The sequence below is a fragment of the Erinaceus europaeus genome, unplaced genomic scaffold, assembly GCF_950295315.1.
Source record: "Erinaceus europaeus unplaced genomic scaffold, mEriEur2.1 scaffold_530, whole genome shotgun sequence".
NCBI lineage: Eukaryota > Metazoa > Chordata > Mammalia > Eulipotyphla > Erinaceidae > Erinaceus > Erinaceus europaeus.
In genome coordinates this window covers 260-69628 of record NW_026647703.1, presented here as the reverse complement: position 1 = coordinate 69628, position 69369 = coordinate 260, and the positions used below count along the sequence as shown (strand labels likewise).

The window sequence follows — 69369 nt, the reverse complement described above, 5'->3', positions numbered from 1 at the left end:
CTCTCTCCCTCTTTATCTCTCCTTCCTCTCTCAATTTCTCTCTGTCTCTGTCCAGTAGTAAACAAATGAAACTAGTTAAAAAGAGAGAGGGAGAGAGGGAGGAAGAAGAAAGAAAGGGCTGACAGGAAAAGGAATACCAGGGAGTCAGGCGGTAGCACAGCAGATTAAGCGCAGGTGGCAGCAAGCGCAAGGACTTGGGTAAAGATCCCGGTTCGAGCCCCCGGCTCCCCGCCTGCAGGGGAGTCGCTTCCCAGGCGGTGAAGCAGGTCTGCAGGTGTCTGTCTTTCTCTCCCCCTCTCTGTCTTCCCCTCCTCTCTCCATGTCTCTCTGTCCTATCCAATAACGACGGCATCAATAACAACAACAATAATAACTACAACAATTAAAAAAAAAAGAAGGGAAAAGAAAACTATGTATGTTTATGAGCGAAAGTTTCCCATTGTGACTACAGAGTACAAGTCCTCGCCATGTGGCCAGGGAACTCACACACCTGCCTCCAGTTCCAGGCCCTGCCATCCTGGGGACCCCAGCGAGGACACTGCTTCCCTCTTTCTTTCCTTTTTTTTTAAAAAAAATATTTATTTATTTATTCCCTTTTGTTGCCTTTGTTGTAGTTATTATTGTTGTTCTAGTTATTGATGTCGTTGTTGGACAGGACAGAGAGAAATGGAGAGAGGAGGGGAAGACAGAGAGGGGGAGAGACAGACAGACACCTGCAGACCTGCTTCACCGCCTGGGAAGCGACTCCCCTGCAGGTGGGGAGCCGGGGGCTCGAACCGGGATCCTTATGCTGGTCTTTGCGCTTTGCGCCACGGGTGCTTAACCCACTGCGCTACCGCCTGACTCCCCTGCTTCCCTCTTTCATTGATGTATTGGCAGTATTTTTTTGGGATGGGTGGGTGGGAGCAACAGAGAGATAGGAAGTCCTTGGCATCTAAGGGGATCTGTCTCGCTGGGTACTCATCGGAGGCTAACATGGGCCAGGGGGTATAATTATCTGTCTCCCTGACTCAGTGCCAGCACCCAGAAGTGGCCATTAAGCTAGGCAGACATGGGACACCGCCTCTCCCATGTCTGACTGGGGGACTGGGGCTCTTGGGCTCAACACACTCCCGAAGCCCCGGGTTCTCAGAGACACAGAGCTGCAGCTTGGTTGCTGGCTTCAGGCTCATAGCACTGGGCTCTGGGCTCTCTCTCTTTAAACTATATATATATATAATTTATTTTATTTTTTCTTTTTTGTTGCCCTTGTTGTTTATCATTGTTGTTTTTATTGCTGTTATCTTTGTTAGATAGGACAGAGAGAAATGGAGAGAGGAGGGGAAGACAGAGAGGGGGAGAGAAAGACAGACACCTGCAGACCTGCTTCACCGCCTGTGAAGCGACTCCCCTGCAGGTGGGGAGCCGGGGGCTCGAACCGGGATCCTTACGCCGGTCCTTCTGCTTTGAGGCGCATGCACTTAACCCGCTGCGCTACCTACCGCCTGACTCCCTGCAGAAGAATTTTTTTGCAGAACCATGATGCTGTCTCTTCAATTCGTCTTTCTATCTCTTCCCTCCCTTCTCCAGTAGAGAATAGAGAAATCCAACAATTAGGGGCCAAGTGGTGGCACACTTTTTTGCGCGCACATACTACAATGTACAAGCACCCAGGTTCAAACCCCCGGTCTCCACCTGCAGGGGGAAAGCTTTACGAGCGAGCGGTGAAGTAGGTAGCAGGTGTCTCTCTTGTCTCTCTCCCTCTCTATCTCTTGCTTCCCTTCTCAATTCCTCTCTGTCTGTATCCAATAATATATAAATAAATAGAATCGAATCAAAATGAAGAGAGAGAAATCCCAATGTAACAGAAATGAAAAGGTGGCCAGGAAAGTCACACAGTAGATAAAGCGTTGGACTTTCAAGCATGAGGTCCTGAGTTTGATCCCAGGCATGACATGTGCCAGAGTGAGGCTCTGTTGCTCTCGCTCTCTCTCTCTCTCCCAGAGACCTGGCTGATGGTGGTGCTGGGGACTGAACCTGTGATCTTTGATGCCTCAGGCAGGTATAGTCACCCTGTCATCTCTCCAGCCCTTTTGCTGTCTTTCTTGTTAATAAATAAATATTGATATGTATAGATATTTTAAAACCTGAAGCTCTTGTGATTCCAGCTTCATTCTTTCTAGCCACGACTGGACAGAAGTGAGTAATGCTCTGTGCTCTCTCATGAAAACAAAAGTTGGGGGAGTCGGGCTGTAGCGCCAAGTGCAAGGACCGGCGTAAGGATCCCGGTTCGAGTCCCCAGCTCCCCACCTGCAGGGGAGTCGCTTTACAGGCGGTGAAGCAGGTCTGCAGGTGTCTGTCTTTCTCTCCCTCTCTCTGTCTTCCCCTACTCTCTCCATTTCTCTCTGTCTTATTCAACAACTATGACATCAATAATTACAACAACAATAAAAAACAACAAGGGCAACAAAAGGGGAAATAAATAAATATAAAAAACAGAAAACAAAAGTTGGGGGGGGGACACGGGAGACAGGACAGTGGTTCTGCAAAAGCCTCTCCTGCCTGAGGCTCTGAGGTCCCAGGTTCAATCCCCAGCACCAGCATCAGCCAGAGCTGAGCAGGGCTGTCATAACATAAATAAATAAATAGGCAAGTATCAGGGGCCAGGCAGAGGCGCACCTGGTTAAGCGCACACATTACAGTGCATAAGGACCCAGGTTCGAGTCCCTGGTCCCCACCTGCAGGGGGAAAGCTTCACAAGTGGTGAAGCAGGGCTGCAGGTGTCTCTCTGTCTCTCTCCTCTGTCTTCCCCTCCCCTCTCCATTAATCTAGGTCTCTATCCAATAAGAAAAAAAGCAAGCTTGCCAGGAGAGGGCGCAGTACATTAATCATTAGACCCTGAAGCATGTTTTCCTGAGTTTGATCCCTGGCAATGCATGTGCCAGAGTGATACTCTGCTTTTACTTATATTTATTTATTTATTTATTCCCTTTTGTTGTCCTTGTTTTATTCTTTTTTTTTTTTTTTTACCAGAGCACTGCTCAGCTCTGGCTTATGGTGGTGCAGGGGATTGAACCTGGGACTTTGGAGCCTCAGGCATGAGAGTCTGCATAACCATTATGCTATCTACCCCTGCCCTCTTGTCTTATTCTTATAGTTATTATTGATATTGTCATTGTTGGATAGGGCAGAGTGAAATGGAGAGAGGAGGGGAAGACAGAGAGGGGGAGAGAAAGACAGACACCTGCAGACCTGCTTCACCGCCTGGGAAGCGACTCGCCTGCAGGTGGGGAGCCGGGGTCGGGAACCCGATCCTTGCGCTTTGCGCCACGTGTGCTTAACCTGCTACGTTATTGCCCGACTCCCTCTCTCTCTTCTCTTTTTTACGTTAATTGTATTTATTTATATATTAGATAGAGACTGAGAGAGAAATCAAGAGGGAAGCGGGAGATAGAGAGGGAGAGAGACAGACCCCTGCAGCCCTGCTTCACCACTCGCAAAGCTTTCCCCCTGCGTGTGGGGACCGGGGCCTTGATCCAGGGTCCTTGAGCACCGTAACATGTGCGCCCAGCCTGGTGCGTCACCACCCAGCCCTGCTCCCCCACACTCGTTACTGGATAGACAGAAATTGAGAGGAAAAATGGGGGAGATAAAGAGGGACACTTACATCCCTTCTCCACCGCTGTGAAGCTTCCCTCCTTGCAGGTGAAGACTGGGGGCTTGAACCCGGGTCCTTGCGCATTGACACGTGCTATCAAACCACGTGCACCCCTGCCTGGTGTCTCTGTGTCTCTCTCATTAGTAAGAATTAAAAGATAGGGAGTCGGGCGGTAGCGCAATGGGTTAAGCGTAAGTGGCGCAAAGCGCAAGGACTGGCTTATGGATCCGGGTTCGAGCCCCCCGGCTCCCCGCCTGCAGGGGAGTCACTTCACAGGCGGTGAAGCAGGTCTGCAGGTGTCTGTCTTTCTCTCCCCGTCTCTGTCTTCCCCGCCTCTCTCCATTTCTCTCTGTCTTATCTAACAACTACGACAACAATAATAACTACAATAACAATAAAAACAAGGGCAACAAAAGGGAAAATAAATAAAATTAGAAAAAATAAAAAAAGAAAGTCTTTAAAAAAAAAGAATTAAAAGATCTCTCTCTCCCAGATCTGGGGTGGGAGGTGAAAATCACTCACCCCAGTTTTCATAGTTCCCTGAGCATCTTTTTTTAAAATTTTTTTTAATTATCTTTATTTATTGGATAAAGACAGTCAGAAATCAAGAGGGTAGGGCAGATAGAGAGGGAGAGAGACAGAGAGACACCTGCAGCCCTGCTTCACCACTTGCAAAGTTTTCCATCTGCAGGTGGGGACTGGGGGCTCAAACCCGGGTCCTTGTGCACTGCAACATGTGCGCTCAACGAGGTGCGCCACCACCCGGCCCCTTCCCTGAGCATCTTAACACCCCACTTCCCTCCCCCAAATCTCCAAGTGGTATGCCCCTCCCCCAACCCCCACTCTGGGACACCTCACTGAGCAGCTGTGACATCTTGACCAAGGAAATTTCAGGAGATGGGGTCTGGGAGGGGGGGGGGCAGGGGCTAGGCAGTCCATATAGGGTGTGTCTGTGTCTGTGTGTGTTTCTTGTCCACAACTTAGCTGTCATTCACCTGCATTTCTCTCACCTCCGCCCTGCCCTCAAGTTCTCCAGTCTTGCCTCTAAACACCAGCAAACAAATAAACCAACAAACAGTGCCTGCTTCAGCTCTGCAAAGGGGCAAGAAATAAATTGCTCTCTCCCCTCCCGCCCTTCCTTCTAACATGTGCACTCAACCAGGTGCTTACCAAGCTCTCTCTCTCTCTTCCTCTCCCTCTCCCTCTCCCTCTCCCTCTCCCTCTCCCTCTCCCTCTCCCTCTCCCTCTCCCTTTCTCTCTCCCCCAGAGCCCTGCTCAGCTCTGTCTGGCTGATGGTGGTGCTGGGGATTGAACCTGGGGCCTTTGATGCCTCAGGAATGAAACCCTTTCTCCTCTTTCTTTAATCGCTGGGGCTGGGTGCCTGCACTACAAATCCACTGCTCCTGGAGACGATTTTTCCCATTTTTGTTACCCTTATTGTTGTTATTATTATTGCTGCTGTTGTTGGATAGGACAGAGAGAAAGTAAGAGAGGAGGGGAAGACAGAGAGGGGGAGAGAAAGACAGACACCTGCAGACCTGCTTCACCGCCTGGGAAGCGACTCCCCTGCTGGTGGGGAGCCGGGGCCTCAGATTTGTCCTTGCTCTTGGCGCCATGTGCGCTTAACCTGGTGTGCTACTGCCTGGCCCCCATGAAATACTCTGCACCCTCATTAAGATACCCACCCCCGGGAGTCGGGCGGTAGCGCAGCGGGTTAAGCGCATGTGGTGCAAAGTGCAAGGACTGGCGTAAGGATCCCTGTTCGAGCCCCTGACTCCCCACCTGCAGGGGAGTCGCTTCCCAGGTGGTGAAGCAGGTCTGCAGGTGTCTGTCTTTCTCTCCCCCTCTCTGTCTTCCCCTCCTCTCTCCATTTCTCTCTGTCCTATCTAACAACAATGACATCAGTAACAACAACAATAATAACTACTAGAACAAGGGCAACAAAAGGGAAAATAAATAAATAATAATAAAAAAAGATATCCACCCCCTCAGGAACAACAAAATAGACCCTTTTGTGGGCCCCACATAGGACCTTGCCCTCAACTTGGATCAATAACGGTAGAGAATGTTCCACCCTCTGAAGGGAGGATGGACAACATACTCTATGCTCCACCTGAGGGAGATGGGACCTGATATTGGGACAGCTTGGAACATTCCTACTCATGACCACAGAATGTGAGCTCAGATCTACAGGGATGCAGAGGTCACACAGGCTCCTAAGCTAATTATGGGCCCCAGGTCAAATCAAATCAATGATAAAACAATATTTATACACCTTTCCCATATTAGGGAGCTACTCTCTTCCCTGATCCAGCTTTCTGGTCCTTTTTCCAGCCATGACATCATCTCCCCAGACAATAATTAGGATCCACCTGCATATCAGATTTCAGGCTCAGAGGCCCCCCACCAACACTTCATCTGCATTATTCCAGCCTTTAGGTTCATGATTGTTCAATAATTTGTTTGGCTTTGTATGTTAACTCTCTTTTCAGCCACCAGGTTCCAGATGCTAGCAGGATGCTGACCAGACTTCCCTGGACAGACTACCCCACCAGTGTGTCCTGGAGCTCCGCTTCCCCAGAGCCCTGCCCCACTAGGGAAAGAGAGAGACAGGCTGGGAGTATGGATCCACCTGTCAACACCCATGTTCAGCGGGGAAGCAATTCCAGAAGCCAGACCTTCCACCTTCTGCATCCCACAGTGGGTCCATCCTCCCAGAGGGATAAAGAATAGGGAAACTATCAGGGGAGGGGATGGGATATGGAGTTCTGGTGGTGGGAATTGAGTGGAGTTGTACCCCTCTTATCCTATGGTTTTGTTAATGTTTCCTTTTTTAAATAAATAAAAAAATAATAAAAAAAGATATCCACCCCCAACCCCATCCCCCTTCCCCCTGCTGGGATTGGTATTATAGGGTACCAAGTTTAGCCTTAGGCTCTTAAAAAACAAACAAACAAAAAAACCTATTCATAACCAGGGCTTCTCAGATAGGGGCTGACTTTTTCAGTTAGAGAGACACAGAAGCAGAGAAGGTGAGAGAGAAAGAGAGGAGAGAGAGAGAGATGCCAGCCACAAGCTTCCTCCTTTCAGTAGGGCCTGGGCTTGAACCTGGGTCTTTCACATGGCAAAGCAGCTCACCACCCAGCTGAACTATCTCACCAATCCCAGCCTTAACCTCGGAACCAAGACCTGGGGCTGGAGGGCGGACCCTGTGGGGTTGGTCAGGGGACGTCCCAAGTATGGACATATCCCATGTATACTTTTCTAAGCTGCTCTGTTAGAACTTGGAGTGGAGGTGAGGGAGTCCAGGGTGGGGGAGTCTTGTGGATCAACAGTTGCAGAAGGAGGGCTGAGAGAGACAGCATAATGGTTAAATAATAATAATAATAATCTCCTGCTTGAGGCTCTGAGGTTCCAGGTTCAATCCCTGGCACCACCGTCAGCCAGAACTAAGCAGGGTTTTCATAAAAAAAAAAAAAAAAAAGGGAGTCGGGCTGTAGCGCAGCGGGTTAAGCGCAGGTGGCGCAAAGCACAAGGACCGGCATAAGAATCCCGGTTCGAACCCCGGCTCCCCACCTGCAGGGGAGTCGCTTCACAGGCGGTGAAGCAGGTCTGCAGGTGTCTTATCTTTCTCTCCTCCTCTCTGTCTTCCCCTCCTCTCTCCATTTCTCTCTGTCCTATCCAACAACGACAACAACAATAATAACTACAACAATAAAACAACAAGGGCAACAAAAGGGAATAAATAAAATAAATATTTAAAAAAAAAAAAAAAAGGCCCGGGCAGGGGTAGATAGTATAATGGTTATGCAAACAGACTCCCATGCCTGAGGCTCCAAAGTCCCAGGTTCTGTCCCCTGCATAAGCCAGAGCTGAGCAGTGGTCTGGTAAAAAAAAAAAAAAAAAAGTCCCACATATGTAAAGAGCTCTGACAAATCAACAAGAAAAAGCAAGACCTGAAAATAACATCCTGAGGGAGTCAGGCGGCAGTGCAGTGGGTTTAGTGCACATGTCACAAAGCGTAAGGACCGGCATAAGGATCCCGGTTCGAGCCCCCGGCTCCCCACCTGCAGGGGAGTCGCTTCCCAGGTGGTGAAGCAGGTCTGCAGGTGTCTTTCTCTCCCCCTCTCTGTCTTCCCCTCCTCTCTCCATTTCTCTCTGTCCTACCCAACAATAACAGCTATGACAACAATAACAACTACAACAAGTACAACAACAAGGGCAACAAAATGGGAAAAAAATAGCCTCCAGGAGCAGTGGATTTGTAGTGCAAACACAGAGTGCCAGGGATTACCCTGGAGAAAAGGAAAAAAAAAAAAAGCATCATAAACAAAAAACTCTCCTGCCTGAGGTTCCAAAGTCTCAGGTTCAATCCCCAGCACCACCATCAGCTAGAGCTGAGCAGGGCTCTGGTCTTTCTTTGTATCTTTCTCTCTGTACATTTCTTATTAAAATTAATTATAAAATATACTTTTTTTTTTGCCTCCAGGGTTATCACTGGGGCGCTGTGCTTGCACCACTCCTGGAGGCCACTTTTTTTTTCCCTTTTGTTGCCCTTGTTGTTTATCGGTGTTGTTACTATTATTGTTGTCGTTATTGTTGGGTAAGACAGAGAAACTGAGAGGGGAGGGGAAGACAGAGAGGGGGAGAGAAAGACAGACACCTGCAGACCTGCTTCACCGCCTGTGAAGCGACTCCCCTCCAGGTGGGGAGCCAAGGGCTCAAACTGCAGGTCCCCACGTGCGCTTAACCCTCTGCACCATCACCCGGCCCCTTTAAAATATACATTTTTAAAGTTCCAGAGGAGTTTAGAAGACACCATCATGATGATGTAAATAGACTCTGAGGTCCCAGAATCAATCCCTATCACCACCATTTGCCAGAGCAGGACAGTGCTCTGGGTTCTCTTTTTATTATTTATTTATTTATTATTGGATATATATATGGAGAGAGAGAGACTGAGAGGGAGGAGGAAGTAGAGAGGGAGAGATACAGAGAGACACCTGCAGCCTTGCTTCATCCTTTGAGAAGTTTTGCCCCTGCAGGCAGGGACCGGGGGTCGAACCCAGGTACTTGCACACTGTAACATGCGCTCAACCAGGTGCACCTCCTCCTTGTCCCCTCCCCAGAATAAAATAAATAATATATATATATATATTATAATAATATATATATTTTAGCTGAGGAGGTACATGATAGTCATGCAAAAAAATTATTTTTAAAAACTGAGAGTCGGGCGGTAGCGCAGTGGGTTAAGCTCACGTGGCACAAAGCACAAGGACCGGCAGAAGGATCCCGGTTCGAGCCCCCGGCTCCCCACCTGCAGGGGAGCCGCTTCCCAGGCAGTGAAGCAGGTCTGCAGGTGTCTGTCTTTCTCTCCCCCTCTCTGTCTTCCCCTCCTCTCTCCATTTCTCTCTGTCCTAGCCAACAACGAAGACATCAATAACAACAACAATAATAACTACAACAATAAAATAATAAGGGCAACAAAAGGATATATATATATATATATATATATATATATATATATATATATATAGAGAGAGAGAGAGAGAGAGAGAGATTTTCCTGCCTGAGGCTCTGAGGTCCCAGGTTCAAGCCCCAGCACCACCATCAGGCAGAGCTGAGCAGGGCTCTGGTCTCTCTCTCTCTCTTTCTCTCAACCTCTCTTTAAAATGAAATAAGTAGGACAGGGATAGATAGCATAATGGTTATGCAAACAGACTTTCTCGTGCCTGAGGCTTTGAAGTCTCAGGTTCAATTCCCTGCAGCACCCCCAGAGCTGATCAGTGCTCTGGTAAAAAAAAAAAAAAAAAAAAAAAAAAAAGAAGAAAGAAAGAAAGAAAGAAAGAAGTAAAATGTATTTGAGGAGTTTCAGAAGATATAGGCTTTGTCTAGGACTCCAAGGGCTCTGGGCTCTGAAGGGTGTGTTTGTGCCAAGGGTGAGAAGGAGGTAGGTGCCCCTTTCCCACAATCAAGCCTCTCCCCACCCCTCTCCAGCTTTTGGATTTTCACTGAGCTCTTGTCCTTGGGCCGGGTCAGCTCCAAGCCTCTCCCTGCCACCTCTCTCCCTGCCACCTCTCCCCTCCTCCCCGGGTCCCCGCAGTGTCACCTGGGACCCCTCCATAGTCCTCCATGACCTCCCCACCCTGGGGACCCAGGGACCACCTACTCACGGTTGGGACACGGGGATTTCGACTGTTTCGGAGCCCTGGGGAGCCAGGGCTGGGACTCCCGCAGACTTCCCGGCCCCTCCGGGGTGAGTCAGGGCTCCACCCACCCAGCCTCCCTCTGCCCAGCCCCGCCTCCCCACTGGGTGCCTCCCAGCGCCTGGGGAAGCTCCAGGAGGGCGGGGGCGTCCCTGGGACAGCAGGCCCCCCACCCACCCCCAGTACGCAGGTGGACAGAAAGAAGCTTAGAATCCTAGACTGTATGGTCTAGGGGGTGGTGCAGTGATAAAGCTTTGGACTGTCAAGCAGGAGGTCCTGAGTTCAATCCCCGGCAGCAAATGTGCCAGAGTGATGTCTGGTTCTTTCTCTCTCCTCTTAATTTTTCTCATCAATAAATAAATAAAATCATTAAAAAAAAATCCTAGATTCTTCTGCAGGGGGTCTGGGGGGTGAGGGAGGAGACGTCCTCCTAACCCAGGCTGCATAGAAACATATGAAAAAAATTTCAATATTTGTATTAGCTTTCTTTATTTATTGGATAGAGACAACCAGAAATAGAGAGGAGATGGAGAGATAGAAAGGGAGAGAGACAGAGAGACACCTGCAGCCTTGCTTCACCACTCGCAAAGCTTAGCCCCTGTAGGTGGGGTCCCGGGGGCTCAAACCTGGGTCCTTGAGCACTGTAACCCTTGTGCTCAATTAGGTGCTCCACCACCCGGCCCCTCAAATCATATATATGCATATGTATAGGTATAGGTATAGGCATAGGCATAGGCATAGGCATAGGCATATGTATATGTGTATATATATATATATATTTTTTTTTTTTTCTCCAGGGTTATTGCTGGGGCTCAGTGCCTGCACCATGAATCCACTGCTCCTGGAGGCCATTTTTCCCCCTTTTGTTGCCCTTGCTGTGGTTATTATTGTTGTTATTGATGTCGTTCGTTGTCGGCTGGAACAGAGAGAAATGAAGAGAGAGGGGAAGACAGAGAGGGGGAGAAAAAGACAGACACCTGCAGACCTGCTTCACCGCCTGGGAAGCGACTCCCCTGCAGGTGGGGAGCTGGGGGCTCCTTGTGCTATGATCGCTTAACCTGGTGCACTACCAACTGGTCCCCCTCTTTGTATCTCTCGGTCATAAAAATAAATAAAATGGGGGGGGGCGGTAGCGCAGCGGGTTAAGCGCAGGTGGCGCAAAGCGCAAGGACCAGCATAAGGATCCCAGTTTGAGCCCCCAGGTCCCCACCTGCAGGGGAGTCGCTTTACAGGTGGTGAAGCAGGTCTGCAGGTGTCTGTCTTTCTCTCCCCCTCTGTCTTCCTCTCCTCTCTCCATTTCTCTCTGTCCTATTCAACAACAACGACATTAATAACAATAATAGTAACCACAACAATGATAAAACAACAAGAACAGCAAAAGTGGGGGTTAGCCTTTAGGAGCAGTGGATTGGTGGTGTAGGCACCGTGCCCCAGCAATAACCCTAGAGGCAGTAAATAAATAATTCAATAAACAAATAAACAAATAAAAGCTGAGGAGACAGCTTGACGGTTCTGAACAAAGACTCTCTTGTCTGAGGCTCAGATGTCCTAGGTTCTATCCCCAGCACCACCACCATCAGCCAGAGAGGGAGAAGAAGACGAGAGGAAAAACATGCTATGAACTAGGAGACAGAGCTATAGACTCTCGGGAGATTCTGGGGACGGCTTAGGAGTGGAGAGCCCTTTGGGGACCCCCTCTCAGAAGCCAGAGTCTCCTCTCACTCCAGTGACCCCCCCCCTTCCCCACCCAACCCTCCCTGGTTTTAGCTGGATTTATCTCCAAATTAAGCCCTGGGCTTGGCAGAGTTGAACCTTGATCTGTTTGTATGCTAAACTCAAAGGTGTTTTTTTGTTTGTTTGTTTTGTTTTGTTTTTTGTTTCTTGGTATGTGTGTGTGTGATCTTGAAATCTCCCTTCCTGCCTGTCTTAGGAAAAAGAGATTCAAAAGTACTTGTCCAGCATCCCAGGAGGTTGTGCAATGGTTAAAGCCCTAGACCCTCAAGCGTGAGGTCCTAGGTTCAAGTCTAAGCATAGTCTGTAACAGAGAGGCTTTGCTTCTCTCTCTCTCTCTTTAATTTTTATTATTATCTTTATTTACTGATTGAATAGAGACAGCCAGAAATTGAGAGGGAAGGGGGTGATACAAAGAGAGAGAGAGAGAGAGGCAGAGAGACTCCTGCAGCCCTGCTTCACCACTCATAAAGCTTTCCCCCTGCAGGTGGGGACTGGAGGCTCGAACCTGGGTCCTTGTGCACTGTAACATGTGCACTCAACCAGGTGCACCACCACTAGCTCCCACCTCTTTTTTTTTTTTTTTTTGTCTCCTGGGTTATTGCTGGGGCTCAGTGCCTGCACCATGAAGCCACTGCTCCTGGAGGCCTTTTTTTTTTTTTTCCCTTTTGTTGCCCTTGTTGTTGTAGCCTTGTTGTAGTTATTATTATTGTTATTGATATCGTTTGTTGTTGGATAGGACAGAGAGAAATGGAGAGAGGAGGGGAAGACAGAGAGAGGGAGAGACAGACAGACACCTGCAGATCTGCTTTACCGCCTCTGAAGCAACTCCCCTGCAGGTGGGGAGCTGGAGGCTTGAACTGGGATCCTTATGACGGTCCTTGGGCTTTGCACAACATGCGCTTAACCCGCTGTGCTACCGCCCGACCCCCACCCCACCTCTCTTTTAACCATAGCTCTGTGCAGCTTTGGCTGATGGTGGTACTGGGGCTTAAACCTAGGACTTTGGAAACTCAGGCAGGTGAGTTATTTTGCAGAACCATGATGCTATCTTTCTAGCACTTAAATATTTTTGTTTATTTTATTTTAATATGAGACAGAGACCAGAACCCTGCAGAATTCTGGCTGATGGTGGTGCAGGGGATTAAACCTGGGACTTTGGAGTCTCAGACAGGAAAGTCTCTTTGCCGAACCATTATGCTGTCTAGCCTTTCCCCTCTTACCCCCACCCCAACATTATTTGATGAGATTAGAGAAATTGAGAGGGAAGGAGGAAACAGGGGGACATCTGCAGCCCTGCTTCAAACTCAGAAGCTTTTCCCCCCTGCAGGTGGGGACGGGGGACTTGAACTTGAACTTGGGTCCTTGTGCACTGTAACATGTGCGCTCAACCACCTGGTATGCCACCACCTGGCTCCCAGCAAATTTTGTTTGTTTATTTATTTATTTATTTACCATCAGGGCTGTTGGAAAGGCCCCATGCTTGCATGACTCATTCACTGACTATTTCTTAAAATGGAGGAGAGAGAGAGAGAGAGAGAGAGAGACCTGCCACCATGCTTGAGAGAGAGACCTGCCACCATGCTTCAGTGCTCCAGAAACTTCTCCCTCATGCAGGTGGGGACTTGGGGCTTGAACTTGCATCCTCTTGCATGGAAATGTGGGCATTCAATTCACTGAGGCATCAGCAAGGCCCTGCAGCCAATATTTTGAAGAATTCTACAAAGTGGAGTCAGACAGATCTAATCTCCTGTTATCTGTACCTCAAGGCAAGCAAACTAGGCGTTCCACATTTTTTTCTTTTTTGTTTGCCTCCAGGGTTATTGCTGGGACTCAGTGCCTGCACCGTGAATCCACTGCTCCTGGAGGCCATTTTTCCCCCTTTTGTTGCCCTTGTTGTAGTCTTGTTGTGGTTATTATCGTTATTGTTGATGTCGTTTGTTGTTGGCTAGGACAGAGAGAAATGGAGAGAGGAGGGGAAGACAGAGAGGGGGAGAGAAAGACAGACACCTGCAGACCTGCTTCACCGCCTGTGAAATGACTCCCCTGCAGGTGGGGAGCCGGGGGCTCAAACCAGGATCCTTACGCCGGTCCTTGTGCTTTGTGTCACGTTAGCTTAACCCGCTGCACCACCGCCCAACCTCCTCCACATTTTTTTTCTTGTCTTGCCTGTCTTTTTTTTTTTTTTTTTAAGTATTTACTTATTTATTTATTTATTTATTTATTCCCTTTTGTTACCCTTGTTTTTTTTTATTGTTGTAGTTATTGTTGTTGTTATTGATGTTGTTGTTGTTGGATAGGACAGAGAGAAATGGAGAGAGGAGGGGAAGACAGAGAGGGGGAGAGACAGACAGACACCTGCAGACCTGCTTCACTGTCTGTGAGAAATGGAGAGAGGAGGGGAAGACTGAGAGCGGGAGAGAAAGACAGACACCTGCAGACCTGCTTCACCGCCTGTGAAGCGACTCCCCTGCAGGTGGGGAGCCGGGGACTCGAACTGGAATCCCTATGCTGGTGCTTGTGCTTTGCGCCACGTGTGCTTAACCCGCTGCGCTACCGCCCGACTCCTCTTTTTCTTTTTTTTTAATAGTAGGGGTGGGGGAGCTGAGTGGTGGTGCACAGGTTAATTGCACATGTTAGCATGCCTGAGGACCCAGGTTCCAGCCTCCACTCTCTACCTGCAAAGAGGGAAGCTTTTTATTTTTTAAGTTTTTCTTTTTTTGCCTTCAGGGTTATCATTGTGCCTTGTTGTGCTGTCACTTATCCTTGCAGGCATGTTTTCCATTTTACTGGATAGGACAGAGAGAAATCAAGAGAGGAGAAGAAGATAGAGAGGGAGGGAGACAGACAGACACCTGCAGACCTGCTTCACTGCTTGTGAAGCGACTCCCCTGCAGGTGGGGAGCCGGGGGCTCGAACCGGGATCCTTCATTGGTCTTCGTGCTTTGTATTATGTGTACTTAATCCTGTGCACTACTGCCCGGCCCCAGGGGAAGCTTCATGAGGGGTGGAACAGGGCTGCCAGGTGTCTTTCTGTCTCTATTTTTTTTTAAAAAAATTATTTATTAATAAGAAAGATAGGAGAAGAGAGAGAAAGAACCAGACATCACTCTGGTCCATGTGCTGCCAGGGAGTGAACTTGGGACCTCCTGCTTGAGAGTCCGGTGCTTTATCCACTGCGCTGCCTCCTGGACCACCTGTCTCTGACTCTATTTTTAAATTTTTTATTATCTTTATTTTTTTTATTGGATAGAGACAGCCAGAAATGGAGAGGGGAGGGGAAGATAGAGAGGGAGAGAGACAGATAGACACCTGCAGCCCTGCTTCACCACTCACAAATCTTTCCCCCTGAAGATGGGCACTGGGTCTCAAACCTGGATCCTTGCACATTGTAACATGTGTGCTCAACTAAGTACACCACCACCCAGCCCCCTGTCTCTCTCTCTCTCTATCTTCCCCTCCTCTATCAATTCTATCTGTCCAAACATATAAAGAAAAAAAAAGAACATGACAACAAATAACTCCATCCAAAAATGGGGGGAGGACATGGACAGAATATTCACCACAGAAGAGATCCAAAAGGCCGAGAAACACATGAAAAAATGCTCCAAGTCTCTGATTGTCAGAGAAATGCAAATCAAGACAACAATGAGATACCACTTCACTCCTGTGAGAATGTCAGACATCAGAAAAGGTAACAGCAGCAAATGCTGGAGAGGGTGTGGGGTCAAAGGAACCCTCCTGCACTGCTGGTGGGAATGTCAATTGGTCCAACCTCTGTGGAGAACAGTCTGGAGAACTCTCAGAAGGCTAGAAATGGACCTACCCTATGACCCTGCAATTCCTCTCCTGAGCATATATCCTAAGGAACCCAACACATCCATCCAGAAAGATCTGTGTACACATATGTTCTTGGCAGCACAATTTGTAATAACAACAGATGAGTGGCTGAGCAAGTTGTGGTCTAGATACACAATGGAATATGACTCAGCTATAAAAAATGGTGGCTTCACTGTTTTTGGCTGATCTTGGATGGTCCTTCAAAAATTCATGTTAAGTGAAATAAGTCAGAAAGAGAAGGATGAATATGGGATGATCTCACTCTCAGGCAGAAGTTGAAAAACAAGATCAGAAAAGAAAACAAGTAGAACCTGAACTGGAATTGGCATATTGCACCCAAGTCAAAGACTCTGGGGTGGACAGGAGGGGAGAATATAGATCCAAGAAGGATGACAGAGGACCTAGTGGGGGTTGTATTGTTATACGGAAGACTGGGGGATGTTATGCATGTACAGACTATTGTATTTGCTGTTGAATGTAAAACATTAATCCCCAATAAATACATTTAAAAAAAGAAGAGAGAGAGAGGGAGAGAGAGATCACAGTCTGATGCTTTCTCCAGGGTGGTGGGGGCTGGGCTCAAACTGTCTCACACATGGCAAAGCAGTGCCCTAACTAAATGAGCTGTTTGACAGTCCTGGTCTGACCGGAACAAAACAAAGCTATGGGCCAGAATGTGTCAGAGCTCAACAGTGATGCAACTTCACCACCTCCCTCCCCAACTCAATCAATAAAATAAGGGCTAAGGCATAATGACTCTTTAGAACAAATTCCAAGCCTGAGGCTCTGAGGTCCCCGGTTCAGTCCCCAGCACAAGCACCAGCCAGACCTGAGCAGGGCAGTTGTTTAATAAAAGGTGGTGGTGGGGGGCGGTGGACGGTAGCACAGTGGGTTAAGCACAAATAGTGCAAAGCACACGGACCTATGAAAGGATGCCGGTTCGAGCCCCCTGCTCCCCACCTGTAGGGGAGTCACTTCCCAGGCGGTGAAGCAGGTCTGCAGGTGTCTGTCTTTCTCTCCCCCTCTGTCTTCCCCTCCTCTCTCCATTTCTCTCTGTCCTAACCAACAATGACGACATCAGTTACAACAACAACAAAACACAAGGACAACAAAAAGGAAATAATAAATAAAATATCAAAAACAATTTTAACTATTTTTGTTAATATTTATTTTCCCTTTTGTTGCCTTTGTTTTTTTATTGTTGTTGTAGTTATTATTGTTGTCATTACTGTCATTGTTGTTGGACAGGACAGAGAGAAATGGAGAGAGGAGGGGAAGACAGAGAGGGAGAGAAAGACAGACACCTGCAGACCTGCTTCACCGCCTGTGAAGCGACTCCCCTGCAGGTGGGGAGCCGGGGATCCTTACGCCGGTCCTTGCGCTTTGCACCACCTGCGTTTAACCCGCTGCGCTACTGCCCAACTCCCGTATCAAAAACAATTTAAGGTCACTAGTCTTTTTATTTCTCCCCTTTCTTATTTGTCATGAATAGCCGGTCACAAGACCCTGTAAGGTGACAGGATCTAGTTCCGTACCACACACACCACCAAAGTTCTGTGTCCCCACCCTCCTGCCTCTCAAAGCTCTCCACTAGAGTCCTCACACAGAGGATGGACTTGTTTTACTCAATAGAATCTCACCAGACTACATCCGCACTAAAGTATCTGTCCGACATTGCCGCATTTTTCACGCCTGAGTAATAGTCCATGGAAGAACTTCCCTCCGAAGTGTGTGTGTGTGTGTGTGTGTGTGTGTGTGTGTGGTGTGTGTGGTGTGTGTGTGAGTGTGTGTGTGTGTGCGTATGTGTGTGTGTGTGGTGTGTGTGTGTGTGTGTGTGGTGTGTGTGTGTGTGCGTGTATGTGTGTGTGTGCGTATGTATGTGTGTGAGTGTGTGTGTGGTGTGTGTGTGTGAGTGTGTGTGTGCGTATGTGTGTGTGTGTGAGTGTGTGTGTGTGTGGTGTGTGTGTGTGGTGTGTGTATGTGTGTGCGTTTGTGCGTGTGCGTGTGTGTGTGTGAGTGTGTGTGTGTGGTGTGTGTGTGTGTGTGAGTGTGTGTGTGTGTGGTGTGTGTATGTGTGTGTGTGGTGTGTGTGTGTGTGTGGTGTGTGTGTGGTGTGTGTGCGCGTATGTGTGTGTGTGCGTGTATGTGTGTGTGCGTATGTGTGTGTGTGTGAGTGTGTGTGTGTATGTGGTGTGTGTGTGTGAGTGTGTGTGTGTGTATGTGTGTGTGTGCGCGTATGTGTGTGTGTGCGTATGTGTGTGTGTGCGCGTATGTGTGTGTGTGTGGTGTGTGTGTGAGTGTGTGTGTGTGTGCGTATGTGTGAGTGTGTGTGTGTGTGTGTGTGTGTATGTGTGTGTGTGTACCATATATTCTTTCTCGATTCATCTAGTCATGGACATGTGGGGAGTATGTCTACCTTTCGCACACTCTAGACAATGCTTATGTGCTCAGAACAGGAGGGTGGAGCCTCTGCTTTCTTTCTTCTGGGCTTGGCCCTCCCTAGGTGTGGGATTACTGGATGAGAACTTAATCCTCTGTAATTAGTGGTCTAACCATTTTGTTCTCCAGTCTACAACAGTGGCTTTGTTACTCACCCCCACCGTGATTCACTGGGCTCCAATTTCTTTACATACTCAATCACATTTCCTTCCTTCCTTCCTTCCTTCCTTCCTTCCTTCCTTTCTTTCCTTCTTTCTTTCTTTCTTAGTATTTTTATTTATTTACTCATTTTTATTTTTGAGTGAGATGCAGAGAGAGAAAGACACAGAAAGAAATACCCCAGCCCTGTTCAGCTCTGGCTTATGGTGGTGCGAGGGTTTGAACCTGAGACTTCAGAGCCTCAGGCAGGAGAGTCTCTTTGTGTAACCATTATGCTATCTACCCCCATCCCTCAACCACATTTCTAATTAAAAATGTTTTAGGGTGGACCGGAGGTGGCACAGTGACTAAAGCACTGGACTTTCAAGCGTGAGGTCCTCAGTTCAATCCCCGGTAGCACATGTGCCAGAGTGATGTCTGGTTCTTTCTCTCTCTCTCTCTCTCTCGCTCTCCTCCTGTCTTTCTCAATAAATAAATAAAATCTAAAAAAAAATAAATTTTTTAGGGAGTTGTGCGCAGCAGGTTAAGCGCAGGTGGTGCAAAGCACAAGGACCGCCATAAGGATCCTGGTTCGAGCCCCCGGCTCCCCACCTGCAGGGGAGTCACTTCACAGGCGGTGAAGCAGGTCTGCAGGTGTCTGTCTTTCTCTCCCTCTCTCTGTCTTCCCCTCCTCTCTCCATTTCTCTCTGTCCTATCCAGCAACGACGACAACAATAATAACTACAACAATAAAACAACAAGGGCAACAAAAGTGAATAAATAAATAAATAAATATTTAAACATTTTAATATCTTTATCTATTTATTGGATAGATACAATGAGAAACTGAGAGCAGAGGGGGAGATAGAGAGGAAGAGAGACACCTGCAGCCCTGCTTCACCACTCACAAAACTTTCCCCCTTGCAGTTGAGAATCGGGGGTTTGAACCCGAGTCCTTGTGCTTTGTAACCTATGTGCTCAACTTCTGTGCCACCACAGGGCTCCATCAACCATATTTATTACTTAATACTTTTTTTTTGGTTTGGACATTTTCTTTATTTTTTATTTTATTGGATAGAGACAGAGAGAAATTGAGAGGGGGAGCTCTAGATAGACACCTGCAGCCCTGCTTTACCATTTATTCTTTTATATTTATTTATTTATTCCATTTTGTTGCTCTTGCAGAGGCACACCTGGTTAAGCGCACACATTACAGTGCATAAGGACCCAGGTTCGAGTCCCTGGTCCCCACCTTCAGGGGGAAAGCTTCACAAGTGGTGAAGCAGGGCTGCAGGTGTCTCTCTGTCTCTCTCCTCTGTCTTCCCCTCCCCTGTCCATTAATCTAGGTCTCTATCCAATAAGAAAAAAAGCAAGCTTGCCAGGAGGGGGCGCAGTACATTAATCATTAGTCCCTGAAGCATGTTTTCCTGAGTTTGATCCCTGGCATTGTATGTGCCAGAGTGATACTCTGCTCTCTCTCTTCTCTTTTTTTTCCTTTATTTATTTATTTATTTATTCCTTTTTGTTGCCCTTGTTGTTTTATTCTTATAGTTACTATTGATGTCATCATTGTTGGGTAGGACAGAGAGAAATGGAGAGAGGAGGGGAAGACAGAGAGGGAGGAGAGATAGACTGACACCTGCAGACCTGCTTCACCCACCTGTGAGGCTGCCTCCCCTGCAGGTGGGGAGCCGGGGGCTCGAACCGGGATCCTTACGCCAGTCCTTGCACTTTGCGCCACCTGCGCGTAACCCGCTGCGCTACCACTGGACTCTCCTGCTTCCCCATTTATGAAGCTTCTCCCCTGCAGGTGGGGAACGAAGGCTTGAACCTGGGTCTTTGCACCTGCAGCAGCTCTTGCTCGCTCCTGGCTGTCATTATTTCCATTTTATTGGCTAGAGACAGAGAGAAATTGAGAGGGGAGGGGAGACAGAGAGGCAGAGAGACAGAGAGACACCTGCAGCCCTGCTTCACCACTTGGGAAGCTTCCCCCATTACAGATGGGGAGCTGGGGATTTCCATCCAATCTTTGTGTGGGACTTGCACTTGGTACTATGTGCACTTCCCTGGGTCTGCCACCAATCCCCACCTTTATCTCCTCCTCCCTTCTCAATTTCTTTTTACCCTATTAAATGAAAGAGAGAGAGAGAGAGGGAGGGAGAGAAGCATCCCTCTGGCACATGCAAAAGGATCAAATTTGGGACCTCATGCTTGAGAGTCCAATGCTTTATCCACTGCACCACCTCCTGGACTACCAGGGTCTTCTTTTTCTCTCCCTCTCTCTCTCTCTCTCTCTCTCTCTCTCTCTTAAACCACCGGAGCCCTGATCAGCTCTGGCTTATGGCAGTGCGGGGGAGGAGGTAGGGAGTGGCTTTGAACCTGCGACTTTGGAGCCTTAGGCAGGAGAGTCTCTTTGGAGAACCGTGATGCTATCTATCCCCACCCACTCTTTCTCCTCTCTCTCTCTCTCTCTCTCTCTCTCTCTTTCCCTTCCTTCCTTCTTCCTTTCCTCCTTTCTTTCTATTTTAAAAGTAACTTTTCTTGGGGGAGTTGGGCGGTAGCGCAGCGGGTTAAGTGCCGGTGGTGCGAAGTGCAAGGACCTGCATAAGGATTCTGGTTCGAGCCCCAGGTTCTCCACCTGCAGGGGAGTCGCTTCACAAGTGGTGAAGCAGGTCTGCAGGTGTCTGTCTTTCTCTCCCCCCTCTCTGTCTCCCCCTCTTCTCTCTCTATTTCTCTCTGTCCTATCCAACAACAACGACATCAATAACAACAACAACCATAACTATAACAATAAAACAACAAGGGCAACAAAAGGAAATAAATAAATATTTTTAGAAATTATCTTTTTTTTTATTGGATAGAGACAGCCAGAAATCAAGAGGGAAGGGGAAGATAGAGAGGGAGAGAGACAGAGAGACAAGTGTCACAGTGCTTCATCGCAGGAAGTTTCTCCCCTGCAGGTGGGGGACCATGGGCTTGAACCCGGATCCTTGAGCACTGTGACAGGTGCGCTCAACCAGGTATGCGATCACCTGGCTTCTTTCTTCTTTCCTCTCTTTTTTTCTTGCTCTTTCTCTCTCTCTTTTTCTTTCTTGTTTTTGATAGAGGCAGAGAAATTTAGAAGGAAAGGGAAGGGAGCTAGAGAGACACCTGTAGCCCTGTTTAGCCACTTGAACCCGGGTCCATGTGCCCTGTACTAGGAGGTGCTGTACAGGTTGGAGCATCAGTCCTGGAAGTGTGAGGTCCTGAGCGGTCAATTCTTGACTTCATTTATGCCTGAGTGATGCTCTGACTCGCTCCCCAAGCGTTGATTTTTAAAAGGGTTTATTGGGGGAGTCAGGCGGTAGCGCAGCGGGTTAAGTGCAGGTGGCACAAAGTGCAAAAACTGGCATAAGGATCCCGTTTCGAGCCCCCGGCTCCCCACCTGCAGGGGAGTCGCTTCACAGGCGGTGAAGCAGGTCTGCAGGTGTCTGTCTTTCCCCCTCTCTGTCTTCCCCTCCTCTCTCCATTTCTCTCTGTCTTATCCAACAACGACAACAACATCATCAACAACAATGATAACTACAACAATAAAACAACAAGGACAACCAAAAGGAATAGATAAATAAAATATTAAAAAAATTTAAAAAGATAAGAAAAAAGAATTTCTTTCTTTCTCTCTCTTTCCCTCTTTCTCCCTTCCTTCCTTCCTTCCTTTCTTTCTTCCTTCCTCCCTCCCTTTCTTTCTTTCTTTTTCTTTCTTTCTTTCTTTCTATGAGAAAGACAGGCGGATAGAGAAAAAAAGAACCAGACATCACTCTGCTCCATGTGCTGCTGGGAATTGAACTCAGGACCTCCAATTCTCAGGAATCCAATGCCTTATCCACCGCCCCCCCCAATGCTTCATCTCCCCAGTTAAGTAGAGGGTCTGTCGTCCCCCCAAAACAAATCAAAACAAAACAAAACAAAAATCTGAGCTTCTAGATGGAGTGCGTCCCCTGAAGCCAGGTCTGTGTGATGGCCTTGGTGGACTGCTTTGGGGGTGCGCCTGGGCAGAGGTGAGGGCGTGGACCCCTTCCCCTACCACCCCCCCCCCCAGCCCCTTCCCTTGCGCGCCCCCTCCAGGCCGCCCCTCCCTCCTGCGCGTGCCACCCTCCCTCCATTCGGCGCGCGCTCCCGGGAATCCCTCCGGCTGCGCGCGCCCCCTCCCCTGCGCGCACGGAGGGGCGGGGCCCCCCGCTCCTTCTCCCTCTCTTCCCCTCCCCTCCCTCTCCCCCTCCCCCTCCCCTGCAGCCGCGCCGCCGAGCCCGCGCGCAGCCCCACCCAGGCGACCCGGAGCCCCGCGGCCCCTGCCCCAGAGCCCCAGTGAGCCGGGCGCCAGCAGGTGGCGACCCCCCCAGCGCGCGCACCCCCAAAGCCCCCCAGGACCGCGGCTGGGGGAGGGGACCGGGCTGGGGAGGCGGCTCTTTGTCTCCAGGAACCCGGGAGCAGAGGCAGCCAGCAGGTGCCTCCATCCCATGGCGCGCCCCGGGGGAGGCTGGGGGGAAATTTAGGGGTGGGGGTGGGGGTGGGGGTGAGGCTGGGAGAAAAAAAATTTGGGGGGTAGGGCCACTGGGGAACCACGGAATGGGGGCTTCAAGCCCCACCATCTGGAAACTCTGGTCTCCACCATGGACCCTGGCTAGTTGTCTGGGTCCCAGAGTGGGTGGTGGTGGATGTTACCCTTGGAAAAGGTTTTTTTTTTTTGGGGGGAGGGGGCTGGGCCTGAAAGTGGGGTGCTGTGTGTGTGTGTGTTTGGAGACCACAGTGTCCAGCTGGGCTGGGGGAGTGGATGCATGTAGAGGTTTGGGCTTCTGTGGTGCCCCCACCCCCATCTCAAGGCAGCCTAGCACCAGGATAATTAAAAAAAAAAAAGGCGGGGGGGGGACATAGGAGTCTTTGGGGAGAGGAAGAAAGTGGGGGTGCTGACCAGTGCTGTGTTTGTAGCAAGTGCGACATGGACAAAAAGGACAAGGCCAAGGCCGGGGGCCCCGGGAAGACGCTGGCTTCTCGCCCCCCCAGCCTTGCGACCCCCAGACCCCCGGGGTCCCCGAGACCCCTGCCCCCCGTGACCAGCGCTGCCCTCCGCGTCCTGGGGGCGGCGGGGGCTGCGGGCCGGGGGCCCCTGGCCGGGGTCTCCCGAGGGGGCGCGCTTCCGGAGGCTCCTGCTTCTCGGGGGGCATCCACGAAGAGCCCAGGGAGCAGCCCACGGAATCCAGGTACCCCAACTTCCTTTGCTACCCACCTCCCTCCCCATCCTCAGTTCTCTGTCCCCCAGCCTCCCCCACCCCTATCCCGGCTCAGCCTTCCAACCTCATTCTTTCCCAGGCACCAGCCTCCCCCACCTCCTTACTGGACTCCTCCTTGACTGTGTCTTCTCCTCTCCACCCCCCACCCCCCCAGCCTCCAGGCCCCCCGCGATTGGAAGAGGGGAGCGGACCCCTGCTAAGAACGTCAGCCTGGGCTCCGTATCTAGCCCTGGGCGAACCCCTGGGACCAGGTAACACGTCCCATCTTCAAGCATGGGCAGTTAATAACATCGTCTTTACCATATATATGATTTTTGAAAAAAAAAATTTATTTATTCCCTTTTGTTGCCCTTGTTATTGATGTCGTTGTTGTTGAATAGGACAGAGAGAAATGGAAAGAGGAGGGGAAGACAGAGAGGGGGAGAGAAAGACAGACACCTGCAGATCTGCTTCACTATCTGTGAAGCGACTCCCCTGCAAGTGGGGAGCTGGGGGCTCGGACCCGGATCCTTACGGGTCCTTGGGCTTTGCGACACGTGCACTTAACCCGTTGCGCTACCTCCCGACTCCCATGATTTATTTTTATTGTCTTTATTTATTGGATAGAGACAGCCAGATATTGAGAGGGGAGGGGGAGCTAGAGAAGGGGAGAGACAGAGAGACACCTGCATCCCTGCTTCCGCACTCGTGAAGTTTTCCCCCTGCATGTGGGGACAGGGGGCTTGAACCTGGGCCCGCAATTAAAAAAAAAGATATTTATTCCCTTTTGTTGCCCTTGTTTTATTGTTGTAGCTATTGATGTCGTCGTTATTGGATAGGACATAGGAAATGGAGAGAGTAGGAGGGGAAGACAGAGAGGGAGAGAAAGACAGACACCTGCAGACCTGCTTCACCGCCTGTGAAGTGACTCTCCTGCAGGTGGGGAGCCAGGGGCTCGAACTGGGACCCTTAAGCCAGCCCTTGTGCTTTGTGCCACCTGCACTTAACCTGCTGCGCTACTCCCCGACACCACCCCCCCCCTTTTTTTTTTAACCAGAGCACTGCTCAGCTCTGGCTAATGGTGTTGCAGGGAGATTGAACCTAGGACTTTGGAGCCTCAAGCATGAAAGTCTCTTTGCATAACCATGATGCTATCTACCCCTGTACAGTTTTTTTCTTTTAAAAAAATATTTAATATTTATTTGTTTCATAGAGACAGAGAGAAATTGAGAGGGGAAGGGAAGATAGAGAGGGAGAGAGATAAAGAGACCCCTGCAGCCCTGCTTCACCACTCATGAAGCTTTCCTCCCTGCAGGTGGAGACCCGGGGCTTGAACCTGGGTCCTTGCAGACTGTAATATGTGCACGTAACCAGGTCCACTACTGAGTGGCCCTTCTCAATTTATCATGATTATTTTAAATTTAATTTTATTAATTAATTAATTTTCTCTTTTGTTGCCCTTGTTTTTTTATTGTAGTTATTATTGTTGTTACTGATGTTGTCGTTGTTGGATAGGACAGAGAGTAATGGAGAGAGGAAGGGAAGACAGAGAGGGGGAGAGAAAGACAGACACCTGCAGACCTGCTTCACCGCCTGTGAAGTGCCCCCCCCCCCCGCAGGTGGGGAGCTGGGGTCTCGAACCGGGATCTTTATGCTGGTCCTTGTGTTTTGCCACCATGTGCACTTAACCTGCTGCGCTACCGCCTGACTCAATTTATTATTATTATTTATTGGATAGATACAGAAAGGAAAAGGATGAGGGAGATACAGAGGAAGAGAAAAAGAAAGACATCTGCAGACCTGCTTCACCATTCTTTCCTGGGCTGCAAACTCTATTTATTAATGAGAGATAGTGAGCCAGAGTTAGGACCAGAGCATCACTCTGGAACAGGAATTGCCAATGAATCAAACTCAGGGGGTTGGGCGGTGGCGCACTTGGCTAAGCGCTTCCGTTACAGCGCACACGGACCCAGGTTCAAGTTCCCGGTCCCCACCTGCAGGGGGAAAGCTTCACAAGTGGTGAAGCAGGACTGCAGGTGTCTCTCTGTTTCTCTCTCTCTCATTTCCTCTCCCCCTCCCCTCTCAATTTCCCTCTGTCTCTATCCAATAAGAAATAAATCAATAAAATATAAAAAAGAGATTAAAGGGAGTCGGGCTGTAGCGCAGTGGGTTAAGTGTAGGTGGTGCAAAGCGCAAGGACCAGCGTAAGGATCCCAGTTCGAGCCCCGGCTCCCCACCTGCAGGGGAGTCGCTTCCCAGGCGGTGAAGCAGGTCTGCAGGTGTCTGTCTTTCTCTCCCCCTCTCTGCCTTCCCCTCCTCTCTCCGTTTCTCAATGTTATCCAACAACGATGACATCAATAACTACAACAATAAAAAAACAACAAGGGCAACAGAAAGGGAATAAATAAATATTAAAAAGTTTTTTTTTAATTATATAGACAGCCAGAAATCAAGAGGGAAGTGGGAGATAGAGGAGAGAGACCGAGAGACACCTGCAGACCTGCTTCACCACCTGTGAAGCGACTCTCCCTGCAGGTGGGGAGCCGGGGGCTCGAACCGGGATCCTTTTGTGGTGGGTCCTTGCTCTTTGTGCCACGTGCACTTCACCCGCTGTGCTACCGCCCGACCCCCTCTTTTTAAAAAATTTTATTTATTTATCACTGAGAGGATCAGAAGAGAGAGAGAAAGAGCCAGACGTCACTCTGGTCCATGTGCTGCCAGGGATGGAACTCAGGACCTCATGCTAGAGAGTCCGGTGCTTTATCCACTGCGCCACCTCCTGAACCACAGTCCTCAAGCTTTGTAACCTGAGCACTCAACCAGGTACACCACCACCCAGCCCCTACTGTATAGGTTTAACTAGTTGTACAACTGCCTGATCCTCCCTCCCTCCCTTCCCTTCCCTCCTATTTGAAAGGACAGAAATTGAGAGAGAGGGTGGGAGTAGACAGCATAATGGTTATATAAAGAGACTCTCATGCCTGAGGCTCAGAAACTGAGAGGGAAAGGAGAGAGGGAGAGAGAGACTTGCTTGAATCCTAGTCCTTGCGGTAACATATGTACCTAGCTATGTTCACTACCTCCTGCCCGACTCCCTTTCACTTATTAAATAAGTAAAATGAATGGAGGTGTGTGTGTGGGATATTTGATCTCCCTCCCTGTGCTTGTTGGGCAAAAGCCATTATTGGTCAACAGAGAAAGGGAAATGGGGGGCTTGGTGGTGGCGCATCTGGTTGAACGCACACACGTTACTGCGCAAGGACCTGGGTTCAAGCCCCTGGTCCCCACCTGCAGGGGGCAAGCTTCATGAGTGGTGAAGTAGGGATGCAGGTGTCTCTCTTCCTTTCTTTTTTAAAAATTATCTATTTATTTATTGGATAGAAACAGCCATAAATCAAGAGGGAAGGGGATGACAGAGAGGGAGAGAGACAGAGGGACACCTGCAGCCCTGCTTCACCACTCCTAAAGCGTTCCCCCTGCAGGTGGGGACCAGGGGCTCGAACCTGGATCCTTGTGTATTGTAATACATGCGCTTAACCAGGTGCTCCACCACCCAGCCCCCTCTCTTCCTTTCTAGCAGTTTCTAATAAATAAATAAGTAGAATAAAAAAGAAACAGAGAGAGGGAAATGGACACTGGGTATATATGAGTCAAACTGGGCTTGTGCTCTGAGTGTGGTCCCTTCTGTCCCCAGGCTCTGTCCTCCTGCACAGAAGGGTCTCCGGCCCCCGGTTGAGGAGCCTGTGACCAGAAGCAAAGTCCCAGAAGCATCTAGAAGGACCCCTCTGGGCGCTGGGACCCGGAGAGGTGAGTGATAGGATGGGTTGGGTAGTCAAGGTGACAGATTTGGAACTGTCCATGACTTTAACCTTCCCCCTTCCCCAGAACACTGCTCAGCTCTGGCTGATGGTGGTGGTGGGGGTTGAACCTGGGACCTTGGGTGCCTCAGGGGTTGACAGCCTTTCTTGCAAAACCTCTAGGCTGTCTTCTTGGCCTTATCCGTGACACTTCATGATTGCCACTTCCGCTTTTGTCTCCAGAATCTTCTGGACCCACCCCCGCTGCTCCCTCCCCAGCCACCTCCCGACGGTCCCGGGCTGCGGGCACCGAAGTGGGTCTCCATCGGGCTGCCCCCAGTGCCCGGAAGCCCCAGACTGAACCCCCCAAGAAACCCGTGAGCGGCACCCCGGAATCCAGCCCTGCCACCAGGAGGCGACAGAGTGCCGGCCTCCAGAAGCCAGCCTCCCGCCCTCTGGGTTCCAGTGCCACCTCTCTGCCCTCCCCAGCCGCCCGTTCTGGGGCGCCCCCCGGGGGAGCACCCCGCACCCTGGGGCAGCCCCCTAAATCCAAAGGGCTGCGCCCCCCGCAGGCCACACCCCTAAAAAAAGGCGCAGCCCCCGTGCAGGGCCTCTGTCCTCTGGCCACGTCATTCCCACCAGCTAGGACAGTATCAGTGTCACAGTCTCCTCAGAGGGTCCCAGCTGCGCCCCTGCAGGACCCGCTCCCGCCGTCTCCACCCACCACGCCGCCTTCCCAGCGGAGGGTGGGCCCCTTGAACACGCCCCCAATACAAGCCACGCCCCCAATACAAGCCACGCCCCCTCCACAAACCACGCCCCCTCCACATGCCTCGCTGGCTCTGCAGAGCCTCCCCTCCCCGCCGGCCACGCCCCCACCCTTAGCCCCGCCCACCCACGCTGGGGCCTCCCCTCCTGCGGGCTCCTCTCCTCCACTGCCCCCCTCCAGTCTTTTGTCTCCCATCTCCCCAGCAGTTCCCCCTCCTCTGCAGAGTAGACCCCCCAACCAGACCTCCCCAGCTTTATCTTCTCTGTCTCCCCTCCCCATCTCCTCTCCCTTGGCCACCCCTCCTGTGTCAGCTTCTGCTGTGCCGGCTGCAACCCTGCTGGGAGCCCCCTATCCCTCTGCGGGGAGTCTGGTCGCGCCTGCCATGCTGGGCTCTTCTCTGGCTACGGCCACGTCCCCCCCACAGGCCTTGCCTTTGACCAGGCTCTCTGCTTCGGATCCTCCTTTAGGCCCCCAACCTCCCTTGGGGTCACCGTCTTTGCAGGACCCCCCTTCTGTCCTGGCCACCACCCCTCCTCAGACTCCGCCGGCTCTGGCCATATCCCCTCTGCCGGGTCTGCTTTCTCTGCGGGAAGTTCCCTCTGCTCCTCCTGGCTCCCCAGCTCCACAAGACCCTCCTGAACCCCCGGCCCCGCCCTCTCCCAGGACCACGCCCCCTTCCGAGGCAATCCCTTCTCCCTCTGCTTCTCCCACTTTCCAGGCCCCTCTCTGCCCCTTGGCCTCAGTCCTTCAGGCCCCGCCCTCTCCCAAGGCCCCGCCCCCACCACAAGCCCCGCCCTCTCCCAAGACCACGCCCCCACCACGAACCCCGCCTTCTTTGATCTTACTGCCTGTGCAGGCTCCTCTTCCCCCTGCCTCACCCCCTCTCCAAGACCCTCTCTCCCCCAGGGCGGCAGCCCCTCTTCAGGCCCCGCCCTCTCCTCTGACCACTCCCCCTGTCCAGGCCCCACCCCCTCCCAGCACCACACCCTCTGTGCAGACCTCGCCTCCCTTTACTTCCCTCCCTCTCCAGGCCCCTTTCTCTCCCCTGGCTTCAGCCCCTCTCCAGGTCCCGCCCTCTTCGCAGACCACCCCCCCTATTTGTGCCCCGCCTTCTCCGGCCTTGCCCCCACTGCAGACACCTCCTCCTCCTGCCTCACTTCCTCTCCAGGACCCTCCTCTGGCCGCATCTCCTCACCAGCACCCACCCGAGTCTTCCCTGCAGACCCTGCCCTCTCCCCGGACCCCGCCCCTTCCAAACCAGGCCCCGCCTTCTCTGCAGACCACGCCCCCTCCCCAGCGCTCTCCCCTGTCCCCTCTTCAGGCCTCATTCTCTCCGCAGGCCACGCCCCCTCCACAACTGGCCACGCCCCCTCCCCAGCGCTCACCCGTGTCCCCTCTGCAGACCCCGCCCTCTCCCCAGACCCCGCCCCCTCCACAACAGGCCACGCCCCCTCCGCTGGACCCTCCAGCCCTGGTCCTGCCACCGCTGCAGACCCCTCCGTCTCCCCCCACCTCCCCGGCGCTGCACGCCCCTCGCCGACCCCCGACCCCGGGCCCCGACGCCCCGATCCCCGGCCCGCGGTTGACCCTGGCGCTGACCCCGGCCCCGCCGCCGCCGCCATCGCGAAGTCCGTCCAGCACGCTCAGCGGCCCGGACCTGGCGGGGCACAGCAGCAGCGCCACCAGCACCCCAGAGGAGCTGCGCGGCTATGACAGCGGGCCCGAGGGGGGCGCCCCGGCCTCCCCGCCTGCAGATGCCGAGCTCGCCGCCTGCCACCCAGCCTCCTGGAGCCGCGGACCCGCCCCGCCGCTGGCTGTCCGCGGTACCCCAGGTGAGCGGAGGGGTGTGGCTTCCGAGCAGGGGCGGGGCCAGAGAAGTGAGGGCGTGACCTCCCTGGGGAATGTGGCTTCTGCCAAGGGGCGGGGCCTAAATGGAGACCCCCCCAGCTCCTATGCGTCTGGCCAATCAGAGCACCGCGAGGGGCGTGGCCTCCTCCTAGGGGCGGTGCCCCAGGGCCAGAACAATAGGAGGGGCATGGTTTCTTGTAAGAGGCGGGGCGTGGCCCCTAGGGGCGGAGCCCAACCGTGGAAGGGGTGTAGTTTCTGGCTAGGGGCGGGGCGTTGAGTAGGGGGCGGAGTTTCTGGCTAGGGGCGGAGCCTCCCACTGGTGGAAAGAGGTGTGGCTTTTGGCTAGGGGCGGGGCTCTGCCCTCCTGCTCCGCCCTCACCTGCCCAGCCAGCCTGTCTCTTTCTCCCGGCAGGTGCGCCCCTGCCGTGGTCTCCTGCAGCCGGCGCTGGTCCTTCCGACGGCCTGTGCACCATCTACGAGGCAGAAGGCCCCGAGTCAGCCACCGCCACTCCGTGTCCCCTGGATCCCGCGCCCGGGTCCTCTGCGGGCGTCGTGGGGAAGCCGGTGGGACCCCCCCGGGACTCAAAGCAGGCGCGCCTGGGCGAGCTGCCGCTAGGGGCGCTGCAGGCCAGCGTGGTGCAGCACCTGCTGAGCCGCACTCTGCTGCTGGCGGCCTCCGAGGGTGCGGGGGGCGGCGGAGGGCCCGGGGGCGCGGGGGGCGGCGGCGGGCCAGGGGGCGCACGCAACGCGCTCAGCGACGCAGAGCTCGGCCGCTGGGCCGAACTGCTGTCTCCGCTGGACGAGTCCCGCGCCAGCATCACCTCGGTCACCAGCTTCTCCCCGGACGACGTGGCTTCCCCGCAGGGAGATTGGACGGTGGTGGAGGTGGAGACTTTCCACTGAGGAGCCAGCCCAAGCCACGCCCCTCGTCGTAACCCCGCCCCTTTATGTGAGCCCCGCCCACGACATTGGCCACGCCCTCCTTGCCCACAGCCGGGTGAATTGGCCTTAGCCCATGCCCCCTTCTTCAGCCCCCAGCCTTACTTAGAATTTTTTTGTGGGGGGGCTAGCCTGGCAGTCCACCCGCATGCCTGGCCTGGCCCTACCCTTGAACCCTGCCCCATTGCGAATGCATTGTCCACCGCGGAAAGACCCCTGTTTCTATTTTTCTTTTAATTTCTTTATTGGGGAATTAATGTTTTACATTCGACAGTAAATTCAATAGTTTGTACATGCATACCATTTCCTAGTTTTCCATATAATAATACAACCCCCACTAGGTCGTCTGTCACAGCTCTGGCTGATGGTAGTGCTGGGGATTTAACCTGGGACCTCAGAGCCTCAGGCAGGAGAGTCTCTTCGTAGAATCATGTCGTTATCTACCCCAGTTCAAAAGCCCCAGTTTCAATAAAGACCCTACCCACAGCCTGTGTGTCTTCCTGGTCTCTTAGAGCTTGGTGGGGGTTCGGGGGGGCTGTGCAGGTTCTGGACTGAATGGAGGTGGCCTCGCTGGGCCCCTGAGCTCTGTATCAAACTTCATGTGCATGAACATGGGCTTTTTCTATTTTTTTTTTTCTGGATCTACTTTTTTCCTTATTTATTTATTTTAGCCTCCAGGGTTACTTCTGGGGCTCAGTGCCTGCACCATGAATCCACTGCTCCTGGAGACCACCTCCCCCCCTTTTGTTGCCCTTGTTGTTGTAGCCTCGTGGTTATTATTGTTATTGTTGATGTCGTTCGTTGTTGGATAGGACAGAGAGAAATGGAGAGAGGAGGGGAAGACAGAGAGGGGGAGAGAAAGACAGACACCTGCAGACCTGCTTCACCGCCTGTGAAGCGACTCCCCTGCAGGTGGGGAGCCCGAACCGGGCCTGTACCGGGCCCGAACCAGGATCCGTATGCTGGTCCCTGCGCTTTGTTCCATGTGCTCTTAACCCACTGCGCTACTGTCCGACCCCCTTACTTACTGATTTTTTATTGGATAGAGACAGACTGTGAAGGGAGGGGGAGATAGAGAGGGAGAGAGACAGAGAGACACCTGCAGCCCTGTTCCACTACTCGTGAAGCTTCCCCACTCGTGTGGGGACCAGGGGCTTTAACCTGGGTCATTCACATTATGATGTGTGTGCTTAACCAGGTGCACCATCACCTGTCCTTCCTGGCTATTTATTTATTATGTTTAACCAGGGCACTGATGAAACTTTGGAGCCTCAGGCATGAGCCTTGATACTTTCTACCCCAGCTCTTCTGGCTCTACTTCCAGTGGCCCTGTTAGTTACTTATTTTTGCCTCCAGGGTTATTGCTGGGGCTCGGTGCTCCTGGAAGTGCTCGTCTTTTTTTTTTTTTTTTTTCATTTTGTTTTTGTTGTTATTGTTATAGCTGTTGTCATTGTTGGAAAGGACAGAGAGAAATGAAGAAAGGAGGGGAAGAAAGAGAGGGGGAGAGAAAGACAGACACCTGCAGACCTGCTTCACTGCTTGTGAAGCGACTCCCCTTGCAGATGGGGAGCCGGGGGCTTGAACCGGGATCCTTAGGCCGGTCCTTGTGCTTTGGGCTGTGTGCGCTTAACGTGGTGTGGCACTGCCTGACCCCTGGCACTTTTTATTTATTTATTTATTTTATTTTGCCTCCAGGGTTATTGCTGGGCTCAGTGCCTGCACTATGAATCCACTGCTCCTGGAGACCATTTTTTTTTCCTTTTTGTTGCCCTTGTTGTTTATTGGTGTTGTTGTTACTATTGTTGTTGTTTCTGTTGGACAGGACAGAGAGAAATGGAGAGAGGAGGGGAAGACAGAGAGGGGGAAAGACAGACACCTGCAGACCTGCTTCACCGCCTGTGAAACGACTCCCCTGCAGGTGGGGAGGCAGGGGCTCGAACCGGGATCCTTCCGCCGGTCCTTGCACTTGGTGCCAACATCACTTAACCCGCTCCGCTACCGCCCGACCCCCTAATATTATTATTATTACTATTAATGACCATTATAACCTACTTATGATGGCAATGCTGGGTGTAGTAGGCTCATGTGGTGCTTTGGGACTGAGTGTATACGGCAGAACACATGGGGAATATTCCTTGGGGACCCCAGAGTGTAAGTGGGGGACATCTTTCCTGAGTCTCTTGGCACAGAGCTTAACTCCTTACCTAGTGGGTGTTAAGGACTGGGAGATGGAAAGAGACCCTGATGGTTTCTGTCGCCTCCCTCCTGAGTCTTCCAACCTGGGGCTTCCTGATCAGACTTTTCTAAGGATTTCTTCCTTCCTTCCTTCCTTCCTTCCTTCCTTCCTTCCTTCCTTTCTTTCTTTCTTTTTCCCCTTCCTCTGGGGCCTTTGAGGGAGAAGCATCTTCTTACCTGGGTGGGGACCCGGGGTCCCTCACAACTCTGTTTAGGGATCTCCAGGCCTGCTGGTCTGTGTCCCCTCTTTCCACCCATGTCTAAAAGGTTTCTGATAGGTCAGCCAGTAGAGTGTAGATGTTCTGTACTGTTCAATCCTTGGCACTTTATGGCGGCACCCAGGGAGCCCATGGAGGGTGGGCAGGGCTGTGGGGTCTCTCCTCTCTCAGCACCATGGACAGCACCCAGGGAGTCCCATGGAGGGTGGGCAGGGCTGTGGGGTCTCTCCTCTCTCAGCACCAGGCACAGCACCCAGGGAGCCCCATGGAGGGTGGGCAGGGCTGTGGGGTCTCTCCTCTCTCAGCACCCTGCACAGCACCCAGGGAGCCCATGGAGGGTGGGCAGGGCTGTGGGTCTCTCCTCTCTCAGCACCAGGCACAGCACCCAGGGAGCCCCATGGAGGGTGGGCAGGGCTGTGGGGTCTCTCCTCTCTCAGCACCAGGCACAGCACCCAGGGAGTCCATGGAGGGTGGGCAGGGCTGTGGGGTCTCTCCTCTCTCAGCACCAGGCACAGCACCCAGGGAGCCCGTGGAGGGTGGGCAGGGCTGTGGGGTCTCTCCTCTCTCAGCACCAGGCACAGCACCCAGGGAGCCCATGGAGGGTGGGCAGGGCTGTGGGGTCTCTCCTCTCTCAGCACCAGGCACAGCACCCAGGGAGCCCCATGGAGGGTGGGCAGGGCTGTGGGGTCTCTCCTCTCTCAGCACCAGGCACAGCACCCAGGGAGCCCATGGAGGGTGGGCAGGGCCGTGGGGTCTCTCCTCTCTCAGCACCCTGCACAGCACCCAGGGAGCCCATGGAGGGTGGGCAGGGCTGTGGGGTCTCTCCTCTCTCAGCACCAGGCACAGCACCCAGGGAACCCCGAGGCCTGTGAAATTATGCCTTGGTGTCATTTCTCTAAATATGTAAAGGAGGGGGCCAGCAAATCCACCCTCTTTGATACGCACTTCTCTGTCTTATGTACAACCCAGATGTGAACCCCCCACCCACACTCACTACATTGTATGAAATTTTGGTGCTTATTTCACCCAAGCAAAGGATTCTGGGGAGAGAGAGGGAGGGAGGATAGGCAGAAAACTTTGGGTGGGGCCTATTACATAATGCTGTTGTAGGCATATGTCATTCATTGCACTGGAAAGCATTAACTTCTTCACACACTCAAAAGTTTAGTGCTATGGTTCCTCTTTCTGGGTCTCAGTGAGTTTCCATCTAAAAATGTCAGCCCAGATTGGCCAAACCTCTGAAGGTAGGTTTCCCCCCCAATCCCCAGAAAAGAAAAAGGCTAAATAAAATAGAACAATGTACTCTTGGGAGTAGGGCGTAGCGCAGTGGTTTATGCGCACGTGGCGCAAAGTGCAAGGACCGGTGTAAGGATCCCGGTTTGAGCCCCCGGCTCCCCACCTGCAGGGGAGTCGCTTCCCAGGCGGTGAAGCAGGTCTGCAGGTGTCTGTCTTTCTCTCCCCTCTTTGTCTTCCCCTCCTCTCTCCATTTCTCTCTGCCCTATCTGACAGCAATAACAAGGTCAACAGAAAATGGGAAAAATGGCCTCCATGAGTAGTGGCTTCATAGTGCAGGTGGCTCAGAGAGCAGAGCTCAGGGTTTCTATGCCTGAGGTCTCACGTTTCATTCCTGGTACCTATAATTTCACAATAATGCTCTGTCAGGTATCACTCTCAATTTATATATACTTTGTGGGGGTGGAGACAGGGTCTTACATGTTAACATGATTTCATTGCTTCTAGCTAAATTTCTTTTTTAATTTTCATTTATTTATTATTATTGTTTTTATTATTATTAATATTTATTCCCGTTTCCCTTGTTGTTTTTATTGTAATTATTATTGTTGTTGTTACTGATGTCATTGTTGTTGGACAGGACAGAGAGAAATGGAGAGAGGAGGGGAAGACAGAGAGGGGGAGAGAAAGATAGACACCTGCAGACCTGCTTCACCGCCTGGGAAGCGACTCCCCTGCAGGTGGGGAGCCGGGGGCTCGAGCCGGGATCCTTCCACTGGTCCTTGTCCTTTGCACCACGTGCGCTTAACCCGCTGCACTACTGCCCGACTCCCTTAATTTTTATTTTTTATTCATTATTGCATAGAGACAGAGAGAAATTGAGAGGAGTGGGGGAGATAGAGAGACACCTGCAGCCTTGCTTCACCACTTACTTGTGAAGCTTTCTCCCTGCAGGTGGGGACCAGAGGCTTGCACCTGGGTTCTTTTGCACTGTAATGTGTGCACGTAACAGGTGAGCCACCACCTGGCCCCTTAGCAGAATTTTCTCTCCCTCCATCCCTCCCTCTCTTTTTCTCTCTCTCTTTGCCAGAGTACTGCTCAGCTCTGGCTGCTGTTGTTGCAGGGGAATTATACTGGGACTTTGGAGCCTCTGGCAGGAGAGACTCTTTGCAGAACAATTATGCTACCTACCACCACCCTCAGCTGACTTTATTCAGATGGACACACACACACACACACATACACACATGCACACACACCAGCACCAAAGTTTCCCAAGATGCCTTGGGATTCCCATGTGCTGATAGAATTTGAACCTGGATCAAGTGCATGGCAAGGCGGGTCGCCACCCAGTGAACTATCTGTCTGGTCCAACAGAAATAAAGAGTCTGAAATTGGGCTGTTGGGAAGGCTCTTCCGTGGGGTTGGGGTTGTGCAAGTATGAAGCCCCAGACTCATTCTCCAGCATCTCCCAAAAAGTATAGAGGGAAAAAAAAAATAGAACAAGCTGGGTAGACAGTATTTTGGTTCTGCTAAAAAGACTCTCCTGCCTGAGACTCTGAGGCCCCAAGTTCAGTCCCCAGCACCACCATCAGCCAGAGCTGAGCAGGGCTCTGGTTAAAAAAAAAAATTCCACATATGTAAAGAGTTCCTACAAATCAATAAGAAAAAGATAGAGACAGGGAGACAGCATGATGGTTCTGCAAAAGACTCTCCCGCCTGAGGCTCCAAGGTCCCAGGTTCAGTCCCCAGCACCGCCAGCGGCCAGAGCTGAGCAGGGCTCTGGTCTGTCCTTCCTTTTTTCTCTCTGTGGGATGACTCAAAGTCTCTGACACAGAAGTAACACATGTTAAATAGTTAAAGAAATTAGAAGACAACAAGGGTTTCTTGTGTGGCCAGGGCAATGGTAGAGGTAGGACTTACATGCTGTGAGGCCCTGGGTTCCATCCCTGGCACTACATGCACTGGAGTGGTTCTCTGGCTTCTCTCATAAAAGAATATGTTTCAAAGCACTATTTATGGTGCTCTGGGATGTGGCATAGTGGCTAACTCACTGGACTCTCAAGGAGGAGGTCCTGAGTTCGATCCCCAGCATCACATGTTCCAAAGTGATGTCTGGTTCATTCTTTCTCTCCTCTTATGTTTTCCATGAATAAAATCTTGAGAGAGAGAGAGAGAGAGAGAGAGAGAGAGAGAGAGAGAATTATTTATGGCCTGGTACAAAATAGCTCTCCTCGGTAGTGTGCTGCTTTGCTAGGGGCATGGCTCAGGTTCCAGCCTGGCCTCCACCAGAGTGGAGGGGACATTAGTGTTCTGGTCTTTTTCACTTTCTCTAAGAATAATAATTATTATTTATAATTTTTATTATATTTATTTATTGGATAGAGACCGTCAGAAATTGAGAGAGGAGTGGGAGATCGAGAGGGACAGTGACACCTGAAGGCCTGCTTCACCACTCACAGAGCTTTCCCCTTACAGGTGAGGACCAGGGGCTTGAACCTGGGTCCTTGAGCATTGTACCAGGTGCACTCAACTAGTTGTGCTACCACCCCCTGGCCCCTAATAATTATTTATTTTTCCCAGAGTCCTGCTCAGCTCTGGCTGATGGTGATTCTGGGGATTGAACCTGGGACCTCAGTCTCAGGCAGGTTAAGTCTTTATTTACTTATTTATGTATTCCCTTTCATTGCCCTTGTTTTATTGCTGTAGTTATTATTAATGTCGTCGTCGTAGTTATTATTGATGTAGTTATTATTATAAGGCAGAGAGAAATGGAGAGAAGAGGGTATTTTCCAGAGACGGGGAGAGAAAGACAAGACACCTGCAGACCTGCTTCACCGCCTGTGAAGCGACTCCCCTGCAGGTGGGGAGCTGGGCTCAAACCGGGATCCTTATACTCCCAGTCCTTGCACTTTGCACCACGTGTGCTTAACCCACTGCGCTACTGACTCCCTGACTTAAGTCACCTGACTCCCTGGTTAAGTCTTTTTAACATCACTGTTATGCTGTCTCCTCAGCCTGTAATTAAAAAAAAAAGTCTATTTTATTACCACCTGAGTTATCTCTTGGTCTTGGTTCCTGCTTTATTTTTTTATTATCTTTATTTATTGGATAGAGACAGTCAGAAGTCGAGAGATAAGGGGGAGATAGAGGGAGGCAGAGAGACACCTGCAGCCCTGCTTCATCCTTTGCAAAGCTTTTCCCCTGCAAGTGGGGACTGGGGGTTCAAGCTTGGGTCCTTGCACATTGTAACATGTGCACTCAACCAGGTGCACCACCACCCAGCCCCTTCTGTTCTTTTTCCTTCCTTTTTTTTTTTCTTTCTTTCTTCAGGGTTCTCACTGAGGCTGAGGCTGTGCCAGCACTGTGAATCCACTGCCCCTGGCAGCCATTTCTTCCATTTTATTGGATAGGACGGAGAGAAATTGAGAGAGGAGGGGGAGGTGGAGAGGGAGAGACACCTGCAGACCTGCCTTACCACTCACGAAGCAGCCCCCCTGCAGGTGGGGATTCGAACCCAGATCCTTGCACGGGGGTCATTGCTTGTAACACCAAGTGCACTTATCCTGGTACACCACTGCTTGGCCCCTTTCCTTCCATCTTTATTTTTTTCTTTTAAAGATTTATTTATTCCCTTTTGTTGCCCTTGTTTTATTGTTGTAGTTATTGATGTCGTTGTTGGCTAGGACAGAGAGAAATGGAGAGAGGAGGGGAAGACAAGAGAGGGGGAGAGAAAGACAGACACCTGCAGACCTGCTTCACCGCCTGGGAAGCGACTCCCCTGCAGGTGGGGAGCCGGGGGCTCGAACTGGGATCTTCACGCTGCTGGTCCTTGCGCTTTGCGCCATCTGCGCTTAACCCGCTGCGCTACCGCCCGACTCTTCTTCCTTCCTTCCTGTAATTTAGCATTGCTTTATTTCTCTGCCTTTTTTTTTTTTTTTTTTTTGATAGATAAAGAGTGTTCCGGGAGGTGGCGCAGTGGATAAGGCATTGGACTCTCAAGCATGAGGTCCTGAGTTCAATTCCACCCCCCAATCTCCCCAGGCAGCACATGTACCAGGGTGATGCCTGGTTCTTTCTCTCTCCTCCTGTGTTTCTCACTAATAAATAAATAAAACCTTTATAACAAAAGAGAGACTTCAGCTCTGCTTCACTGCTCTTGTAGTTTCCCATCCTGCAGGTGGAGACTGGAGGCCTGAACCCACATCCGGTGACCTTGGGCTTTTCCCAACCTGGGGTGGGATCTGGGTTCCCCCCTCCCCGGCGCCCCCCCCACCTCCTCCAGCTCGGCGGGTGCTCAGCCTGGCCCGTGACGGTGTAAATACGTTTTATTCGTACATCCTTCTCCATCTCGGCAGATGTGTGGAGTGTGATAGGCAGTGTGCAAAGAAAAAAAATGACAGGGGGGAGGGTGGGGGCATTGGGGACGGGCGCCGGCCCCGCCCCGCCCCGCCCGGGAAGCCGGGTGAACACTGGAGAGAGGACAACCAGGGATGGGGACCGGGACTCTGGAGGAGCGTGTGTGTGTGTGTGTGTGTGTGTGTGTGTGTGTGTGGGCACCCTTGGGCCCCCCTGAACCCCAGGGAGCTCGGGGAGATTGCTTTGCGACACTGGCTGCTGCTGGTCTCTGCTCCAGGAGCACAGAGAGAGAGAGAGAAAGGAGAGAGAGAGAGAGAGAAGAGGAGAGAGAGAGAGAGAGACTGGGGGGAGGTATAAGTCCCATGGGTGTGGTGGGGGTTTGGCACTGGTCTGGGGGTTCATCAGGGGAGACTGTGGAGGATGAGAAAGAGGAGGTGCCTTCCTCTTGGGGAGGACCCCAGGGAAGTGGAGGCTGGGCCTCCTTCTCCATTCTGGGGGGTGGGGAGAGAAGAGGGGCCTGGACTGGGTGCAGGGGTGGGGTGGGGAGGAAGCCCCCCTTTAACTGCTCAGATGGGGTCCTAGTGTCTCACAGAGGGACATATGGGGGTACTAGGGTGAAAATGGCGGCGGGGTGGGGGGTAAGTCTCTTTACTTCCCCGCGGCTGTTCTGAGGCTCGGCCCACCCCTCCCAGCTGACTGCTCCGCACACAGAAGGGGGGGGCTTTGGTTTCCGTTGTTGGTGGTGGGGGGCTCCCCCCCAAGTCTGGTCATGTGTCCCTCTCCACTCGTGTGGGCCGAGTGTTCCCGATCCCCCAAACTGTCCCTCTCTTCCTCCTCCTCCTCTTCTTCTTCCCATTCTTCTCCTTCAAGCCTCCTGCTCTTTCCAAGGAGGGCTGCCTGGAGGAGGAGGAGGAGGTGTCCTCCCACTTCTGTCTTTGCTGTTAAGGGGCACAGCCCCCCCGAAACTCCGTTACTGGCCCCCAGATGGGGGGGGAGAGATGACACTGCTGGAGACCCCCCACCCTGGGTGGGGCAAATCCTCCCGTCCGACTGTCTGGCGCGCTGTTCTTGCAGATGCGGGTGTGCGTGTGGGGGGGCTGTGTCCGTGTCCTCTAGCCACCCCCTCCCCCCCACCTTTTGCCCTTTTGCTGCCGGGGTTCCGGGCAGGCGGGGCGCGGCCTCAGTTAGTTGCCCAGGCCCGGGTGGTAGGGAGGCGCCAGCTCCTCCGCGTCGCTGTCCGAACTGCCCTCGCTGTCCTTGGCCGGCCGCTCGAGGCGGCGGAAGAAACGGGCGTCTCGGGGGGACAGGGGGTACAGCGCGTCCTGCAGGGCCGCCCCCACGCCCACGCCCACCCCCAGCAGCTCCTCGTCCGACGACGGCAGCGAGTCCTCATCCAGGTGGTGGGCCAGGCCTAAGCCGTGGAAGGTCAGTGGGTCCTTGAAGGGCGGCGGGCCCTTCAGTAGCCGCACCTGCCGGTGCCCGAGCGGGGGTGTGGTGTGGTGTGTATGTGCGTGCAAGGGGGCACGTGCATGGGGGGTGCATGCATGGGGGGGTGCGTGCATGGGGGTGCGTGCATGGGGGTGCATGCATGGGGGGTGCGTGCATGGGGGTGTGTGTGCATGGGGGGTGCATGCACGGGTGTGTGTGTGCATGGGGGTGCGTGTGCATGGGGGTGCGTGCATGGGGGGTGCGTGCATGGGGGTGTGTGTGCATGGGGGTGTGTGTGCATGGGGGTGCGTGCATGGGGGGTGCGTGCATGGGGGGTGCGTGTGCATGGGGTGTGTGTGCATGGGGGTGTGTGTGCATGGGGGTGCGTGCATGGGGGGTGCGGGGTGTGGCTTGGAGCCGGGGTCCCCTCCCCTCGAGCCTCCCCTCCAAGCCGCGCCCAGGGCCCCTTGCGTGCGCGCTCACCTCAGCCTTGAGCTCTTCAATCTGGTCCTTAAGCTCGCGGATGTACTGCGAGGAGTCCGAGTGGTTCAGCTGGCCCTGGATGCGGCCCTCCTCCCTCTGCGGGGCGCGGCGGGGCGGGGCGGGTCACTGGGGGCTTCTCCCCTCCCCCCGCCCCCTGCTCCCCGCCCCGCTCACCTGGATCTCCAGCTCCGCGATGCGTTGTCGCATCTCTGCCACCGCCGCCATGCTGTCCGCTTCCCGCAGCCGCACCGCCATCACTTCTTCCTTGCTCTGCAGGGTTTGGGTGGTGGTGGTGGTGGTGGTGGTGGTAGTGGTGGTGGACAGGGGGCAGCACAGGGGTTGGGCGTTGGGGGGTTCAGAGGGTGTGGGGGGGAGGATGTTCGGGCCCACCTTGCACTCGGCCTCGGCCTGCTTGCGGCGGCTCTCGCTCAGCTGCGTCTGCAACCCCTTGTTCTGCGCCGCCAGGTACTGGAGTTTCTCCTGCAGGGCCCCGCGCTCCGCCTCCAGGCGGTTCAGCAGGTTGCGGTGGATGTGATCCTGGGGGGCGGGGAGGAGAGCAGGCGGCGCTGCCGGTAAAAGCCAGGCCACCGGGCCACGCCCACTCGGCGCCAGCCATTCGCCCCGCCCCCCACAGAGCCCCGCCCACTAGCAAACACGGCTCAGGCCGTGCCCCCCCCACGTAGCCCCACTTCTAAGCCAGGGCTCCAATCACAGCCCCAGCACTGCCCGTGAGCCACGCCCCCAAGGAGCACAGGGCTGACAACTTAGCGCCACTCCTTAGTCCAGCCCCCAGAGCCCAGCCCAGCCTCTTAACCCCACCCCTTAGCCCCACTCCAATCACAGCCCAGTACCGCCCTTTAGCCCCACCCCTTAGCCCTGCTCCAATCACAGCCCAGTACCACCCCATAGCCCCACCCCTAAGCCCCGCCCCTAAATCCTCGCACCACCCCTTTGCCCCACCCCACTTTGCTCCAATCACAGCCCAGCACCGCCCACTTAGCCCCACCCCCAACACAACCCACCCTACCTCTTAGCCCCACCCCTAAGCTCTGCTCCAATCACAGCCCAGCACCGCCCATTTAGCCCCTGAATCCACACAGCCTGGCACTTAGCCCCGCCCCCAACATAGTTCAGAGCTGCCCCTTAGCCATGACCCACCCAAACAGCCCTGGCTCTGCTGTTTAGCCCAAACCCAACACCCACAGGCCCCCAACTTAGTCCTGCTTCTTTTTTTGAAAAAATATTTATATGATTTATTTATTCCCTTTTGTTGCCCTTGTTTTATTATTGTAGTTATTATTTTTGTTGGATAAGACAGAGAGAAATGGAGAGAGGAGGGGAAAGACAGAGAGTGGGGGAGAAAGATAGACACCTGCAGACCTGCTTCACCACTTGTGAAGTGACTCCCCTGCAGGTGGGGAGGGGGGGGGGCTCCAACCGGGATCTTTGAGTCCTGCTTCTTAACCCATTTATGTAGACCCGCCCCTCCTGGACCGCTCTCAGCCATATAGCCTCCCCCTCCTGGACCACGCCCTGCCAGTAGCCCCTCCATACGTAGGATCACGTCCAGTCACGTGCCCCCCACCCAGCCCCGGGGCCCACCCCCTCCCTGATCACGCTGTCATGTAGTCCCTCCCACCACGGACCACGCCCAACCGCACAGCGCAGCCTCACAACTCTCGTAGCCCCACCCTCACTGTACCACGCCCAGCCACGTAGCCCCACCCACCACCTCTGGACCACGCCCACCCGTGCAGCCACGCCCCCCGCCACAGCCAACCAGGTAGTTCTGCCCTTCCAAGACCACGCCCAGCAGCTCGGCCACGACCACGCCCCCAAACAGGCCCCGCCCTCCCCTAGCACCTGCGTCTCCAGCTCCACCACTCGCTGGCGCAGCTCGCGGCCATCGGCCAGGGCCTGGGCCTCCCGCAGCCGCAGGCCCATCAGCTCATCCTGCAGCTCGCTCAGCGCCTGCTTCCGCGGGGACTCCTTCCAGCGGCCGCCGCGGGCCAGGTGGGCCTGGAGAGGGGAGGGTGGTGAGGAGGCCGCCTCAGTTCACCCCCCCATCTTCCAAGAAGATGCTCCCCCCTCCCCCCTCCCCGCGAGCCCACTCACCTGCCAGGTGTCCGACAGCTCCTGCAGATGTTGGCGGAGCTCCCGCGAGGACGCCACCCGCCTCGCTCTCCCGCACCTTCAGGGCCTTGAGCTCCTCCTGCAGCTGCGCCACGTTAGTCTCATCCGGGAGCGAGCTGTTCCTCTGTGGGGGTGGGTTTGGGGGTGAACTCAGAGCCAGAGCGCCCTCCTTACCCCCTTCCTGCAGCCCCTCCTCCCAAGCCCCCCATCCTCTGAGCGCATGCTGGGGAGAGGGAGCCTGTTGGCTGAAAAGTGGGAGACCCGGGTTCGAGCCCCGCCCCCGGTGCACTGGAGGAAGGTCCATCATAAATTTCCTCTTCTTTTTCTATTTCTCCTTCTTTTTTTTAATTTAAAAATTTTTAAAAGTTAATATTTATTTATTCCCTTTTGTTGCCCTTGTTGTTTTATCGCTGTAGTTATTACTGTTGTTGGTACTGATGTCGTCGTTGTTGGACAGGACAGAGAGAAATGGAGAGAGGAGGGGAAGACAGAGAGGGGGAGAGAAAGACAGACACCTGCAGACCTGCTTCACCTCCTGGGAAGCGACTCCCCTGCAGGTGGGGAGCCGGGGCTCGAACCGCGATCCTCACGCCACACCGTTCCTTGCGCTTTGCGCCACCTGCGCTTAACCCGCTGCACTACTACCTCCTGACTCCCCCTTCCTTCCTTCATTCCTTCCTTCCTCCCTCCCTCTTTCTTTCTCTTCTTTCTTTCTTTCTTTCTTTCTTTCTTTCTTTCTTTCTTTCTTTCTTTCTTTCTTTCTTTCTTTCTTTCTGTTACAAGAGCCCTGCTCAGCTCTGGCTGATGGTGGTGCTGGAAAAAAGTAGTTGAGTGTTTGAAGCTCAATTTCCTGGGGAGGCAAGGTCTTCCGTAGACTCACAGGTGAGCTTTTAGGAACCCCAGGAATAAGGGCCGGGTGGTGGTGCATCTGGTTGAGCGCACATGTTACAATGCACAAGGACCCAGGTTCAAGTCCCCGGTCCCCCACCTGCAGGGGAAAAGCTTTGCAAGTGGTGAGGCATTATTGCAGGTGTCTCTCTGCTCTCTCTCCCTCTCTGTTACCACTGCCCCCTCGATTTCTGGCTGTTTCTCTCTAACTAAGAAATAAAGGTAACCAAAAGTAAAAAGCTTGTACCTGACACACTATTTTTTTTGGAGGAGGGAGCTTGTCCTTTGAGAAGCGGCGACACTTACTGTGCACCTCTGGGGCTCGGAAAGGGACCTGGGGCTGCTTGGGACCCCCAAATTCTCGTCCTGGAGGCCAGAACTGTTATGTCCTGGGCTCTTCCAGTGGGGATCTGACTCTAGCACACTCCCCATTCCCGCCCCCCCCCTCATTGCCCCTTATTTAATTTGGGGCCTCCTACAGAATGCCCCAGAGAGGGGGGTCCCCCCTCAAGCACCCCAGGGCCCCGCCAGCTGCACCTTTTCCATGTCTAGGACCTTGTCTTGCATCTCCCGAAGTGCCCCGAGAGTCTCTGTCTCCCGCAGCCGGGACTGCTCCAGCTCTGTTTCCAAGTGGGTCACGAAGTCTTCCGTGAGGCGTGGGTTGTCCTGGGGGGGTGTGGACAGAGGGCTGCGTGGGCCCCCCAGGCTGAGCCCTTATTCCCAGCCCCAGGAATTCCCCAGGCCTCGGCCAGAGAGGGAGGTGGGGACAAACCCTCTGTGTCCTTGTGTCTTTTGATGCCACCTTAAGGGGCTCCCCCTTCCCCAAATAAATAAAAAGCCCTGGGCCTCCTGTTATTCCTGAGGACACCTTCCAGAAGGGCCCCTAGGATGGTGGGAATGGGGTGGAATGACAGCCCTGGGAGAGAGGTTCTTTGTGCTATTTGGTTGGTGAGTGACCATGTGGTGGGGGTGTGAGGGCCGCTGTTACTCCATATTGTCTAAGGCAGCCAAGAAAAACCTCATAATCCAACAGCTGCAGTAAAGCTGCACTTTACCCTTGAAAAACTAGTCTCAACATTTCTACCTATCTCAGCAGCTGTTCTGTAAACAGGTCATGATAGCCCCAAAACCCAAAATTTGCAGAACTGACAAAAACTGCCAGGGACTTCGGTCAAATTCCCTGACCAACAGGTCTGAACTTTAAGGGACCCCAGCCCCAAGTTCCCCCCCTCCTGATGTGCATAAAAATAATCTGTCTGCCTCTTTTCGGGGCTCACATGCCACTATTGGGAAGTGCATGTAGCCTAGGCTTAAACTTGTTTTAATAAAGGCTCATGTGATTCTGGCCTCCTCTCTGCGAGAATGGGATTTTAAAAATCTGGGCATAACGGGAGGGGCAGAGGTCCAGGGATGTGGTTCCCCCCCCATCTCCCCTCCATTTCAAAACGGGCATGGTCCAGGGGCCATGCGCTCAGCAGGAGAGCCTCTGTGTGGCTCTAGGATCAATCCTTGCCATCAGAAGACAAAGAGATCAGGTGTCATAGAGGGTGGAGTGGAGTTCTGTTTTCTCTCTCTCTCTCCTAGAGGCAGCTTTTTTTTTTTTTAATTTTGTTTATTTATTTTCCCTTTCGTTGCCCTTGTTGTCTTTTTTTATTGTTGTTGTAGTTATTATTGTTGTTGTTATCGATGTTGTCGTTGTTGGATAGGACAGAGAGAAATGGAGAGAGGAGGGGAAGACAGAGGGGGGAGAGAAAGACAGACACCTGCAGACCTGCTTCACTGCCTGTGAAGCGACTCCCCTGCAGGTGGGAAGCCGGGGGTTCGAACTGGGATCCTTACGCCGGTCCTTGCGCTTTGCGCCACCTGCGCTTAACCCGCTGCGCTACCGCCCGACTCCCAGAGGCAGCTTTTTAACCTTGCTCAGCTCTGGCTGATGGTAGTGCTGGGGAATGAACTTGGGATGTCAGAGCCTCAGGCAAGAAAGTCTTTTTAAAAAATATTTATTTATTTATTCCCTTTTGTTACCCTGGCTGTTTTATTGTTGTAGTTATTATTGTTGTTATTGATGTCGTCATTGTTGGATAGGATAGAGAGAAATGGAGAGAGGAGGGGAAGACAGAGAAGGGGAGAGAAAGACACCTGCAGACCTGCTTCACCGCCTGTGAAGCGACTCCCCTGCAGGTGGGGAACCGGGGGCTTGAACCGGGATCCTTACACCGGTTCTTGCATTTTGCGCTACCTGTGCTTAACCCGCTCTACTGCAGGACTCCCTTTTTTTTTGCAGAACCATTATGCTGTCTTCCCAGCCCTGCATAACCATCCTGCTATATCCCTGGCTGTGTCATTTTGATTTGTAAGCACTCTTTACTTATGTGGGACTTTTTACCTTTTACTTTTTACCAGAGTACTGCTCATCTCTGGCTGATAGTGGGATTGAGTCTGTCTGCTTTTACCCTCCAGGAGCTGAGGGGCCCTTCCATTCTCTGGCACTATACCTAGACCTGGCTCTTTCTGGGGTGTAATAGCTCTCTCCCTCCCCCCTAAATGCTGGTTCCTGTCAGTGTGTGTGTGTGTGTATGGGGGTGTGTGTGCATGCTGGGAGGGAGGCCTGGGGTTTAGACTGGGTGCAGGGCATGTAGTATAGCACCGGTCAGGGAGTGGAGCCCACACACACTGGGATCCTGGAAAGCCCCACCCACCAGGCCACCTGGTCATGGTTGCCCCGCCCACCACTCATACAGACCACGCCCACTTCCCCCCTCCTGAGACTCCGCCCACTGGCATCATCCCCCCCCCCCCCCCCCCCCCCCGCCCAGCCTAGGCTCCTGAAACTCTACCCACTCAAGTTTTGGCAGTTTGACCCCTGAGCTCCTGAGGCCCCGCCCCCTAGATCCTGAGGCCACGCCCACTGGTCTCCTGGAGGCCCGCCCCCAGAACAGGAAACCCCGCCCGTCTGGCCTCCGGGGGGAGGCACCGCCCCCAGCACCTGAGACTCCATCCCCAGCTCCTGAAACCCAGCCTACTGGCCTCCTGGAGGCCCGCCCCCAGGGGCCTTAGACTCCGCCCCTAGGCTCTGAGACCCCACCCACTAGCCTCCTGGAGGCCCCACCCCTGCCTGGAGGCCCCGCCCCCTGCCCTGAGGCCCCGCCCCGCGCTACCTGCTGCTCCTGCAGCTGGCGGATGGTGCTCTGAGCCTTCTGCAGGTCCTCGGTGGCCGAGCTGCACTGCTGTCGCACCACTGCCAGCTCCCGCTTGATGACATAGTTCTCCTCCGCCTCCTGCGCCCGTGTCACCTGGCCCTGAGCACAGCGAGGGCGGAAGGGGCGCCGTGACCCTCCACTCAGCCCCGGGGGGGGGGGTGGTGGGGGTGGCGAGGGTGGGGGGCGGGAAGCAGAGCCTGGGGTGGAGAGGTACCCTTGAGGCCTGGTGGTGCAGGAGAGAGCACCTGGAGAGAGCCAGCCGGGAGGCCTGGCTTCTTGGGTCGGTCCTCAATCTCCCCTCCCTTCCCTGCCCCACCCGATTGGGGTCCCCTCATCCCCCCCTCTCCCCCTCCCTGCATTCCAGGCTCAGAGCCTCCCCTTTCCAGGATACGGGGTGCAGAGTTCCAGATGAAGCCATGCAACATGAGCCAGCAGCGACAGCAAAGGCAGGAACGGCCCGAGAGGAGGAGGAGGAGGGGGAGGGGGAGGGGGAGGGGGAGGGGGAGGAGTGGGGGTTGAGGGTGGGGGGGCCAGGAGCAGGGCGTGTGAGCCCGTGCACGCAGGTGTGGGTTTGTGCACGTGGGTGCCTGTTCACGCGTGCACCTTATGGGGGCTGGGCAGGCTTATGCATGTGGGGTTCCCCACTCTCCCCCCCTGTACACGCACACGCACACACACGCACACAACACGCACCCATGCACACACAGACACGCACACACACACACAACTTTTCTGGGTCCTCAGCGTCGCCTCTTGGTGAGAGGACACATTCTGTCCTCCCGTGTGTGTTTGCAAATTCCCTCTCAGAAATATATATGACACTCTCTTAAATTATATTTGTCATTCTTCTTCTTCTTGTTATTATTTTTTTTAAAAAATTCTTATTTTATTTTGTTTTTTTATTATTGGATACAGAGAGAAATTGAGAAAGGAGAGGGAGAGACAGAGGAACAGAGAGACACCTGCAGTCCTGCTTTACCACTTGCGAAGCTTCCCTGCAGGTGGGGACCAGGGCTTTGAACCTGGGTCCTTGCGCATTGTAATGCGAGTGCTTAACCAGGTGCACCACCGCCTGGCTCTATTATTGTTATTATTATTATTTTTTATATTTATTTATTTATTTATTCTTTATTCCCTTTTGTTGCTCTTGTTGTTTTATTGTTGTTGTTATGATTGGTACTATTGTTGTTGGATAGGACAGAGAGAAATAGAGAGAGGAGGGGAAGACAGAGAGGGGGAGAGAAAGACAGACACCTGCAGACCTGCTTCACCGCCTGGGAAGCGACTCCCCTGCAGGTGGGGAGCCGGGGGCTCGAACTGGGATCCTTAATGCTGGTCCTTGTGCTTCGTGCCACGTGTGCTTAACCCTCTGAGCTACCGTCCGACTCTCAATGTGTGCGCTTAACCAGAGCTCCACCGCCTGACACATCTCTCTCTCTCTCTCTCTCTCTCTCTCTCTCACACACACACACACACACACACACACACACACACACACTCCTCCAGGGGAACAGAGGTCCCAGGCCTGACCCCCTCCCTCCCCTCCCCTCCCCTCCCCTCCCCTCCCCTCCCCTCCCCTCCCCTCCCCTCCCCTCCCCTCCCCAGGGGATGCCACAGCCAGGGTGAAGGGAGTTACTGGCTGTCGCGTGTCTGTGAGCAGATATGGGGTGGGGGTGGAGTCCCCCGGGGTGGGGTGGGGGGTGGGATACGTGAAGGAGGAGGAAGGAGACAAAAATCTACAGTACCTGGATTAACCTATCAGCCAGAGCCGCGCTCTCCTACGGGGAAGGGGCGGGGTCGGAAGGCGCGCAGGGTGGGGGGTGGGGGGGAGCAGGAGGGAGGGGGAGGAGAGACGGACAAGAACCACCTGTCACTAGCTCTACAAGCACAGAGAGAGAGGCCTGAGACCCGAGAACCGCAGAACCAGCAGAGAGGACCCGGAGGAAGCCCGGAAAACCGGAATAGTCAGAGCCAACTCTGTCCTGGAGGTGGGGGGGGGGGGCTGTGTGGGGATGGGGACCCGGGGCCCAGGGCTGGGACTTCCCCCCACCCCCAACCCCATCTCCCAGGTCAGGGCTGGCTTCTTGGGACCACACCACGGAGGGGGTGGGGGTGCTGGGGGAGGCATTCCTTAAACAAGACAAAAAATTCATGAGGAAGAGATACAGAGAGACACCAGAGCTCTGCTCAGCCCTGGCTGATGGTGGTGCTGGGGATGGATCCTGGGACCTTGCAGTTTCAGGCAGGAAAGCCTTTTGCAGAACCATTGTGCTGTCTCCCCAGCCCTCATTTTTCCCCTCCCTCCCTCCCTTCCTTCATTTTTTTTGTTTTGCCACCAGAGTTATCGCTGGGGTTCACATGCACTGCTCACAGAGGCGATTTACCCCTCCCCCGCTTTCTATTTTTTTCTTTGACAGCACAGAGAGCAATAAGAGGGGAGAGGGAGACAGGGGGAGAGAGACAGGTGGGGAGAGTAAGACAGACACCTGCAGACCTGCTTCACCACCTGTGACACGTACTCCCTGCAGGTGGGGAGCCGGGAGGGGCTCGAACCTGGGTCCTTGTACATGGTGGTATGTACCACTGTCTGGCCTCCTCTCTCTGTCTCTCTCTCCATCTCCTCCTTTCATCACAGTTTCTGTCTCTATCCACTAATGATGATGATGATGATGATGATGATACTCTGGGGCAGCCAGGGAGATAGCCCACCTGCTTGAAGCCTGCACCTGCAGACCTGAGGGCCCCAGTCTGATTTCCTGGCACCATATGTACTGGAGTGGAACTCTGGTTTCTCTCTTTTGGCCCCATAGAGATCTCTGTCTCTTACTTTTTATTTTAATTAATTAATTTTACCAGGGCACTGTTTAGCTCTGGCATATGGTGGTGCAGGGGATTGAACCTGGCACTTTGGAGACTTGGGTGTGAGAGTCTCTTTGAAGAACCACTCTGCTATCTCCCCTGCCCCACTGCTGTCTCATATATAACAGCCGTGAGCAGAATAGCTCACCTGGATAGAGTATGACCAAGGTTCGAGTTCGAGCCCAGCTCCCACTGTATTAAAGCCAGTTTCAATGCTGGGGCATCTCTCTCTCCTTCTCTGCTTCTCTTTCTTTCTTTCTTTCTTTCTTTTTAAATAAAGCATTTATAAAAAAAGTTTTTAGAGAAAACAAAAAAGAGTCTTGTAAGTCCTATATATGGGAAATAATAAGGGGTTGGGGAGACAGCACAGTAGTTATTTAAAATGACTCTCCTGCCTGAGGCTCTGAGGTCCCAGGTTCAATCCCCAGCACCATCATCAGCCAGAGCTATGTTTTTTTTTAAAGCCTACATATGTAAAGAGTGATTATAAATCAACAAGACAAAGACAGGGCTAGGGAGACAGCAGAGTGGTTCTGCAAAAACGCTCTCCTGCTCGAGGATCTGAGGCTCCAAAGTTCAATCCAGAGCACCACCATCAGCCAGAGCTGAACAGGGCTCTGGGCTCTCTCTCTCTCTCATCTATCTATCTGCCTACTCATCATGTCTCTTCCTCTCTCTAAGTAAATAATATATTCCTAAGAAAAAGGATCTCCTGCCTTCAGCTCTGAGGTCCCAGGTTCAATCCCCAGCACCACCATCAGCCAGAGCTGAGCAGGGCCATGGGAGTGAAGTAAATAAAATTAACAGACAGATGACCAACTTGGAGGTGGTGCAGTGGATTAAGCATCAGACCCCTCCAGCAGGACATCCTGAGTTCAATCCCCAGCATTGCATGTGCTAGAGGGAAGCTCCGGTCTGTTCTCTCTCCCTCTTTCTCTCAGAAATAAATATTAAAAGGAAGGAAAAAAAAAAAAGCCTTCTGGGTGTCCTGACCAGCGTGTGTCTGGGAGAACAAGGGCCTTGTCTTCTAGGGATGGGAGCAGAGGTCAAGCAGGGAGTCTGTTTCCTCTGCACTAACCCTCCAGCTGCTTTGGGAGGGAGGGGGGCACATGAGCGGGGGGGGCCACTTTGGGTGACAATTCACCCCCTAGCCCCCAAGTAAAGCTTCTCTCCCATCCCACATCAGCTCAGTGGGGTCCCCAGCCCAAGGTAGGAGGCTGGGGGGGGTTCCTCTGTTGGATTCTGGAGCCCTGCATTGGGGGCGTGTGTGCGGAGAAGGGGGCTAAAGGGTTTTTGGGGAATCATAGGGTCCTCACCTTCTCCAGGGTCTCAATGCGCTGTTTCAGGAGACGGTTTTCTGTCCGGAGCCTCTGTAGGGGGTGTGTGCAGAGGGGGAGGGCAGGAGGGTCAGAACTGGTCTCCTGGGTTGGCTGCTACCCCCAAGTACCCAGGACACCCCCAGTGGGATAGAGGCAGTCCTGTGCCTAGGTCACTGGCATCTAGCCAGAGACGGAGAGACACCTGCAGACCTGCTTCATCACTCATGAAGCTTCCGCCCTGCAGGTGGGGAGCCAGGTGCTCGAACCCAGGTCCTTGTGCTTAGTACTATGTGTGCTTAATAGTGTGTGCCACTGCCTGGCCCTCATTCATTAATTTATTAAAATAAAAAATTTTTTTGGGAGTCGGGCAGTAGCGCAGCGGGTTAAATGCAGGTGGTGTGAAGCAGAAGGACCGGCATAAGGATCCCGGTTCGAACCCCGGCTCCCCACCTGCAGGGGAGTCGCTTCCCAGGCGGTGAAGCAGGTCTGCAGGTGTCTGTCTTTCTCTTCCCCTCTCTGTCTTCCCCTCCTCTCTCCATTTCTCTCTGTCCTATCCAACAATGACATCAAAAACAACCGCAACAATAACCACTACAATAATAAAAAAAACAAGGGCAACAAAAGGGAAAATAAATAAATATTAAAATTCTAATTACAATTTTTTTCTTCTATATAAGTGTCACTCTGAAAGTGTCTGATCATGTTGAAATTTGGCTAGAGACAAAGAACTGGAGAGGGGAGGGAGAGATGGAGAAGGAGAGAGACAGAGAGACCCCTGCAGCCCTGCTTCACCCTCTCAGGAAGCTTTCCCCCTGCAGGTGGGGACCGGGGGGCTCAGACCCGGGCCTTGTGCGCTGGAATGTGTGTTCGCTCAACCAAGCGTGTCACCAGTTGGGACCCCCCAAATGTTCTTATCCGGACTGCTTTGCAGGGCCTGGATTTGGGGTCCGCTGGGGTCGCCTCGTCATAAGGACCCCAAGGGTGGGGGCGGGGGGGCAGGACCCGCAGGGGCAGCGTGAGCCGGCTCGACGCGCCCTCTAGTGGCCACCATCCGACCAGCGCATCCTGCCTACTGTCTTCTTCTTTCTTTCTTTCTTTCTTTCTTTCTTTCTTTCTTTCTTTCTTTCTTTCTTTCTTTCTTTCTTTCTCTCCTTTCTTCCTTCTTTCCCTCTGCCCCTATCTCCCTTACTCCTCTTTCTCTGTTTCTTATTTTTTCTTAAATATTTTATTTATTTTGTTTTTGAAACAGACAGAAACACCAGAGCCCTGCTCAGCTCTGGCTGATGGTGGTGTGTGTGTGTGTGTGCGTGCGCGTGTGTGTGCGTGTGTGCGCGTGCGCGTGCGTGCGTGCGTGTGTGTGTGCGCGTGCGTGCGTGTGTGTCGTGTGTGCGTCGTGTGTGCGTGCGTGTGTGTGCGTGTGCGCGTGTGTGTGCGCGTGCGCGTGTGCGTGCGTGCGTGTGCGTGTGTCGTGTGTGCGTGCGTGTGTGTGCGTGTGCGCGTGTGTGTGCGCGTGTGCGCGTGTGTGTGTGCGTGTGTGTGGATTGAACCGGGGCGTTTGGAGCCTCAGACAGGAGAGTCTGTTTGCAGAACCGTGATGCTGTCTACCCTGCTCTCTTTTCTCTTTTTCTTTCTCTTTTGCTCTCTCACTCTTTTTAAAATATTTGTTTATTTATTCCCTTTTGTTGCCCTAGTTGTTTTATTGTTGTAGTTATTATTGTTGTTGTCATTGTTGGATAGGACAGAGAGAAATGGAGAGAGGAGGGGAAGACAGAGGAGGGGGGAGAGAAAGACAGACACCTGCAGCCCTGCTCCACCGCCTGGGAAGCTCCCCCCGTCTTGCTGCAGGTGGGGCCCGGGCACTCGAACCCGTGTCCTGGTGCGTGGCGATGCGGACGCAGCGGTACTCACTTTGATCTCAATCTGTTCCTCCATCTCCTTGTTCTTCATGGTGGCGTACTCCTTCTCCAGCCTGAGTGCAGGGGAGGGTGTGTGTGTGGGGGGAGAGGCCGTCGGTGCCCACCCCCCAGATCCTCAGGGGACCCTCCCTGCTCTGCATCCTCCCTCCCTCTCTCCCTCCACGCACTGACCTCTTCATCTTCTTGGGGTTGTACTTGACCTGGTAAGCCTTGAGGATCAGCTTGTCGGGGCAGCTGTCGAACTGGTGGGGGATCACCCGCTGGAAGTACTGTGCACGGTGTGGGGGGTACTGAGCTACAGACCACCAGCACCCTCGATGCCCTTGGGTGCTGCCTAAGTACCCCTGAGCCCTGGTGGATGAGGATGGAGAAGGAGCTTGCGGGAAGGGAGCCGCCCAGTAGGTGGCGCTGTGGGGAAGGCCATGGATTCTGCAGCTTCCCGGGAGTCAGGTGGTTCTCTCCCTCTCTTGAAAACATTTTTAAAAATATTTATTTATTCCTTTCTGTTGCCCTTGTTTTATTATTGTTGTTGTTATTAATGTCGTCGTTGTTGGATAGGACAGAGAGGAATGGAGAGAGGAGGGGAAGACAGAGAGGGGGAGAGACAGACAGACACCTGCAGACCTGCTTCACCGCCTGGGAAGCGACTCCCCTGCAGGTGGGGAGCCGGGGGCTCGAACCGGGATCCGCATGACAGTCCTTGTGCTTTGCGCCACCTGCGCTTAACCCGCTGTGCTACCGCCTGACTCCCTAAAACATTTTTTATTATCATTCATTTATTTATTGGGTAGAGACAGCAAGAAGTCGAGAGGAAGGGGGAGACAGAGAGGGAGAGAGGCAGAGAGACACCTGCAGCCCTGCTTCACCACTTGGGAAGCTTTCCTCCTGCAGGTGGGGGCTGGGGGCTCGAACCCGGGTCCTTGCACATTGTAGCATGTGTGCTCAACCGGGTGTGCCACTGCCTGGGCTCTCTTTCTCTTTCTTATTAATAACTATCTAGCTAATTAATCAATTAAGTTCTATAATAATAATAATAATAATAATAATGATATAGGGTAGACAGCATAATGGTTCTGCAAAGAGACTCTCCTGCCTGAGGCACCAAAGTCCCAGGTTCAATCCCTTGCACCACCATAAGCCAGAGCTGAACAGTGCTCTAATAAAAAAAAATAAATTAACAATAAATAATAACAATAATAATAATACGGCTGGGGATTGAACCTGGGACCTCAGAGCCTCAGGTTATTATACTGTCTCTGTGAAGTCCCTCACCTCATCCCATCTTAACGAAAAAGCCACCCAGAGCTGTGAGACCACATGCCCAGGGCAAAAAGAAATGAACCAAACCAATTAATTAACCAAGAAACAAATGCTTGTTGAGGGACTAACGGACAGAGTGCAGGTCAGAGTGGGAGGCCCGGGATCAGCAGAGAATGCACTAGGACTCTCAGGCATGAGGTTCTGAGTTAGATCCCCCGCATTGCATGTGCAAAATCGCATGTTGCCCTTGTTGTTTATTATTGTTGTTATAATTATTTTTGTTGTTGTGATTGCTGTCGTTGTTGTTGGATAGGACAGAGAGAAACGGAGAAAGGAGGGGAAGACAAGGAGGGGGAGAGAAAGACACCTGCAGACTTGCTTCACCGCCTGTTACGTGACTCCCCTGCAGGTGGGGAGTTGGGGACTCAAACTGGGATCCTTACGCCGGTCCTTGTGCTTTGCGCCATGTGCGCTTAACCCACTGCACTACTGCCCAACTCCCATAAATAATCTTAAAAAATGACCACACAAATACATCCAAATCTTGGAGGAGGGACTGAGCCAAGGACACCTTGTGGCTGTCCCTTTATGGTGACAAAAACCACCCACCAACAGGAACCAGGGTGGCCAGGAGTGACCCCCCCCCCCAGAGGAAGGCCCTTTCCCCAGGCCCCACCCCCACCTTAACCCCAAAGCATTAAGACCCAGGAGGTTGAGAGGGGTGGGGGGCTGGGCAGCCAGGCTGCCATGGCTCCCCGGCCCAGCTGGCCCCCTCAGGCAGTCGGGGACAATGGCTGCCCGTGTCTGAGGACACAAACATGGTCTTTGTACATTCTTCCCACGGCTGCAGCTGGGGACCGGGAGCCGGAGGGGGGCGGGGAGGGGAAGAGGGGGTCCCAGGGCTGGGTGTCTTGCTCTGCCCATGGCCAGGCTGCTGCGGGCTCCAGGGGAGACCTCTGTGACAGAGGAGGGGAGGCAAGGAAGGGGGCACTCCCTCCTTCCTCTCTTTCTCCCTCCCTCTCTCCCTCTCCCCGTCAGGTGCTGCTGGCCCACCTGTGACATTCCCTCCATGTCCAGCTGGACCAGCTCTGTCTGATTCACCTGAAGCAGTGCCAGGCCCACCCGGAACACGATCTCCAGACCCTGTGAAGGGGGTGGGGACAGAAATGGGGTGTCTGAGGGCTTCTTCTCTTTGTTTTGACCTCTCTTCCAGGACCCAGACCTTTCCTGGAAGACTCATTGGGCAGGGCTGTGGGGTCTCTCTTCTCTCAGCACCAGGCACAGCACCCAGGGAGCCCATGGAGGGTGGGCAGGGCTGTGGGGTCTCTCCTCTCTCAGCACCAGGCACAGCACCCAGGGAGCCCATGGAGGGTGGGCAGGGCTGTGGGGTCTCTCCTCTCTCAGCACCCTGCACAGCACCCAGGGAACCCATGGAGGGTGGGCAGGGCTGTGGGGTCTCTCCTCTCTCAGCACCAGGCACAGCACCCAGGGAGCCAATGGAGGGTGGGCAGGGCTGTGGGGTCTCTCCTCTCTCAGCACCATGCACAGCAACCAGGGAGCCCATGGAGGGTGGGCAGAGCTGTGGGGTCTCTCCTCTCTCAGCACCATGGACAGCACCCAGGGAGCCCATGGAGGGTGGGCAGGGCTGTGGGGTCTCTCCTCTCTCAGCACCATGCACAGCACCCAGGGAGCCCATGGAGGGTGGGCAGGGCTGTGGGGTCTCTCCTCTCTCAGCACCAGGCACAGCACCCAGGGAGCCCATGGAGGGTGGGCAGGACTGTGGGGTCTCTCCTCTCTCAGCAACAGGCACAGCAACCAGGGAGCCCATGGAGGGTGGGCAGGGCTGTGGGTCTCTCCTCTCTCAGCAACAGGCACAGCACCCAGGGAGCCCATGGAGGGTGGGCAGGGCTGTGGGGTCTCTCCTCTCTCAGCACCAGGCACAGCACCCAGGGAGCCCATGGAGGGTGGGCAGGGCTGTGGGGTCTCTCCTCTCTCAGCACTCTGCACAGCACCCAGGGAGCCCATGGAGGGTGGGCAGGGCTGTGGGGTCTCTCTTCTCTCAGCACCCAGGGAGCAATGGGCCTGGAGCACCCGAGGGACTCCTCACCTCATACATGAAGATGTCAAAGACCCGGGTGGCCACAGGCAGCGGGAAAGTGGTCAGGAAGAGGGTGAGGAACCAGGACGAGGCGTACATGGAGGTGTGGAAGCTCTGAGAGCGGAAGTGCGTGTTGAGGTCCGGGAGCTGCTCCTGTTGGGGCACAGGGATGGGAGGGGGGGAGCGAGGTGGGGGGACAGGCTCAGACACCTGCCTTCCCATCCTGCCAGCGCCGACTGGGAATGTTGGCTCTGGGTGCCTCCTCCTCCAGGAAGCCCTCCTCAGCTTGCTCAGAGCTGCCCTGGGCTCCGCCTGCCGAAACAGGAGGCGCTGATCCAGGCCGGCAGAGGGGCCCAAGGAGCAGCGGCTGGTGGGGTGTGGGGGCTGGCATGGGGAGAAGGGCTTGTGGCGGTGAATATGGCTGCCAAGGTGGTAAGAGGAAGCATCGGAGACAGGGGGTGTGGTGTGGGGGTTCTACAAAACTCTCCAAGTGCAGCCCGGGAGGTATAAGCACTGGCTCTCAAGCATGACGTCCTGAGTTCAATCCCCCAGCAGCACATGAGCCAGAGGGAGGCTCTGCTTCTCTCTCTCTCTCTCTCCTTCCCTCTTACTAGTAAATAAATCTTTGTTAAAAAAGAAAAGCTGGGAGTCGGGCGGTGGCGCAGCGGGTTAAGCGCACGTGGCGCCAAGCGCAAGCACCGGCGTAAGGATCCCAGTTCGAGCCCCCGGCTCCCCACCTGCAGGGGGAAGCTTTGCAAGTGGTGAAGCAGGGCTGTGGGTGTCTGTCTGTCTCTCTTCTCTATCTCCTCCTTCCCTCTTGATGTCTGGCTGTCTAGGGTCTCAGAAGACAAGACTCTCGTGCCTGAGGCTCTGAGGTCCCGGGTTCAATCCCATGCTCTGGTCCCTCTCTTTCTCTGTTCTCTTTCTTTTTGTATGTGTCTCTATAAAATAAAATAAAAAAGTTATGAAGGTCTTTTTTAAAAAAATTATTCATTTATTTTCCCTTCTGTTGCCCTTGTTGTTTTTCATTCTTGTTGTAGTTATTGTTATTGATATTGTTGTTGTTAGATAGGTCAGAGAAATGGAGAGAGGAGGGGAAGACAGAGAGGGGGAGAGACAGACAGACACCTGCAGACCTGCTTCACCGCCTGGGAAGCGACTCCCCTGCAGGTGGGGAGCCGGGGGCTCGAACCGGGATCCTTATGCCGGTCGTTGTGCTTTGAGCCACCTGTGCTTAACCCTCTGCGCTACTGCCCGACTCCCTTCTTGATTTCTTTTTTTTTAAAAGATCATTATATAAACTTAAAAAAATGATGTAGTCATTATTGTTGTTATTGATGTCGTTGTTGGATAGGACAGAGAGAAATGGAGAGAGGAGGGGAAGACAGAGAGGGGGAGAGAAAGACAGACACCTGCAGACCTGCTTCACCGCCTGGGAAGCGACTCCCCTGCAGGTGGGGAGCCGGGGGACTCGAACCAGGATCCTTAGCCGGTTCTTGCGCTTTGTGCCACAGGCACTTAACCCACTGCACTACCGCCTGACTCCTCCCTTCTTGTTGATTTCTAAGAACTCTTTACATATGTGGGATTCCTCTCTCTCTCTCCTCTAAACCAGAGCCCTGCTCAGCTCTGGCTGATGGTGGTGCTGGGGATGGAACCTGGGGACCCCAGAATCTCAGGCAGGAGATTCTGTTTGCATAGTCACTGAGCTGTCTCTCCAGATCCCTTCGAAGCACCCTGACCTCTTCCCAGCTGCAGCTGCTCAGCTCTGGAACTGTTTTTTGTTCCTCAGTCCTGGGGACCAGGGTGAGGGGGAGTTTAGGGCGGGAGGCAATTCACCTGCAGCAGGTACTCGAATTGGTAGATGCAGAGCCCCAGCTCAGCCATGCTGGGCTTGAAGAGCTCCCGCAGCCGGTACTCCTGCATCAGCCGCACAAACACACAGAAAGCTTCTTCCTCGGGCATCTGGCGGTGGGGTGGGGCCAAGAAGAGAGGATGGGGGGGGGTGGGCAGTGAGCCTGGGCAGGTTGTTATTATCATCACAGAGGAGGTGAGGGGCTTCTCTGCTCCAGGCTGACTTTTCCAGAGAGCCAGAAAGAAGGAGAGAAAAAGATCCCAGCCCAAGGAGCTTCCTCTGGTGCTTGGGGAGTGGCCAGGCTGGAGCCAGGGCTAAGTGGGCTCCACGAGAGCTATCTCGCTGGCCCTGGTTACGGAGCTTGGGCTTCTCAGGGCACCTAGGAATCCGCTGACTTGGGGCAGGAAGGCCCTCTTCCTCCCCACTAGGCTGCCCCATTCTCACCCTGAGGGTGGGGTTCCCCTTACCTGCATGAGGAGTAGGCCCACGATGAAGGCACTGCCTTGACAGTATCCTACTTCTCGGTCCACTAGGGAGTAAGCCTGGAAGGGGAGACATGGGTGATCAGAGGTCAAAAGTAGGGTGTTGGGAGTCGGGCGGTAGCGCAGCGGGTTAAGCGCACGTCTCACGAAGCACAAGGACCAGCATAAGGATTCCGGTTTGAGCCCCCGGCTCCCCACCTGCAGGGGAGTCGCTTCACAAGCGGTGAAGCAGGTCTGCAGGTGTCTGTCTTTCTCTCCCCCTCTCTGTCTTCACCTCCTCTCTCGGTTTCTCTCTGTCCTATCCAACAACAAATGACATCAACAGCAACAATAACTACAACCAGGCTACAACAACAAGGGCAACAAAAGGGGTGAGGGAATGGCTTCCAAGAGCAGTGGATTCATGGTGCAGGCACTGAGCACCAGCAATAACCCTGGAGGCAAAAAACAAACCCAAAACAACAAAAAGCAGGGTGGTGATTACACATTGTGCTGCCAAGAACATATGTGTACACAGATCTTTTTGGATGGGTGTGTTGGGTTCCTTAGGATCTATCCCCAGGAGAGGAATTGCAGGGTCATAGGGTAGGTCCATTTCTAGCCTTCTGAGAGTTCTCCAGACTGTTCTCCACAGAGGTTGGACCCATTGACATTCCCCCCAGCAGTGCAGGAGGGCTCCTTTGACCCCACGCCCTCTCCAGCATTTGCTGCTGTTACCTTTTCTGATGTCTGACATTCTCACAGGGGTGAAGTGGCATCTCATTATTGTTTTTATCTGCATTTCTCTTGGAAATGACTTGGAGCATTTTTTTTTTCTCATGTGTTTTTTGGCCTTTTGGATCTCTTCTTTTTATTTAATATATATATATATATATATATATATATATATTTTTTTTTTTTTTTAAACTGTAGTATTATATTATTACTCTCTTTTTTTTGGCCTCCAGGGTTATCGCTGGGGCTCGGTGCCAGCACTATGAATCCACTGCTCCTGGAGGGTATTTTTCCCATTTTTTTTTTTGCCCTTGTTGTGGCTGTTATTGTTATTGTTGTTATAGCTGTTGTTGTTGTTGGATAGGACAGAGAGAAGTGGAGAGAGTAATGGAAGACAGAGAGGGGGAGAGAAAGACACCTGCAGACCTGCTTCACCGCCTGTGAAGCGACTCCCCTGCAGGTGGGGAGGAGCCGGGGGCTCGAACCGGGATCCTTATGCCGGTCCTTGCGCTTGGCGCCACCTGCGCTTAACCCGCTGTGCTACTTCCCAGCCCCCTCTTTAAAAATTAATTATTTAATTAATTAATCAATGATAAAGATAGGAGGAGAGAGAGAAAGACATCACTCTGGTACATGTGCTGCCAGGAATTGAACTCAGGACCTCAAGCTAGAGAGTCCAGTGCTTTATCCACTGCACCACCTCCCAGACCACTGGATTTCTTTTTTTAAAATTATCTTTATTTATTGGATAGAGATAGCCAGAAATTGAGAGGAAGGGGAGACAGAAAGAGAGACAGAGAGACACCTGCAGCCCTGCTTCACCACTTGCAAGGCTTTCCCCCTGCAGGTGGGGACCAGGGTCTCGAACCCGCTACCTTGTGTATTATAACAAGTGCGCTCAACCAGGTGCGCCATCACTGGTCCCCCACTGGATTTCTTTGATGAATATTCTTTTATTTTATTTTATTTACTTTTGTATTTATTTATTTTCCCTTTTGTTGCCCTTGTTGTTCATTGCTGTTGTCATTATTATTATTGTTGATATTGATGTCGTTGTTGGATAGGACAGAGAGAAATGGAGAGAGGAGGGGAAGACAGAGAGGGGGAGAGAAAGACAGACACCTGCAGACCTGCTTCACCGCCTGGGAAGCGACTCCCCTGCAGGTGGGGAGCCGGGGGCTCGAACAGGGATCCTTATGCCGGTCCTTGCGCTTTGTGCCACCTGCGCTTAATTTGCTTTGCTACCACCCGACTGCCCTTTGATGAATATTCTATGACCCTGCAATTCCTCTCCTGGGGATAGATCCTAAGGAACCCAACAGACCCATCCAAAAAGATCTGTGTACACCTGTGTTCATAGCAGCACAGTCTGTAATAGCCCAAACCTGGAAGCAACCCAGGTGTCCAACAACAGATGAGTGGCTGAGAAAATTGTGTTCTAGATACACAATGGAATACTACTCAGCCATGAAGAATGCTGAAGTCACCTTCTTCCCCTCCTCTTGGATGAAGCTTGAAGGAGTCCTGTGAAGTGAGATCAGCCAGGAAAAGAGAAGGATGAAGATGGGGTGACCTCACTCATGGACAGCGGTTGAAAAACAAGACCAGGGGAGAAAACAGTGAGCAGAACTTGGCCTGGCGGTGGTGTCTTGCACCAAAGTAAAGGCCTCTGGGTGGAGTGGGGTGGGGGTGGCGGCGGCGGCAGCTTTTCAGGCTGGGGATGGGGGGGCAGGAAGAGTGTTTTGCAGAAGAGTCTGGGTGGTGGCGCACCTGCTACAGTGCGCAAGGACCCAGGTTCGAGCCCCCGGTCCCCACCTGCAGGGGGAAAAGCTTCCCGAGTGGTGAAGCAGGGTTGCAGGTGTGTCTCTCTCTCCCTCTGTCACCCCCTTCCCCTCTCTGTTTCTGGCTGGAAGACACATGTGCCAACAAGTGTATTGAGTGTAAACCGTTAATCCCCCCCCCCCAAATAATAATGATCATCAAGGTGGGGTGGGGAAGCCTGGTGGGTGGCGCCAGCTGTGGGAGTCGGGAGGGTGTGTGTGTGTGTGTGTGTGTGTGTGTGTGCTGGGGCCCCACCTTCATGACGTTGAAGAGGACCTCCTGGCCCAGGCTGTCCTGGCCCTTGAAGAAGTCATGCTCAGGGTAGGTGCGGGCAATGTCTCGACGGATAAGCTTCTCGCAGGGCGAGGCCATCTTGAGCAGCTCCGAGTACTGGTTCTTCACCGGCATGTCCGTAGCGCTGCACAGAAGCTGCCACACGATGGCCCGGAAGTGGTGGGGGATGCCCTTGCGGATCAGCTCCTGGGGGGACGGATGCCCCAAAATCTATGGACCTTGTGCGTGTGTTCTGGGCGCAGGCAGCCAGACTGGCAGCCCTTCCCCCTAACCTGCGTCTCCTGTCCCACCCTGAACTGGGCACCCCGGGGACCCCCGTCCCCTCTCCTGTCTCACCCTGAGCCAGGCCCCCCAGACCCCCATTCCGTCTCCTGTCTCACACTGAGCTGTGCACCCCGGGCCCCCCTGCACCACCCTGAGCTGGGTACCCCCCAAAATGCCCGCAGTGACCCCATTTCTCCCCCTCGATGGAGAGGATGGCCCAGAATTGGTACAGGAGGTCCTTGCTGATCAGCAAGGGTGGGGGGTGTGTTGGGGAGACCCGTGTGTATGTGTGTGGGGGCTGGAGTAGAGGGTTGAGGACAGGCCTTCAGGCTGGTTCCCCCTCCTGCCCTGTGGCTGCCACCTTGGGACCCCGCGCTGGGCAGCCAGGGGCCCCCTGTCCCCCCACCCAGTACCGAGCATCTCAAAAAGAGAAAAAAAAGTGGAATCACCGGGATTGGTCAGGGATGCCCTTGCGGGGTGGGGAGGGGGACCCCGTGGGGTGTGTGTGTCTGTGAGGGCTGGTTTCCCACCCCTCGCCACCGCCGCCACCACCCTGGGACCCTGAGCTGGGCAGCCAGTTTGCACCCCCTGTGTGCTCTACCCCTGAGCCGAGAGTCTGTGTGTCCCTGTGTCCCTGTGTCTGTGTGTCCGTGTGTGTGTGTGTGGGGGTCCTCCCACCTTCAGCAGCTTCTCCTTGCGGCGCCGCCACTCGTCCCACTCGTTAGCGATGCGACCCCACAGGATCCACGTGTCCTCTTCCAAGTGGCTGAGGTTGGACGAGGCGGACGAGCTGGACACCAGCGACGAGCCGCTGTTACGCCTCGAGCCATTCATGGAGCGCATGGACTTGGAGTCGGCCTCCAGGAGCCTGGGGGGGGGGGCGGGGAGGGGAGCCCTGAGCCCTAGAGACCCCCATCCTGGGGAGCCTGGCCTTCCCCACTCCCCCCAGTCCTGGACTTTCTCTATTCTTGTAAAAAAACATATATTTTTTGGTATTACGTTTATTTATTGAATAGAGACGGCCAGAAATCGAGAGGGGAGGGGGAGATAGAGATAGAGAGGGAGAGAGAGAGAGAGACAGAGAGACACCTGCAGCCTTGCTTCACTACTTGCAAAGCTTTCCCCCTCTGCAGGTGGGGAGCGGGGGTTCGAACCTGGGTCCTTGTGCACTGTAACATGTGCGCTCAGCCAGGTGGGCCACCGCCTAGCCCTGTCTTTCTCTTTTATTTATTGTTAAAGACATATTTTTGGCATATATTTTATGTGCTTTATTTTAATGAATGAGAAAGAGACACAGAAAGAAAGACACACACACACACACACACACACACAGAGAAACAGAGAGAGAGAGAGAGAGACCAGAGCCCTGCTCAACTCTGGCTGATGGTGGTGCTGGGGACTGAGCCTGGGACCTTGGAGCCTCAGGCATGAGAGTCTGTTTGCATAACCATTACGCTGTCTACTCTCCAATCATTTTTTTAAAAAAGATTTTATTGGGAGTCGGGCGGTAGCACAGCGGGTTAAGTGCATGTGGAGCAAAGCGCAAGGACCAGCAAAAGGATCCCGGTTCGAACCCCGGCTCCCCACCTGCAGGGGAGTTGCTTCACAGGCGGTGAAGCAGGTCTGCAGGTGTCTTATCTTTCTCTCCCCCTCTGTTTTCCCCTCCTCTCTCCATTTCTTTCTGTCTTATCCAACAACGATGACATCAATAACAACAACAATAATACAGCAAGGGCAACAAAAGGGAAGAAATAAATATTTTAAAAAAAGATTTTATTTATTTTTTCATGAGAAAGATAGGAGGAGAGAAAGAACCAGACATCACTCTGGTCCATGTGCTGCCGGGGATTGAACTCAGGACCTCATGCTAGAGAGTCTGATGCTTTATTCACTGTGCCACCTCCTGGACCACCCTTATTCTTTTACTGAAAGAGAGATATATAGAGAAAGAGACACACACACACACAGAAAGAGAGAGAGAGAGAAAGAGAGAGAGAGAGAGAGAGAGAGAGAGAGAGAGAGAGAGAGTTCAGAGCCCTGCTCAGGTCTGGCTGATGGTGCAGCCAGGGATTGAACCTGGGTCCTCAGAGTCTCACATATAAAAGTCTGGAGCTTAAGGTATACACTTGCTCCCTGGAAAACCTACATTTAAAAAAAGTTCTGTTTATTTATCATCAGGAGAGAGAGGGAGAGAGAGAGAAGCAGAGCCTCCCTCTGGCACCTGTGCTGCTGGGGATCGAACTCGGGACCTCATGCTTGAGACTCCGATGCTTTATGCACTCTGCACCCTCTCGGGATATCCTCACAGATAAAATCATCTTTTGTTTATTGGAGAGAGACAGCCAGAGATCAAGAAGGAAGGGGGAGGTAGAGAGGGAGGGAGACAGAGAGACACCTGCAGCCCTGGACCTGGGTCCTTGTGCACTGTAACCTGTGTGTTCAACCAGATGTGCCACCACCACCCAGACCCAGTCTCTTCTTCCCAGACCACATTCTCAGCCCCGGAAACCTCGCCCTCCTCATCTGAAGAGGGGGCCCCCCACCCTCACCCCACTCCCTGAATCACCGGTTCTGCTCCTCCAGTTTGGCCAGTAGCTCCAGCTCATCGGGGCTGAGGTTCTCGGAGTCCGAGGTGGGGGAGCAGGTGGGGGCTGACAGAGCCTCCTGGGATGAGGAGTCGGGACTCAGCGTAGGGCTCGCCATGGCGGGCAGGTGGCCGGGCATGGGGGGGGGTCACTGTGCTGCCTGCAGGGGTGGGGAGACACATACATGGTCAGCACCCCTGGCCTGTCCACTCTCTGGTTTGTCTGCCCTCTCCCTGAACCCCTCTACTCTGAACACCCCAGTCCAGCCCAGCCCAGTCCTGGATGCTGACCAGGGCCCTTGGCCAGGCTGTCCGAACCCTGGATAGTGACAGGTGGGACTTTCTTATTTTTATAAATAAATAAATTGATTTATTATTGGATAGAGACAGACAGAAATTGAGAGGGGAGAGGGAGATAGAGAGGGAGAGAGACAGAGAGACACCTGCAGCCCTGCTTCACCACTCATGAAGCTTTCCTCCTGGGTCCTTGTGCACTGTAATGTGAGCACTTAACCAGGTGTGCCATCACCTGGCCCTGGTCTTCCTTCCTTCCTTTCTTTCTTTCTTTCTTTCTTTCTTTCTTTCTTTCTTTCTCCCTCCAGGGTTATTCAGGGTTACTCAGTGCCTGCACTACAAACCCACTGCTCCTGGAGGTCATTTTCCCCATTTTTGTTGCCCTTGTTGTTGTTATCATTATTATTGTTGTTATCATTATTGTTGTTATTATTATCATTGTTGTTGCTATTGGATAGGATAGAGAGAAATCAAAAGAGGAGGGGAAGATAGAGAGGGGGAGAGAAAGACAGACATGTGCAGACCTGCTTCTTTGCTTGTGAAGCGACCCCCTGCAGGTGAGGAGCCAGGGTCTTGAAGCCAGTCCTTGTGCTTTGAGCCATGTGCATTTAACCCTCTGTGCTACTGCCAGAACCCCAGTTTTTCTTATTTTTAATGAATTATTTTTATACTTATTTATTTTCAGATATTTTATTTAATTTTAACACTTAAAACATTTATTTATTGGATAGAGACAGCGAGAAATGAAGAGCAAAGTGGGAGCTAGAGAGGGAGAGAGAGATGCTGGGTGATGGCGCACATGGTTAAGTGCACACATCACAGTGCACAAGGACCTGGGATCAACCCCTGGTCCGCACCTGCAGGGGCAAGCTACACAAGTGGTGGAGCAGGGCTGCAGGTGTCTGTCTGTCTGTCTCTCTCCCTCTCTATCACCCCCTTCCCTCTCAATTTCTGGCTGTCTCTAATAAAGATAATAGAAAAATTAAAAAAAAAGAGAGAGACACCTGCATCCCTGCTTCACCACTTGTAAATAAAGCTTTCCCTCTGCAGGTGGGGACTGGGGGTTTGAACCTGGGTCCTTGCACATTGTAACATGTGCACTCAACCAGGTGCACCACCACCCGGCCCTGTACTTTATTTATTTTAATGAGAGAGATACAGAAATACAGAGAGAAAGATCAAAGTTGTGGTCAGCTCTGGCTAATGGTGGTGCTGGGGGTTGAACCTGGGATCTCAGAGCCTCAGACAGTAGAGACTTTTTTTTTTCAAAAATTTTTTAAAAAAATTATCTTTATTTTTTGGATAGAAACAGCCAGAAATTGAGAGGGAAGGAGGAGATAGAGAGACACCTGCAGCCCTGCTCCCCCACTTGCAAAGCTTTCCCCCTGCAGGTGGCGGCCAGGGGCTCGAACCCGGTTCCTTTCACACTGTAAGATGTTGCTCAACTAGGTGCGCCACCAACCATGAGAGACTTCTTGCATCACCACTAGGCTATCTCTCCAGAAACCAAGCCCTTTATTTATTTATTCTTTGTGTGTGTAGTACCAGTGGATGAATCTTAAGCCTTGCCTGTGAATTCTGAGTGCTTCCCTGGACTGAAGCTCAGTCAGTCAATCAATCAATCAATCAATCAATCAATCTATCTGCCATGGGATGCTGAAACTCAGACCCAGGGCCTCCGACATGGAAGCGAGTCACATCTACTAGGTGAGTTGTCTCCCTCCCTCAAAGGCCAAGTCTTGAATCCCTGAATCAGCAGGGTCAGGAACTCCCAGTTACCCAGCACTATGGATAGCACCACACACATACACACACACACACACACACACACACACACACACGGGGGGGGGGGGGGCTCCATGTATGGTGGGGCAGGGCTGTGGGGTCTCTCCTCTCTCAGCACCATGCACAGCACCCAGGGAGCCCCATGCAGGGTGGGCAGGGCTGTGGGGGTCTCTCCTCTCTCAGCACCATGCACAGCACCCAGGGAGCCCATGGAGGGTGGGCAGGGCTGTGGGGTCTCTCCTCTCTCAGCACCAGGCACAGCACCCAGGGAGCCCCATGGAGGGTGGGCAGGGCTGTGGGGTCTCTCCTCTCTCAGCACCAGGCACAGCACCCAGGGAGCCCCATGGAGGGTGGGCAGGGCTGTGGGGTCTCTCCTCTCTCAGCACCAGGCATAGCACCCAGGGAGCCCATGGAGGGTGGGCACGGCAGTGGGGTCTCTCCTCTCTCAGCACCAGGCACAGCACTCAGGGAGCCCCATGCAGGGTGGGCAGGGCTGTAGGGTCTCTCCTCTCTCAGCACCAGGCATGGCACCCAGGGAGCCCATGGAGGGTGGGCAGGACTGTGGGGTCTCTCTTCTCTCAGCACCATGCACAGCATCCAGGGAGCCCATGGAGGGTTGGCAGGGCTGTGGGGGTCTCTCCTCTCTCAGCACCAGGCACAGCACCCAGGGAGCCCCATGGAGGGTGGGTAGGGCAGTGGGGTCTCTCCTCTCTTAGCACCAGGCACAGCACCCAGGGAGCCCCATGGAGGGTGGGTAGGGCAGTGGGGTCTCTCCTCTCTCAGCACCAGGCACAGCACCCAGGGAGCCCATGGAGGGTGGGCAGGGCTGTGGGGTCTCTCCTCTCTCAGCACCATGCACAGCACCCAGGGAGCCCCATGGAGGGTGGGCAGGGCTGTGGGGTCTCTCCTCTCTCAGCACCATGCACAGCACCCAGGGAGCCCATGGAGGGTGGGCAGGGCTGTGGGGTCTCTCCTCTCTCAGCACCAGCCACAGCACCCAGGGAGCCCCATGGAGGGTGGGCAGGGCTGTTGTGTCTCTCCTCTCTCAGCACCAGGCACAGCACCCAGGGAGCCCCATGGAGGGTGGGCAGGGCTGTGGGGTCTCTCCTCTCTCTGCACCATGCACAGCACCCAGGGAGCCCATGGAGGGTGGGCAGGGGTGTGGGGTCTCTCCTCTCTCAGCACCAGGCACAGCACCCAGGGAGCCCCATGGAGGGTGGGCAGGGCTGTGGGGGTCTCTCTTCTCTCAGCACCATGGACAGCAGCCAGGGAGCCCCATGCAGGGTGGGCAGGGTTGTGGGGTCTCTCCTGGAAAAATAAAGCATGAATACTCTCGACCCTGTGGGTTGCTTGTCTTGCCACTTGTGTGGTCTGGATTCATGCAAGACTGGCTGGGACCCTAGGAACAGGATCATACTTGCTGGAGCTGCCCTTGCTGTCAGCCTTGGTTCCTTCTCATCAGTCTGAGTGGGCTCCTGGCATGGCCGGGTGCTGTGACATTCTCTTAATTGTGTTGGTGCAGCCAGTGGCCAGGATCTACTCCAGGGAATGCTGGGAATCAGTGGCCAGTGTCAGAGTGGCAGGGACCCATCTCTGCCTTGTCTCCTTGTCTCCCAGGAGAGGCAGCTTGGCCCCGGGCCTGAGCAGACCAATGGGGCCCAGGACTTACAGGGAGCTACGTCTCAAGTTTGGCAGTCCTTTCTGTGTGGTTTTGGACTTGGCACTTGGCCTTTCTGAGCCTCCACTGACCACTCTAGAAATGCCGGCTTTGAGGCCTTTGGTGTCTGTCCTGGGGTTTAGGCTGGGAGTTGGGTTTCTGTTTTTTTTTTTCCCCAAAAATGGTGACAGGTGGTGACTGTGTGTGTGTGTGTGTGTGTGTGTGTATGTGTGTGTGTGTGTGTGTGTGTGTGTGTGTGTGTGTGGTTTGGTATGACCCTGGAGACTGGTGGGAATTGAATGTGTTCCCTGTATCCCATCCAGCCTGGTTTTGAGAGCTCAGCTCTCAGAGATGCGCCTTGTCCAATTCCTGGATACCAGGAAAGGGCATCATTGGTTTCCACAGGGTGACAAAAAAGATCACTTGTAGGGAGTCGGGCGGTAGCGCAGCGGGTTAAGCGCAGGTGGCGCAAAGCACAAGGACCGGCATAAGGATCCCGGTTTGAGCCCCCGGCTCCCCACCTGCAGGCAGGTCCCTTCACAGGCGGTGAAGCAGGTCTGCAGGTGTCTGTCTTTCTCTCCCCCTCTCTGTCTTCCCCTCCTCTCTCCATTTCTCTCTGTCCTATCCAACAACAATGACATCAATAATAACTACAACAATAAAACAACAAGGGCAACAAAAGGGAATAAATAAATAAATAAAAGGATCCTGGTTCAAGCCCCGGCTCCCCACCTGCAGGGGAGTCGCTTCACAGGCAGTGAAGCAGGTCTGCAGGTGTCTGTCTTTCTCTCCCCCTCTCTGTCTTCCCCTCCTCTCTCCATTTCTCTCTGTCCTATCCAACAACGACAACAACAATAATAACTACAACAAGAAAAACAGCAAGGGCAACAAAAGGGAATAAATAAAATAAAATAAATATTAAAAAAAAAAAGGTCACTTGTCACCTGAATGGTCACTTCTGGTCTCTTCATGAAGCCCCAGTTCAGCCTTTAGTGGACCCTCAGTGGGTAAAGAAAGGTTGTGTGTGTATGTGTAGGGGGAGGGCATGTTAGATATCAACTTCAAGCAAAAATGACTAAAGTCATGGGCCCCTAGGAACATACCTAAAATAGACTTCCTAGCTTCTCTCCACTCCAAGATCCCTATTCTCACCTGCTCTATTCCTACTTTCTGGTTATTAAACATTTTGTCCTGCTTTCTATCTTGCCACCTTTCAGTCACAAAGTTGCAGATGCTACCATGACGCCAACCTGACTTCCCTGGGCAGACAACCACACCAATGTGTCCTGGAGCCCCACCTCCCCAGAGCCCTGTCCCACTAGGGAAAGACAGAAACAGGTTGGGGGGCGTGGATCCACCTGCCAATGTCCATGTCCAGCAGGGAAGCAATGACAGAA

The 69369-nt window shown here is 53.2% G+C and overlaps 2 protein-coding genes across 2 annotated transcripts; one reads left to right on the top strand and one right to left on the bottom strand.

Moving 5' to 3' along the window:
- The first annotated feature begins 22364 nt into the window (after positions 1 to 22364).
- PRR36 (proline rich 36) lies at positions 22365 to 31079 on the top strand. The gene is made up of 6 exons (XM_060184267.1): positions 22365 to 22477; positions 22960 to 23231; positions 23416 to 23512; positions 26914 to 27047; positions 27281 to 29638; positions 30067 to 31079. The coding sequence occupies exons 2-6, from the start codon at positions 22970 to 22972 to the stop codon at positions 30555 to 30557; spliced, it is 3342 nt and encodes a 1113-aa protein (XP_060040250.1). The 5' UTR covers positions 22365 to 22477; positions 22960 to 22969; the 3' UTR covers positions 30558 to 31079.
- Positions 31080 to 38589: 7510 nt separating this feature from the next.
- EVI5L (ecotropic viral integration site 5 like) lies at positions 38590 to 64420 on the bottom strand. Its single transcript, XM_060184268.1, is given in 20 exon segments — positions 38590 to 40107; positions 40550 to 40645; positions 40724 to 40819; positions 40940 to 41086; positions 42413 to 42568; positions 42665 to 42721; positions 42723 to 42806; positions 44108 to 44236; positions 46729 to 46869; positions 48516 to 48548; positions 50946 to 50999; positions 52857 to 52917; positions 53036 to 53133; positions 55178 to 55267; positions 56232 to 56375; positions 58062 to 58187; positions 58545 to 58619; positions 61350 to 61574; positions 62331 to 62520; positions 64219 to 64420. Coding segments are annotated over 20 exon segments (2445 nt in total). The 5' UTR covers positions 64377 to 64420; the 3' UTR covers positions 38590 to 39822.
- Between the last annotated feature and the right edge of the window lie 4949 nt (positions 64421 to 69369).

Excerpts from the sequence above, each read along its gene's own strand:
- PRR36 (XM_060184267.1), top strand. The coding sequence starts at position 22,970 with ATGGACAAAAAGGACAAGGCCAAGGCCGGGGGCCCCGGGAAGACGCTG. Across the intron at positions 27,048-27,280 it reads GGGCGCTGGGACCCGGAGAG|AATCTTCTGGACCCACCCCC; the intron begins GTGAGTGATAGG and ends TTTTGTCTCCAG. Across the intron at positions 29,639-30,066 it reads GGCTGTCCGCGGTACCCCAG|GTGCGCCCCTGCCGTGGTCT; the intron begins GTGAGCGGAGGG and ends TTCTCCCGGCAG.